Raw genomic sequence first — 70026 nt, forward strand, 5'->3', positions numbered from 1 at the left:
TCAATTGTTACACTGGGTTGTCTGATCCACAGGTTCAACATTATCAGAGGGACCCACTTGTCCTATTATTTCTAACTAATGCAAGAAAATAAGCCTGCATGTGCTTCTCGAGACTATATCTTGTTCTTCTCCAAATCTGCATTCAAGTGAGGAATCACAGTCATTTGGTGTGCAGGATGAGGCAGAAGCCTGGGTTGTATTCAGACTGAGGTCGCCGCGTTTGCTAAGTGGTGGGTGTCTCTCCGACCTCAACGCAAGTAATCTCAATCCAAACGTTTCGTGAAACTTGGCGTGGACAACAACTTTGTAACGTGTTTTTATGTCCTCCTTAGCGATAATGGCGTTCAAGCTAACCAATGGTTTATCCATGCGCGCAGATGGCACTAGGGACGGGGGGGATATGACCCCCTAAGATTCATAGTGACCCCCCCACTGTCCCTACAAAAGGCGACAAACATCGCCGGTAAAACTGAGGCTTCCTCCTCTTGAAATGTCACTGGAACATGTCTTACAAACGGCTATGCTGATCTTTCTCCGAGACAGTGAAATACCCCCACACGAGAGTATTTCACTCCACAAGCGTCCTCGGTTGCTAAGCGACGTCAACGTCTTTGGCGACTATTTCTCAGTTGATCAACACTACGAATGCTGGTAACAAATAAATTGTGAAAAGAAAAGACAAACCGTGTGAAGTTATTTTTTTGGCCATAGTTTCCATATATGCTAAAGACGTGTCTAGTTCACCGTCATGCAGGCTGGGTTTAGTAAAATAAATAGCGATCTGTTTTCGGGGCATTTATGCCTATCTGCCTAATGCCCTAGTGTTAAGGCAGCCCACGTTGAAATAATTTTAATGTTGAATGTTGATGGCGAAGTAGTTGAAATAAACAGATTGATTTCATACAAATCATTAAAGCCTCTCCCTGTGTCATTGTGTGTGCGTGTATACAAGGCCGCCTTAATGCACGGGCTTGCCTGGGCTGAAGCCCCAGGGCCTACGCCGATCGGGGGGCCTATCATGAGCTGCAGTAAAAAAAAAAAAAAAAAAAGTTTTTTTTTTTATTATTATTTTTTTATTCTTTTATATTTTATACTGGCCCATGATAGGCCCCCAGATCGGCGAAGGCCCAAGACAATGTGATTTTTTGTTTGGGGCTTACAAAGATCAGGGGCCTATCATCAGCCAAGAAAAAAGAGGGCCAGTGGCCCCTTTACACCACAGCCACACTCGTCGTCGTCGTCGTCCGTCCCCCCCCCCCGTCAACAACGGCAAAATGTCGGAAATAAGTTACACATCTTCATTGTAAGATCCCCTCTCAGGGGGCCTACGAAACCTCAGCCCCAGGGCCCAATGGCAGGTTAAGGCAGGCCTGCGTGTATACGAGGTGCGTGGGTGCATGTCTGCGTGCGTGCGTGCGTGGGGGTTGGGTTTGTTTCCCTGGCACGAAAGGGGGAATAAATAACATCGGTGTCGGCCAAATTGTTATTTTAAACATCGGTATCGGCCCAGAATTTCACAATCGGTGCATCCCTAATTCCAACATTAAAATAAATGGAAAACACCCTCCTTACTCCCATTACAAATGATGCAGGAGTTCGCAAATATCCGGAACTGAAAGAGGAAGACTTGAGAATCCCACTGGCCATGTTTAAAACAAGTACAAGGTAAACACAACTGCAGATGCTGTGCATGCTTTGAAAGAATTGCCCCCTGATGTCCGTGGCCTATTTGATCAGGTAGAGACACTAGTGAGATTGTTGATGGTGGTGCTCATATCATCTGCTGAGGCAGAGCGCAGTTTTAGTGGGTTACGTAGATTGAAGACATGGTTGAGATCAACCATGACGCAAATAAAACTCAATGGCATTGCTTTGTGTAAATTTGTTTGGCTTTTTGTTCATTTATGTAAATATGTTGTTGTTTACACTTGAGTGTAAACACAAATGTTTAAATAAAATATATTTTGCATAAGGCATGAAGTTTCTGTGGGTGATTCGCATTCCAGACAAATAACAGTTTCATTATATCTGGCTAGTGTTGATCAAGTAGGCCTTTGTTTAACAATGTTCACTGTTGTTTATCCATGACTTCCAATAAGAATTCTCCAATGGCTTTTTAGTACAAACCATTGGCCCTAGGCTATTACGAAAGTAACTACTTGAGCGCTAGTTAAAACCCAGATTACACAAAAATAACTTATTGAGTTGAAATCATTTGCTGACAGCTTTGTCCCCCCAGTTCAAAAATTCCTATATCGCAAACTACGGTAAGTTTCATTTTCTCACTCACTCACACCTGGAAACGAGATTACATTTGTGGGCGGGAAACCGGATACACATTAGCCTACATACAATGTTGTTTAAGAGAGCTAGTGATGCACAAACAAAGCAAGCATAATCAAGGCGGAAAAATGCATTTATTGTCAGATATTTCCGTGAAGCATTAATAATTTATATCTTAATATCGTTACCATTTGATCAGAAGTAACTTTTCCCCAAATAAATAAATATATTCTATACACGAATATATTCGTTAACTAACAATTGTATAACCATGTGCTTCTAGGGAGAAAAATAAAGAATAAAGTCCAAATAGAATACATTTATTGTATGCTTTCAGTCATATCACCACAAAAATAAGTAAACTGATATAGCCTAGCTCCTGTGATGTAGGCTAATCCTCCGTAAAAATAGCTGTAACAGGCAGAAGTCACGGTAGGACATTGGCTCTAAACATTGGATGTAACCATTTACATTACACACAAATGTCGCACCATAGCACTATCTATTGCAATATCATACACATTTACTCTAGCACAATTACAGAGATAGCCCTACTATTTCTTATGGCTACCGTGAATATGAGAATGCTGCATCCAGGCAGTTACAATTTTTGATTGAGATTGCAAAGCTTAGTAACATAAGGCACTTTTCAATAGGTAATCTGGAAAATGTACATAAATAGCAGTTGTGTTGGTCCTTATATAGGACCTAATGCATTTAATTTATCAGTGTTACATTCTACCTCAGAGTTCAACTAAATAATTGAGCATCTCTTCAGTGTTTGCTTGAAATTATTACCTTTTCAGTGGTTGTTTTCCTTTAAAAGAAAACCACCACTTTGTGCCAGCTACATTGAAATAACATGAAATTAGCTATTATCTCCAATAATAACTCATCACTAACAGGACTAATCACTTGGCAGTCGGCTGAAAAAGAATACAATATTGTCTTTGAACCTTTGTGCTTGAAACTATATTCATTTACACACAATTGTTTACGATTGTCAGACAGATCATATGCATCCATCTTCTAAAACTTGTTGTCCAATTCGATTCTGCTAAGGTATTGCTGACACCATGGCAGCCCAAACACCTGCTATTTCGTCCAGCTCATCTTAGGCAAATTCTCTTTTCTCATTGGTCATCAAAAGTTGAGCTGCAATTTTACCACCACTATACCACAACATATTTCCATTTCGTGGTGGATTATGAAAATCTTTTTTTTTAATAGAGCGAGAGTGTAATGAGTGTAATGTGAAAAGGATGAGCACCTTTGTGTGTAAGGTCCAAAGCATTATTGGTGTATATAGCATAGTACAATCAATGTTTCTCACCATATGTTGAAACCATGTTCACACCATCACCAGATTTAGCCGTTTTTAGCCTTCATGTTTGGTACATTAAGAAGGCTTCAGTACTATTACTGTACTATAGAGAATGGCCACCGGATGACAATAGAACCACCATGTCTTCCTAAACAGCAAGATCAGCCTGTAAAAGTGCTGACCAAACCAACAGGTAGACCCTGTGACATAAGGTGTTTGGCACCAAAGGATTATTTGCACAATCTTCCTATGCAATCATTAACCAATTCATTATTTGCATTTAAAGCCAATCCAGACCCAAAAAAAAAAAAAACTTAAGGTAATGTTGATGAAAAGCAGGTTCTTTCAATTGGTCTGTAGAATGATATAACTATTGCAAGTGACATTACTGGGCATGGTTTGCTGCTTGGTGCGGTCAATAAAGTCAGATGTGTTGTTTGGTAAGTCGTTACACCCTTTGGCCTATTTCAATACAGGTCCTATCCGATACGGCCAGTAAACAAGAAAGTATTCACAAAGGGTGGAAACTTGGCAGCTGTATTTCCTATGCACTGTGGTCTTCAGATTGGGTTTTGGCGCCATCTGTTGGCACACTGCTGTACTGACACTGAGTGGATACGTCCTGGTCTGTCACAGCCAGAGGCTGCCCCTTAGGTGCCGACTTCTTGTCCCTTTGGCCCAGCACGTAAAACGACACCATGAGGTACAGGCCAGATGTGGCAACAACAAAACTGCAGACCAAAAACATATGGAAGTACTGCCCTGTTCTGTCCACCAGTACTCCTGCAAAGATAAATAAATGCACACATGTTATGAATATCCAGACAATACATTTTACACGTGAATTTTTGAATAATTTATTAAAAAGAAGATTACTATTAATGAATGAAAGACTAATTTTTGAAACTCAAAGCTCATTCATAATGTGATTATTGTGATGGATGGCTGGTGTATTAAGAACTGTATAAGCCCTGAAGACCCAGACACAAGACATGTGACACTTGACACCAGCAGTGGCAGTGAAACTAGATCAGGCCCATGCCTGCCCTTTTCTTAGCCTGACTTCAGTGTTATGCTTAGCGTTCAATTCCACCAGTGGCTGCAAATCTCTACCAAGAGATTCTGCAATAATTAGGCTTATTCAACCATTAAAAAATATAACAAAGGCTGTGTTGTTGCTGGAGAGGAACAGCCTGGAGGAAAGAGGGTTGTAAATTCTATTCCTGTAAATGTTCAGTGAACCCCGCACACAAGGACTTAGTTACATGAGGCAAAGCAGACCTTAGCGTAGAGACCAATGTCATAGCGACAAGCACGTTGGCAGATGGCTCCCGGCTTTATCCGATCACATGACTGTCACAAATGGCATCCAAGCAGCACAAAACCCTCTCCTCGTTAGCCACAGAAAACGGTTGTGTTACAAAGTACACAAGCTGAAATTGAGCATGAACACATTAGCAATCACGAATATCTCCAATCGTCACGAGGGAAGCATCCCTGTCGTCGGGCAGACGAAAGCCCTGCCTCAAAAAAAAAAAAAAAAGACCCCCCATTGCGTCGACCTACCTGCGAGCGGGGGTCCGATGAGCAGCGTGACGCTCTCCATGACGGCGAGCAGGCCCAGGGCCGACGGGAAGGCGCTCATGTCCACCGTCTGCATGAGCACGGTGAACATCAGGGACCCCACCACGCTCATGGAGAGCCCGTACATCACCACGTACACCACCAGCACGGGGAAGCTGGCGCCCAAGCAGCAGATGCTGTTGCTCAGGCCGTTGACCAGCAGCGCCGAGGAGAACACGTAGATGTGCCGCCCCTTGAACCAGGGCAGGTTGAACAGCAGGCCGATGGGCGGCCGCACGATGATGTTGATGATGCCCAGGATGGAGAGCAGCAGTGCCGCCTCGCTCCGCTCCATGCCGTTGTCCGTGGCGTAGGGCACCAGGTACACCAGCGGCACCACGAAGCCCAGCATCATCCAGGTGATGCCGATGGAGTACACGCGGTAGTGCAGGTTCTTCAGGAACAGGTCGAAGGCCATGTGTTTGCGCAGGGAGGCGCCCAGGCTGTCGCACAGGCCCCTCCACCTCGACTTGCTCTGCCGGGTCCCCCCCCCGCAGCCGCCGCCGTCGGGCTGTTTCAGGGGCATGAGGGGCTGTCCGCGGGGCCTGCGGGGCCCGAGGGGCCTCATCAGCGCTCCGCACACGCAGCAGTTTAACAGCAGCGCCCCCAGCACCAGGAAGCTCCCCCGCCAGCCCAGCTCAGTGTTGAGGTAGTGGCCCAGGATGGGCAGGGTGCACAGGCCCAGGGCCGTCCCCGTGGACGACATGGCGTTGGCAAACGTGCGCCGGCGTACAAAGTAGTGGCCCAGGATGGTCACGGCCGCCTGGAAGCTGAAGCAGAAGCCAAGGCCTGTGGTAGAGAGAAAGCGTTGTCCAAACTGTGTTGTAAAAACGGTGTTGTAATGGTAAACAACGCCATGTCTTGAAAGCAAAGGTTTCCACATCCCTAAATGCCTCTTCTAGGTACTCCTCTTAAAGCTCTTTCATGGTAGACCACGAGGCTAAGTTAAGGACGCGGAGGAACAAGCCGATCGTACGTTGTGTTCTACAGTACATTCATAACATATTTCACACACACACACACACACACACATACACACACACACACACACACACACACACACACACACACACACACACACACACACACACACACACACACACACACACACACACACACGGTGGTCCTGAAAACAAGAGCATACGTTTCATCACAACAGACGTATACCCGTGTGATAGCTGTGTCTTGTGGAAAGCAGTTGGGACACACACGGATCATACCAACTACCCAAACATAGCCTAGCGGGATCCAAGGCCTCTGAGCAGCAGGTGACCATCCCTCCTTTCTCACAAAGCAGGTTTACACAGTGTACATTCCTCACGAAGGAGGGAGTCCACCAATTACATTTTATCATTTCCTGGTTTGAACAGTCTTAATTCACTTCCTCTAAACTCATTATTATTTCTCGACAAAGACCATGGGATACGTTACTGAAACACTGGATTTTGAAAGGAAGCTGAATTTTCCCTTCCAGATACCAAGCAGAGTAGAGGGACCCCTATGCAGAGACCATGAAAAGGCATGCTGGGAACCTAAACAGGTTGAATTTGAATTCAGATGCCATGAAAAGTTCACTCTAAGATACTAACACTAACATTCGATCACATTTGACATGAGCCGCTTACATTTTAGAACACTACTATCGAAGACCTGGAAACGAGCGACTAAGTCCTACTTAAGCTCACATGGTCTGTTGCTAAGCTTGTGACCTGCCATGTTTCAGCAAGTGCTGGGCAACTGGCCGCAGACTTAGGGAAGCAAATCTACGCAGTGTGGTAGTTTCTCTTGTGGTTTGTTTCTCATACAAAAGTTATTTTGCTAACAGTCTATGCTATTTGACTGTATGTTTAAAATCGATGTCAATTGGTTGTGGTCACAGGTGTGGTGGAAAAACATTAGCCTTGGTCGCAAAATACTGGGTAGAAAGTATTGACGTGAAAAGTGACCTCATAAAGTTTCTGGATTCAAGACACATAAACAGTGGATACTTGACAATCTGGATGCAAATTCACGTCAATGTCCTCAAGAAATACGTGCTCATGATTGCGATCGTGAACCTTGCTTACCTGTTATAATCCCAGCAGTAATGTATAGCTCAGTGATGGAATTGGTAAAGGAGCTTGCGGCCATCCCGAAGCCACTCAGCACTCCTCCCAGCATGACCGTTGCTCGGCAACCAAATCTTTCCACCAATGCACTGCAAAAAGGGCCTGTTGATAACATGCATTGCTCTCAGTTAAATACACAGCACAATGCGAAGGGCAAAGGTCCGGAGTGTCAGGGGTAAATATTGGTTCCATCAAATGGCTACACCTTAGCTGAGGCACACGGGATTGAAGATATAAATGTCATCCAAGGTTTATGTGTGAAAGCTTACGATCTGACAAATTCAAAACCTCACGATTGATAACAAAAATTACAACCTGAGTGATATACTAAATCACGTCTCTGGGAAGAAAGACAACAAAAAAAATTCTGGTTGGGCAAAGAATAACAGCTATTGCATACTATAACAGTTTATTTTAATTATTAATAAATATTATTATTAAATAGTCGTCTTTTTCAATTAATAATGATCCATCAGGACACAATACATTATCCTATATGTAATGCAAATATATAAACTTGAGTGTCATTCAAAGTTTAAAGGCTATGCTATGCATCTATTGAGCATCATTTGATCAGACTGTTGATTCAGATACAGTACCTCCCGCATGCAGCACCGAAGTCATGATGGAGGGCACCCATGAAGTCTGACTGTTGGTGGCCTGGAACTCCTTCTGCAAGTCTGTGTAGAAGATGCCCACACAGGAGGGGAAGGCCAGGGTCAGAGCTAGGACCAAGATGGTAGCCACGAGCACCACCCAGCCCCAGCCGCCGTCAGGGGCTACGACGGCCCCCGGCATTGGGGCAGAACCCTGGGGTCCACCGCCAACCTTTTCAACCCCCTCCTCTGGGTTACGGTTGATGTTGCCTCCCTCCAGCTCCTGATCCTTGCCATTGGCCTGTTCAGGGGCCCCGCTGGAGTCCATTTGAAGGCTGCGGTCCCTCGTCCCACTGTCTCCATTGCGCTGGGTCATTTTCCACGGAGTGGCCGGGTAAATGCTACTGCACCACCCATGTCAACTGGTGCGACCTTAAATGAGGTAAGGCACTTGAGTAATAAGTATTGACACAATAAAGCCTTGTCATTGGGAGATATCAAACGAGCAGCTTCCTGAAACTGCACCATTCAAAAGGCTCACATTTTATGTTCCCTAAGGTGGACAAATTATGAAAAGACACTCCCGCCCGAAATGTTATTGCCGAAACTGTTCGTTCTGTATATTGACTCCGCCGGTTACTTCCATATTGTGGCCTACGTGATTTTTCAGGTAAACATGGCAGCACGTAGAATTGATTGATTGCCTTTGAATTTACAGCTACAATTTTGTAAGTGTTGGGGCTCCAAAGTCGCAACAATGTAGTTGTTTCGACTTTGAAGTGAGGGCTTTATGTATTTGGCTACAACGAAACCATGTGCAGTTGCGAACAAATGTGAATGGGACCCTTGTAGTAGGTTAAGCATTTTTTAACGAACATCTCGAAGTGGCAATCGCACGATACATTCTGTTTATTGTAATGATCTGAATCGTAAAATGCGTCCATAACGCTTTCATAATCGACTGAGCATCTTCCAAGGAAAACAAACGGGTGTTGGTCAATCAATCAATTACTGCGGCGGTCCCAGGAACCCCACCTTCCACGTAGACGAAATCCAAATGAATGGATCGTGACAATTAAACCCCCCAATTAACTTCATTAGTAGCATGTAGTACGCATCCGATGTTGGACGTGCCCTCGCCGGCAAAACGAATACATGTAAAATCAAATGTGTAAGTGAAACTAAGATTAGCATGACCCATTCCACAACAATTGATATGGATGAACGATTGCGTAGACGTCGTGGACAGTTGGATGGGAACAATCTTACCTTTTATATGTTGCGTCTGGTCTGATGTTGGGTCCTTCCGTGCTTGTGGTCTACTACGTCTCATAAACAAGCGGCTTTAGCTCAGGCTCTGTGCTCGGTGGGAGGAGACAGAGCGCCATGGGCGATTTGGAGGGGATAAGCAAAGCAGCTCCCCCCCCTCCCGTACGTGAACAATGCTTCGGCATTGATCTCAGACTGGTTTGGCTGGCTGTTCTGTTGTGTATGTGGGGATGATGATTATAGTTTTGTCACAATGTATACAAATTGCTATTGTTTTATTCAATATACAGGCCTACTTGTATATGTAATACCTGTAATACAGACTTATGTCAAATAGACTAGTTAGGTTTTTGCGTTTGTGGGCTAGTAAGGTGTGAACATATAACCACCATACTCGCAGCATTATCTTTGCATACACGTGTTATACCACGTGTATGCATGATGCTCCAGAATGTCTGTTGTGCCGCAGGCTGTTCTTTCAAGTAAAAAAAGGGACGGTCAAGCACACATTTTTGAAACGGACACCTTTTTATGATTAAAAACCAGACTGGGTTTTGTTAAAATCGTTACATTTGAAGAAACAGCATTGGTAGACAAATTCAAACATATAAAATAAATAAAAGTGGAAGGACAATTAGACAATGTTTTATCTTTCAAACAGTTCTACCCAGTCTTCATTGACAATATTCACATTTGACATCAATACTGTGGATTAATGTGACACTCAAAATAACTGTTGATACATATTTTCAATACGTCTTTATTATGAGTGCACAAGGGTGTTTGTCTACAAATGCATGCAGGTGTTTACAGTTTAGCCGTCAATTCAAAACGAATCCTTCCAACATTTTGGCCCGGTGTTTAGATCAGAAAATGCTATTTTGGGGAAGGTGGAAAATTGCAAAATGATTTAATATAGAATTGTTTATTTGGTTAATCTGTGTTCAAACCATGGTTTTAGTGTTCAATCTTCATGACCAAATAAAAAAATAACATGAAAATAGAACATGTGATTATATTGATTATGTCTAGCTGTGGATCAACGGATCCACACAAGAAACTACACCTACCATAGAGTCATGCCTTCCCTCTGCTCTCCTGCCATGCATCAAACACAGTTTGCACTAACACATGAGGTCAGACAAATTCCTGTAAACATTATAGTCTCTAAAACAATACATGCTCTCACGTTTTTTAGTTTTTTTTTGCAGATTTGTTAACATTGCACATATATGTATCTAGTGCAGGTGACAATAAAAAATTGTCAAACACCTTTTTTTCCATTACAAGAAATAAAGTGTGTTATTAAAATGTCCATGGCAATCACGTCACAAGGTACAACAAGGTAATAAAAAAATGGGCAAATTGGGTTTAAAAAGTTGACAAATAAGTGCTTTTAATGTCTATCAAGTCACTGTAGACATTGCCTACAAGCACACATAAACTCAAGCCAATTAAAGTCTCCTCATTTTCTATAATAGTGCACAACAGTTTTCTTTGTGTTGGTATTTTACTTTGTTATAATTTCCACTAACATAAACCACTATCTGCTTCCTCTTGACTGTGTAGCACACCCACTTCCTTATGCTAACAAGCTGAAGATACCAAAAAAGACACAAGACTAAGGCGAACTTGTGTGTAAAATGAAGGGTTAGTGGCGTCCGTCTGAAAATAAATTGGCACAAAGGAAGCCCGAGATAAGCCTTTGATTGTTGTTCCAATTGATCAGCACACCTTACAAAGTACAAAGTATTCAGAGGGACCTGACCGTATGCCTGATCCACTGGGACAAGCCTTTTACCGATGGGAAGGGAAAATAAATAAAGAAATAAATAAAAGGGGGCAAAAACATAAGTAGGTACGAGCCTGCTGGCTTTAAGGTGATAGACACCTTAGGAAGGAGAGGGGAAACACCTGTGTACAATAAAAGTCAAAAGGCACAACACCAGACACAGATGGAATAATACAAAAATAATAGAACAGCACACCACGCCTTTTCTCCAGATAGACAGTAAGATGTTCTTGGCAGTACAAATTGTCTGCTCACGTCTTGGAAAAGTATGCAGCTTCACAAATAATCCACTTATGATAGAGAGAAGGGGGAAGGGGGAAGGGGGAGGGGGGTTGCACATCGACCAAGCTCGTGTATTGAGCTGATATTTATTTATACATCGTCTATATCCATTTGTCCTGCTCATGCTAATAACATAAATGCACCAGATACATGGATAGTGTATTATAGCGTTCAACACTGGTAAAAAAGAAAGAAAATGAAACTGTGATTTAGGTATACGGGCAATGTGAGTGAATGCTTGTTCTTCATAAAAAACACACAATGGCTAACCTAAAGATTTCCAAATTCACCAGCTAGATATGTGTAATTAATGAATCACCCATAGCTTCATTATGTCGCTCTTCTCCTCTGTAATACGGCAGTAGTTACACCAGTAACAATTCACAAGCTAACTTTTAAAATTGCAATTTTGGTTAAGTGGTAACACAAAAGTATTGCTAAGACAAGTTTCATTGTTTTGGTCATTAAACATCGGGAAATAGAGGTTTATACATTTAATTTATAAAGGTAGAATTAAAAATCTCTTAATGACTATACCTAAATGGTCTCACCACTGGGGAAGATGTTTGCTCTCCAAATGTTGCTCAATTGTTGGACTTTTAAAACCAGCACTAACAGAGTAAAAGAGAGAGCATCCGAAATCAAACATTAAATAAGAACTTTAACCAGTTGCTTAACTTCTGTTGACCCCCAATAAGCAGACAGCTTTATATGCACCACCCCTTGGAGCCGAAGAGGCCTACTGTCGGGCACACTGACTTCTGTGCGACGACATGGCTGATTACGTTGGCTCGGCTACCGTTTCAGTGTACAAAGTCGTGTGAGGCGTGTGCATTTTGGTCGGCGCCACCACAGTTGCTACACATGCTGTGTGACGTGAAGCGGCGAGGCGTGCACTGTTTGAGTTAGAGATGAGGCGTGAGAGGCAGCTGCAGATAAGAAAGACAGAAGGAAAAAAAAATAACAGTTGGCATGAGAAAACAAGGCCGGGGCAGAAACAGGGTCAGGTTTTTTTTTTTTTTTTTGCGGCAGCATTAAGTTCGTCCATGGTCCGAGTCCCGATTGCTTTCCACAGGACACACGGCTATCGCACGGATATACGTCAGTTGTGAAACGTCTGCACTCTTTTTTTTTTTGTGTTGTTACAATTTTTAGATATACAAGAAAGCACAATTTATTTTGTTGTTTTTGAGGACCACAGTGGATATGCTCAATTGAAATGTATGTATGAATGTAGGTGCATGTGTGTGCATGAACGGGTGTGTGTGTGTGTGTGTGTGTGTGTGTGTGTGTGTGTGTGTGTGTGTGTGTGTGTGTGTGTGTGTGTGTGTGTGTGTGTGTGTGTGTGTGTGTGTGTATTTCAATAGCATCAGTGACCGTAATACACAGATATGAAATGAAAATGACGCAGGAATCAGTCATGACACCGCTTGCATTAAGTTCCTCTTCATCCTGTGGTATATATGTACAGACTCCTTGCATGCCTTAACCTTTGTACACAGGTTCGTTTTCGGGGTATTTTCCAGTCCACCGCATGAATTTGAATGGAATCATAACCCAGTACAGAAGTGGACGAAAGAAAGGGGTGTTTGTGGGAGCATGGCTGGAAGTAAAACTGGTGAAGGGTGGAGGGACGAGGGACGAGGGACGGAGGGGACAGAGGGGTTCCCAGCAAACCGGGTAGAGGGGTGTCCTGTAATCAGGTCCAACCAACCAAGTAGTCCCCTCCCTTCCCATCCTCGTATCTCGAGGAACTGGAGGGCGGAACAACATGAGAATCTGCTTTGTAGCACCCACAGAACCCAGCTCCTCTGGGCTTTCCATGATGTCTGCTGCCATGCCACGTTGAGACCATCGACAGGTCTTCGGGCTGGCGTGCTTAGAAGCTCACCCCGGACAATGACACAATCTCGTGGCGAGGAAGGCTCAGTCTGCTTTTGTTGCCTTTCTTCCTTTGTTTATTTTTTTGTCCTTTCAAGAGTCCTGAGGAGATAAGTCACAGATTTCTTGCAGCTGATTAAAGCCACGCACACTGACTGGGCTGGCGAAAAAAGGTCCTGTCGTTCCGTGTTCTGGCTATGTGGTGATGGGGATGGTGATGTTGAAGACCGGATCGTGGTTTAGCTCTGTGATGAGGGGTCCGTCCTCCGCGACTCCTGAACTGAGGGGTTCAGAATAAGGGCCGCACCAAAGATTCAAGGACGTACCGGGAATCCGAAGCCCTCTCAGAAATGACAGAATGCTGCCGAGGACCAACACTCTGGAGACATTGTACCGCAGGAAATATCCCCCATACTCCAACGGCGTGTGACAAAGAAAAGGTCTAAAAAAAATCAAAGACAAAACAAGGCTGCAACCGCAAGTCAGGGTTAATGTTGAAGCGCTGTGGGGAAGAGGAGTAGGAGTAGAGGAGTAGGAGTAGAGGAGTAGGAGTAGAGGAGGTGGAGGGGTAGGAGGGTATGGAGTGGGGCGCTTGGGGAAAGGCACACCAGAGGAGTGGAGGGGTGGGGGGGGGGGGGCGGTGGCAGGTGAAGGTGGCTGCAGGCGGAGGTCAACGGATCAATCGTGGCTAAAACTGTAGACAATGTCACGTGTTGCGTTGTTCCTTTTCTTGATAAACCTTCACGCCCCTTGACAGGTCCCGGTACCGCCTATTCACATCCTTGAGCCTCTCTCCTGGAGAATCTGAAGGCGGAGACAAAAATGGGGGTGGGACCGGGTTAGAACCAGACAACCTTGGATCCAGAGAGTCAAGAGAATCCACTCTGCCATTTCACCCTAAATGTAAATTGTAAAATATTTCATGTGGATGGGCTGATGGATGTTATAACACAGACGGTGGGCGCTGTGACTCCCTCACAGCACCTCGAGGGAATCATCACAGAGTCAGCTGGTCAGCTGCCCCGCGGAGCGCTTACCTTGGCCTTCTCAGTGGGCTCGATGACGATGCCATTGGTGGAGTTGTTGAGCTCCCGTGAGACGACGCATAAGAACTCTGCCTGGTCCTCGTTTCCATAGTTATAAGAGGAACCGATGCTGATGAGCTGAACAGACCAGAGGAGGAGAACAAGAGGGGAAGACGGTTGATGTGCAGTAGCTATGTATATATATATATATATGATTTGAGCCAAAAAAGGATGCCTATTAAAATAGTTCAGGGTGGTTTTATCTCAAATTGACCTCTCGAAGTTAATACCATGTTCATTGTGAAAAACAAACTTCTTCCTACCTGTTCAAACTTCCAGCCATCAGACATGGTTGAGACCATCTGTGTGAGTTCTTCTTCCTGGCACTGCAGTACTCGGTACACATGCTTAACGGGTCCCTTGGAAGAAAATAATCAACAACAACATACATGTAATACATGTCATATAATGAGTTAATATAATCATAACACACACATGCATACATGCAAACAAACACACAAGACGCTTACCTGAGATGTGCGATTCTCGTTGTCCCGTATCCTCTCTTTGACCAGCCTCACCAACGAAGCTATGTTGTAAAATTCAGCTTCTTCAAGAACACCTGATAGGAGAGAGCAGGTTTCAAAACAACTCAAAACTTGAGGATAGTATCAATAGGCCCATTCTGTTTCTGTAACTGCCATTTGTTGATCATGCCTTTTCGCGGACACCCTTTGGGTGGTCAAGGGTCAAAGGATCCAACTGAGAAGTCACCACTATGAAACCCCACATTATAATTGTCAATGATCAAATCCATTAAAGTTTACTTAAAGGACAAGTTTTCCTGTATTCTCAAGTCGAAGAATGCGTAAGGGGATCTCTGCTCCCTCATGACCGGTTGCCCTGGGCAGAAAGGTTAGCTTTGGATAATGTTAGGAACAGGTAGAGTGATTAGACAGTGCAAGGAATAGGAGACAGAGCTTACATGATGAAGGGGAAACAACATGATGGGTATTTCCAACACACACCCTGTGGGGAGCAGAGCTGTTCCCATTATTTCTGAGACGTGAGCCACATCTCATAAGAAGCCCCTGCCTTTGCCAATGCATTGGACTTCTCCCTGCAAAGCTAATAGAGAGACGCAGGGCGCACTCCCATCTGAAGCCTCGGATTATTTAATGTTTGTTGTATGTTTTTGTATATTTATTATTCAAATAAACTAGCCTAATTGTTATAAGTTCGGATAACTCTTTAGTTTTAAACAGTTTAGACAAACGATTGACTTGGGTCCGGATATCCAACCACCGTGGTTTCTGTCTGCCCGAGAATGCGAGCCCATGGAGCTGATTCAGACAATACCATAGTAGGCTAAATATTGTTATCAGCTACTTAGTATAGTTAGTTACCATCTTCTGCCAGGTTTTTCTCCATAATCAGTTTCCCGTGTCGAAGGTAGTTGAGAATAGGACCAAAGTATGTGGGGTCCCTGTCAATCAGATATGCTCCTGTCTCATCCTGTAAAAAATACAAGCAAATTAACATATTTGTGTGTGTGTGGATTCGATGTACTTATAATGAATGTCCCTGACGTATGTGTTATTGTGTGAATCAAATAACATTATCAAGAATAGCATGGCACTCACTTTGTCAGAATCCAAATCCGGATCGTCTTGACACAGTCGGAACAGGAATGATTTGGGGTCCCTACACAGTGTTTGCTTGGTTGTAACGAAGTAGGTACCACCGACATTAAGGCGAACCCAGCGCGACCCTTTCTTGTCCGCTGGTTCTATTGGGGACGATGGGCTGCTTCTTACTGGAAATCCAAACACTGATCGGCTGGGGTTGCTGGACATCCCGGGACTAGTAGGCAGGTTGTTCCGCGGGGGTATCATGAGAGTGGGCGAAGCCAGCCGCACAGAGCCCCGGACATCACGGTGCTCGGTTTGTTCTATAGTGCTAGTCCCACTCGGTTCAACTACATGCAGTTCAGCCATATTTCCTTCGTCTTGCAACAACTGCACGATTAGCAACACCGCAGGGAGACAATTCTTACCCGATTTGTAAACAGAGCAGGGCTATTGTTTTCCGATAAGGTTGTTGGCATTAGGGCGTTGCTACACGTACACGGTCGCTTTGTTCTCTCATCCGACGATGATTAAGACCTGAATATTTCTAACGATAATCAAACATTGTTAAACGCATCCTAATGAATCTTTACCTACACCAAATTGCTCATACTTGTTTATTCAAACGTTTATCAGAGAAAGACAATTCTTCCGGGTTGTAACGTGATTACTGTTTACTTCCGTTAGGACTGTATTTTTCAAATTAAGAGTTAAAAAGTCGGCTTTGTCTGGGGTCAGAGATTGTGCAGGTGGGATACGCTAACAAAATAACGCAAATAAAAATAATACTTTAAATTGGACTGATATGGGGAAGGAAGAAATGATACACAGACCTATATTATTACAAACGTGTATGTATTTATTTGGGTATAGGTACTTTTAACCGATGCACACACCAGTCTGTTATTTATTACACAGTGATCTTTAGATTAAGTTGGAGTTCACTTGTTACTATGACAAATATGAATAATAAAATATTATGATTATTGGAATAATTATTTTATCATCACTATTATAATCTGTAGTAGTAGTAAAAGTATGATACAGATGATTGGCCTATCCCTTATACTAGGAATACAATTTGCTCTAGGAATCACAAAAGATGAAATTATGGATGTCAGTTAGGTTTTGGAAAAAAAAAAAACGATAGATTTAAAACAAAAAAATTATATGACCCGGGTCGATTGTCATATTCTCAGTATTTTTTATTTATAATACATAACAAACCATTTATATAACATGAACAATGATGTAATGATAACTTTTAACATGTGGGGGCAGTATTATCCATCACTGCTTCAATTACAACTAATAAACCCCGAAGAAGAAACGCGCAGAGCGCGCCTTGTTGATGCTGTGGTTCCAGTTTGCCAGGTAACATGTCATGACTGACTGCCCTATTGCAAGCCTGACTGTACAGGAAATTAACTACGTTGTTGTTTTCCACATGACACATTTGAGGCTCAAATTGCTTCTCGAATTGATGTTCATGTATGCGTTTATTTTGATCGGTTGCTAAAAGCTGGTCGGTTAGCTCAGCATCCCCATCATCCCAATCGAAAACATAAGCAAGAATCGGATCAAATCAGTTTGATAAACCATTTCTCATCTCGTTGTTGTTGTAGCCGCTGTTGACATCCCAGCAGCCTGGACCATGAGTGAATTTAGGATACACCATGACGTCAATGAGCTGCTCAGCTTGCTTCATGTGCGGGGTGGTGAAGGAGCAGAGGGATATATAGACCTGCTGCAGAAGCACAGGACCCCATACGTCACCACAACAGTCTCTTCACACAGTGCGAAGGTGAGCATACTTTCTCTTGTCAAGCAAGCAAGGCGTCACTGAAGTCTGGCCTTTTTGTAGCCCTATTCGCAACAAGGCTTGCATGCAACATTGTTATGTGCTCCTGTTTTAGTTATCTTGTAAATTCATGCATGCAAAGCAATGTTTGTGTATTGCTCTTGCCTAACCAATGGCTCTTGCTATTATTTGCAGGTTAAAATAGCAGAATTCTCTGAAACTCCAGATGATTTCTTGAGGAAGTATGACGAGCTCAAATCCAAAAATGTCCGCAACTTGGACCCCCTGGTCTATCTGCTGTCCAAACTCAGCGAGGACAAAGAGGTAAGGAATGCAGGCAACAAAATGACCAAAAAAAAGACTATGTGGCTGTCACTGACCTGTAATAAGCCTGTGCAAGCCTGCTAGCTTTTCCAAATTGCCTACCTACCTTTAATTTTTCACCAAAATGATATGGCTGATATTTCCCCCAGATGCTTCAGTGCCTGCAGCAGAACGCCAAGGAGCGGTCAGAATCCTCCGCCAATACAACCTCCACCACCAGCTACACTCTCCCCTCCACCACCACCAAGATGTCCATGCAGGAGCTGGACGAGCTGCGCAAGAAGCTGGGCAACGTGACGGCCATCTCCAACGCGCCCCAGGTCAGACTTTAGCATTCGTTATCACTGCTGTCGACCTGAGGCAGGGTTGTGTAGCCAAAGAGGGGAGGCAGGGGACAGTAAGAGAGGGTCGAGTGGAGCACAGGAAGGATGGCGGGAGAGTGTAGGGGTCTGGGGATACAGGGGTGGTTGTGGCCCTGGTTATCTCCAGGCTTATCCAGAGGAATCGGTATCTTCTTTCAGGGTCCGAGATTGCTGAGCGGAATGCCTTAGATATGAAGCCTGTCGAAGGTATATTAGGAATATTATCAAGGATCTTGTCGCCAGGCCTTTCACACTTACAGCCATCTGAACTAGAAAGCAACTGACAGTATCACATTGAAGGGCAAGGTTCCTTTTGAGAAGCAGGAGCGATGAACCACCTTGTGTTGCTATGGTGTGTGCTGCAGTCTGCGGAGGTCACCAGGAAGAATCTAAGGGAACGACACAACAAGAAGAACCCCACACAGCTCAACCCGGTGTTTCCCAACTGGGTGTATGATCGGCCCGCTCTGATCGGGGACTTCATCACGGGTCCCTCCGGCCCTGGGGCCGAACCTGTCGTTCCTGTTGGTAGGTTGTCTGTGATGTGATCTGGTAAAGTCATCTCCCAATTCAGTTACTGTTTCATCTCACCTGCTTGTTAATGCAATAGGTAACACTTTACAATGATGGTACAATTAACCATTAATTAACATGCGTTAATGCAGTACTTGCATTACTATATAGCATTAGCATACCCTTATTGTAAAGTGCTACCATGCAATATATATTGTCAAGTCCTATATATTGTGTAATATCTTTGTGTAATTAATATTTCTCTTTGTTGTCAAGTCAATTTGAATCATCATTAAATAACCAATTATGATGCCATCCATTAAGAATCCCCTCCACGGTAATCCCGGTGGTTTTCAGCTCACCGTAGTCTCTGGTGACGGTTCCCGCCAGGTACCATGCCCCTGTCGTCTCAGGAGCAGGCCCTGTTGGAGGACCTGCTGTTCGTGCTGATCGGGGTGGACGGCCGGGACATCACCGCCCAGCCCGTGCTGGGCCGACAGAACCGCTCCTTCATCGTCAACCCCACCCTGGACATGTCCATCAAGGAGCTGGTCAACCGCATCCTGCCAGTCGCCTCCTACTTCTCCACCATCACCCGGTGAGTGTGGAGCGTGTCCGGTCAGACCCCGTCCCAAAGGACTGAACCACAGTACAACATGCAATACCACACACAGGGTAAACGGAGCTGTGTGTGTCCCGAATCATAGTAGTTACCCCAAAACACCCACAGAATAACTTTGAATAACTTCACTTATACCGCACTATGTACACTGTTGTACATATACGTTAACTATTTTATCGTTCTCTTTTTATTTTTACTTGTTGTAAAAAACAACAGCAATAGCAAGTGCATTCTGTGACCAGGGACCACTATAGGTTCCCCAACCTCTTAAGGGAATAGGAAATAATACAACTTTTATTTTGGTGAGCAAAATCCATTCGTGCATCCAACGGCTAACATAGCTGTGGACCCCCACAGGTTCGTGGAGGAGAAGTCGTCCTTCGAGTACGGCCAGGTGAACCACGCCCTGACGGCGGCCATGAGGACCCTGATGAAGGAGTACATGATCCTGGTCACCCAGCTGGAGCACCTCCACCGCCAGGGCCTGCTTTCCCTGCAGAAGCTCTGGTTCTACATCCAGCCCCCCATGAGGACCATGGAGATACTGGCCTCCATCGGTAGGGGTGGCCTCTCTGTGATGATGCCTTTCTGGAACTGTGCCTGTTCTCCTGTTCTCTTCCCCCCCTCCCCCTCTCTTATTTTGCATAGTTCTCCATAATGTAGTTTCTAAATTTAGTGTTTAATGTCTAACTTGACGGTCTACAATGGTTACAGGTATTTCGGTTTAATTAATTTTCTTGTATGGTTTTTACTAATCATAGTGGGAATATCATTGTTATTCCAAGGTTTTCTTTCTCTCTCTGTCGTGGCGCCAGAGAGAGAAAGACCTTCCCTGTGATTAAAATGGTGGTTGTGAGGCCCTGCGTCTCTATTCTGACCCGTTGATCGATGCCCACAGCGTCCTCCGTGGACAAGGGCGACTGCATGGGCGGCTCCACGCTCAGCCTCCTGCACGACCGCACCTTCAACTTCACGGGGGACAGCCAGGCCCAGGAGCTGTGCCTCTACCTGACCAAGGCGGCCAGCGTGCCCTACTTCGAGATCCTGGAGAAGTGGATCTACCGGGGTATCATCAACGACCCGTACAGGTGAGGCACGGCGTCGTAGACTCCCCTGAAGGGTACTGTGTTTGATCCACACGCACAGTGGAGCGACTCTGGGCGTCTTCAAGGAAGGAAGACTCCTACGTGACATGCACTTATAAAAGGAACTGTCAGCCACTGTGGAGGAAAAATGTTGGCTAAAGGGTGTGTGTGTGTGTGTGTGTGTGTGTGTGTGTGTGTGTGTGTGTGTGTGTGTGTGTGTGTGTGTGTGTGTGTGTGTGTGTGTGTGTGTGTGTGTGTGTGTGTGTGTGTGTGTGCACGCGTGCGCAGTGAGTTCATGGTGGAGGAGCACGAGCTGCAGAAGGAGAAGATCCAGGAGGACTACAACGACAAGTACTGGGACCAACGCTACACCATCATACAGCACCGCATCCCCTCCTTCCTGCAGAAGATGGCCGACAAGATCCTGAGCACAGGTACAGTGTGTGTGTCATTTTAAAGGTCATGAAGGCGATTTGCTTCATACCTCAGTGAGGCTGAGGAATGAAAAAACATGTCCCATCTCCGTCTCCGTCTCCCTGGCTGAGCAGGGAAATACCTGAACGTGGTGCGGGAGTGTGGCCGCGACGTGACCTGCCCCGAGGCCAAGGAAGTGCTGTACACGCTGAAGGAGCGCGTCTACGTGGAGCAGATCGAGAAGGCCTACAACTACGCCAGCAAGGTCCTCCTCAACTTCCTGATGGAGGAGAAGGAGCTGGTTTTGCGCCTCAGGTGAGCAAGGCGGCTTGATCAATGTGCAATCGGAAATGTTGTGATCTATAATCATCATGCCTAAACCAATGCGTTTTATCAAAGAATTACATATACGTTTTTGCCCAAAGAATAGGGTTAAGGTTAGGGTCATCTTAATGGAAACAATGTTGTGTTAGAATGTGGTTCACGGTGGACCAATCTCGTCCCGGGCTTTTCGTCCACCTCGTGCAGGTCCATCAAGCACTACTTCCTAATGGACAAAGGGGACTTCTTCGTCCACTTCATGGACCTGACGGAGGAGGAGCTGAAGCGGCCGGTGGATGACATCGTGCCCTCCAGGCTGGAGGCCCTGCTGGAGCTGGCGCTGAGGATGAGCACGGCCAACACGGACCCCTTCAAGGACGACCTCAAGGTAGAGTACCTGCAGAGGCCAGCCCCGTGACTGCTGGGATCCTATGGCTCCCCCTAGTGGAGGCCATGAGGAACAGCAGGCCCTGTTCTCCCAGAGGTTCAGTGTTTAGGTGTCAAATGGGCAAATGTTACAGCCAACAGATGCTTCATATATGATGGCGGTGTTTCTGTATCTCTTTAATGCGTCCAAGACAATGAATAATATCATCTACAATAAAAAAATGTTCTACTGTAAGACGGGGAGAAGAGGGTACATCAGTGTTTTATCTGTTTATCTGTTTTGTAACTTGATTTGATCAACTATTTTACAATAGTCTAGCCATATCCCACATCACACACGCACCCCCACTTTCACCACCACCGTGTTCAACATGCCAGGGCGTCTGAACCTCCATCCCCTCTCCCCTGTGTCGTGTCCCCCATGCAGATCGAGCTGATGCCCCACAACGTGATCACCCAGCTGCTGCGGGTGCTGGCTATCGAGACCAAGCAGGAGAAGGCGGTCATCAACGCCGAGCCCACCGAGGCAGCCCACACCGGCCTGGAGGCCTTCTCCTTCGACTACATCGTCAAATGGCCGCTCTCGCTCATCATCAACAGGTTGGATTCCCATGTTTACGTGTTTTTTTTTAAGTTGATCCCAATTGCGTTCTACAGTATGCCCTGTGCGGTTAAAAGGGAAACTAAATTTATTGACCGACCTACTCACTGATGTGCTGTATAATTTGTTTGGCTTTTGGAATCTGATGGTCACACTACGAGTTTAGTATAAAATGTCTATTCATCTTCCTGTGATCGCTTAAAGCCACACATTATCAAAGCCTGCTTGATTCGCTTTTGTGTATATTTTACGACTCTCATAATTCTCTACAAACTATTCCCCCCCCCCCCCTCAGGAAAGCCCTGACCAGATACCAGATGCTCTTCAGACACATATTTCACTGCAAACACGTGGAGAGGCTGCTGTGCAATGTTTGGATCACCAATAAAGACGCTAAGCAGCATTCGCTCCACTCTACTAAATGGTGCGTATTTGTATTCAAGCTAGGGTGGCTAATTGGGAAAAATCCAGACTGGTTAACCTCGATTTATGAGGGGTTTAGCACAAAGTGCGAGGTGACCTATTGTAATTGTTAGTGTTTTTATTATTATTATTGTGAACGAGGTTAGCTGGGTAGGCAGACAGGCAGACAGACAGTTGATACATCCAATCATTTAACTTGCATCGAATGAACTGATTGGACGACCAGACCTGCGACAGCCACAGACACCAAATTTGGTGTTTTTATTACCTGATTTATCGGGTGCTGTCATGACTTAAGGGGAATTTCAACAAATATGACGAAATAAATTGCGTAACTTAGCTTCACCACTTCCTCTCAGACTCATTATGTCACCATGCAGTCTGATGCAGAACATTTTGTGTTATTTTGACCTCAACCACCTCCTCCCTACCCTCCAACTCCTCCTCCCTCAACACTCTCTGTCTCCGTGCAGGTTTGCGGCGGCGTTTGCGCTGCGCCAGCGCATGCTGAACTTTGTGCAGAACATCCAGTACTACATGATGTTCGAGGTGATGGAGCCCACGTGGCACATCATGGAGAACAACCTGAAGTCTGTGAGTGTGGACACACACACACACACACACACACACACACACACACACACACACACACACACACACACACACACACACACACACACACACACACACACACACACACACACACACACACAGGTCCTAAAGTCAAGGGAGCCAACGTGTTCCCTAGGAACAGCTTGTACTGTAATGCAGACCGGATGACATTTGTAAAAGTCCAAGATCGCTAGGAATGGAACCTGTTGTTGGGGAGTCGCTGATTCCACTAGGAGGTGCTGCTCTCTAACCGTGCTCTCTCTCTCTCCTCCCGTCCCCCCCGTCCCCGTCCTGTCCCGTCCACGGACAGGCCTCCAACATCGACGACGTGCTGTGCCACCACACCAGCTTCCTGGACAACTGCCTGAAGGACTGCATGCTGACCAACCAGGAGCTGCTCAAGATCTTCTCCAGGCTCATGTCCGACTGCATCGCGTTCACCAACCACATGCAGGTCAGCAGGCAGCGCTCCGAATGAGTTTGTACTTTCCGTTGAACGATATCACGCAAAACATCGCAACGGTGAAATTCGGGTCGACCGGGGGCAGGAGATCGGGAAGAGCAACGATAACCAAAGTCTGTCCGGTGCTTTCTGTGATCCCCTCCCTGGCGTGCCATTGCAGTCCTTTTCCCAGAGCATGAGCCTGGACCGCCTGTCCCTGGAGCACGCCGCCACCGACGGGAGCAGGGACCCCCTACTGAGGGCCGCCACTAAGGTAGGAGCTGCTTGCCTGCGGCAACGGGGGGGCCAACGTTCGTGGTGCAACACTGCGGGGGTCGGGGGTAAAAGGCCGAACCATCACTGGGGGTTTCCCAGTAGTGATAAGGGGGGCCCAGTCAGGTTATGATATCAAACCCCCATCTCTAAGTTACAAATTCTTCCTGTAGTGACTTCCTGTAGAAAGACGCGGAACTGCAAACAAAAGCGTAACCAAAATAAATGTATTGCATGAATGCAATTACTTTTGCATTTACTTTACATACATGTAAATGTCCACGACAATGAGTCACTCTCCTAAATCGGTAGATTGTGGTTTTTGAGATCCCTAAGTGTGTGTGTGTGTGTGTGTGTGTGTGTGTGTGTGTGTGTGTGTGTGTGTGTGTGTGTGTGTGTGTGTGTGTGTGTGTGTGTGTGTGTGTGTGTGTGTGTGTGTGTGTGTGTGTGTATTTCGCGCGCCCCCCCCCCTCAAGTCCGCTGCGGAGCTGGCGGACGCCCTGAAGTCGGGCGGGGGCTTCGAGGCCGCCATCGGACGCTTCGACAGCAATTTCAGCTCCATGCTGCTGGACCTGCTGGACAAGCTGAGCATCTACAGCACCAACGACTGCGAGCACAGCATGATCAACATCATCTACAGGTCCCCCCTCACTCCCCTTGCTTTATCCCTCACACCAGTTGTAACTCAAACAAATAATACAAAAACGGTTAATAGGGCTGAATCTAATTCAAACCAATAATGCGACGTAATAGAACGTGATTTGCAAATCAAAAGGCTGCGATTGGCAATTTTGGGGGATTTGCGGGGATTTGTTACTGTTGCTGACTGGAGATCAGTAAGATTGATATTTATTTTTCTTTTACAATTCAATAGTTGAATAAAGATGTCGTATCAATTCATTCATCTCGACACATAGGCCTGGCCTATAGGAAAGAGCAGTTTATACGTTGACCCCTTCCAATGTTTTGTCGGTCGTACGGTTGATGAGTGAACCCGTTGCTCTTTGATTCCACAGGCTGGATTTCAACGGCTTCTACACGGAGCGCCTTTCGCGGATGGCCATCGAGAGGAGCCAGAAAGCGGCGGCGTAGAGTTTGTGTGTCCTAAATGCGATGTTTTGACAAGAAGTACTTAAAGTGTCCGCCTCCACCGCCCTCCACCGCCCTGTTCGTCAAGGCTACAATAGCAATCGGAGTTCACATAACCATGGCAACCGTTGCATCCCCTTTTTACAGACTGTTGTTTCAGTGTTGTTGTATAGAATGTATTGGAAGGAAATGTCCTGTTATTAAATATGTAAAGGACCAGGAATATTAAAGGATATCTGCTTTACTTTCTGAAAATGTAACATATGACACTCCTTATGGGTAATTTATTGTACCTACCAGAAAAACAAAATAAAAATAAGATTTACTCCTGTGTAAGGAATTGAAAACGGAATGATTTTAGAGCCTAGACTGCTGTGAATGTGAACAGTGTCTTTCAGGATGGCTGTAGGCAGTTGGGAATCTAAACGTACGGGCAGTAGCTCTGCTGCAGTTTTTGACGGAGAAATTTTTAACTGGTGTAGTTGACAAAATCTCAAGCACGGTTAGATCTTTGATCCTGTGTTAAAGGGTTGCAATGCTATGCTATGTGTATCTTCATTTGTACCATTAACATGATGAGAAGCAATCACAGCTGTATTACTTGAGCCTACAGCAAGAAGAACAACTACCTGATTTAACCATATTTAAATGTCCATTACAAAAGGCGTTAATTTTCTTTTTACATATTCAAATCATGATTAATTAGAAAAATATCAATGCGCAAAATCCATACAATATGAATGTGTTATGAAGAAATGTATAGTTAATTTTTGTGTTAGATTATTTGGAGCTCATTAAATTGACTGGTTATGCAACGTTGGGGTTCCAACAGACCTGCGGGTCACAAAACATTTGGTTTTTAACGCATTTAATTCCGTGTCGCTATTATTTTAAATGGACTGAATTTGCAAAATATATCTGATTCACTTTGAAATGTTAAGCGTTTGGTCAAAACATGTCGGTGAATACGATCTCGTCCGGAGCAGATACAAAAGTTCCGTAGCCTACCTTTTATAGGAGGTACTGTTTTTTTAATAGCTCTACATTAATTATTTAATTCAACCTCGATCTATGCGGTCGTTTTTCTTGGATGGCCAGCAAGGACGATATCTACACACGACCATCGATGCCACCCAGCGCGGATAACGTTTGTTTATTCCGCAGATACCGATTTAACAACACTGAATTACCGTAATGCCAAGAATGTGACTATTTTAATACCCCTGAAGGGATTTCCATATCGGGTCTTTCCGGCGTCATGTGGGACCACGATAAAAAAGGGTGTTCCTCTTACGCATTGAGTCGTAGCAAGTTGGCAGTTAACAGGCGGGGTTAACTGGAAGTGTATTTTATTGCGTCTTATCTATCCGTTGGTGCTGGACCACTGACCGACTTAGATGTCCGAATAATAGTGTTGGTGGGCAAGAGGACGGACCATGAAGGAGAACAGGGCATTTTTACTATGGATTACAACGGGTAAGAAAGACATCCCGGCGCGATTATAGGTCGATTACTTTATCTTTATGATAAAACATGCCATTGGAAAAACTTTAAAAAAATTAAAAAAAAACTTTGATCAATGTATAATTTGGAATGAAACTGACAAATTTGTTTTAATTGTTGTATGTCAAGTCTCTCTTGTAGAGTGCACACGAATGCTGTCACATGTGGAACGTTATGATGTTATGGTTCCTCAAAGGCTGCACACCAGAGAAAAGCGGAGTCTCTTTACAGATAAGGTGGGCTAGCATTACAACTTATATTAATATTAATAAGAAAGTAGTGGTCATGCAAGCAAAAATAAATATATATCATTTAAAATCTGTCTTTTGGTGGAGTTTTTTTTTTTTTAATCAGGACTCACATTTCTTGTTTGAACAAAATGCTACTTATTTTGTTTCCAGCTCTACCCTGATGTGCTAGGATATGAATGGACCATTGATGGAAGGAACCACACAATTCATCTCGAAAAAAATAGGTGATAACCTTTGTATTCCACTAGATATTTTAATATAAATGATAATGGTGCACAGAGCAAACGCATAAACGTTATCACACACACATGCATATGAAAGCCACGGCTACACTAACACAATACAACATCATTGTTTCGCTTGCAGCCATCTCCTTGGTAGAAATTACACTGAAACAAACTATCTGGAAGATGGAAGTCGTGTTACGACCCCAGGCAGTCAGGTGAGAATATCAAATGTCCTACATAATCTTTTGATATAAAAGACGTCTCCCTCGATTAGCCTTTACCGTGTTCGTAGAGAAACAGATAATCGTAAACATTTTTCTAATGCTTCTTCCCTAGGACCACTGCTATTACCAGGGCCACATCGAAGGCATGATGCACTCATCAGTCAGTGTGGACATCTGCCAGGGCATTAAGTATGTATGAATCACATACTGCATCTGCCTACGTCAGTGTACCTCTTCTATGATTTACTTTAATATTCAGCACCATCTTTAAGGTTGTTCAATGTCACTGTGAGCTCTGTGACGTTGGTATGAGGTCGCTACCATGACTCACTGACACTGACACTGTGTGTGTGTTTGTGTGTGTGTGCGTGTATATGTGTGTGTGTGTGTGTGTGTGCATATGTGTGTGTGTGTATGTGTGTGCGTGTGTGTGTGTGTATGTGTGTGTATATGTGTGTGTGTGTGTGTGTGTGTGTATGTGTGTGTGTGTGTGTGTGTGTGTGTGTGTGTGTGTGTGTGTGTGTGTGTGTGTGTGTGTGTGTGTGTGGGTGTGTAGGGGCTTCATAAGGGCCAGACAGCAGGTGTATTTCATTGAGCCCCTGGGAGGCACTGAAGATGGGGATCACGCCGTGTACCGACCCGAGCACCTCAGAGTCAGCAGTAGCAGCAGTAGCAGCAGTAGCAGCAGTAGTCCTGGATCCAGATCCTCTCCCAGCAGCTCAGAGGATTATGAGACGGACCATGACCTGGGACCAAGGCTATCAGGTCTCTTCAAGTCCAAATCCTGGGTAACAATTCTAATCTTTGTTTTTTGCTTTGCTTTTGAGCAAATTATCAGCATTCACTATTATCAGCATTATTACCTTAGCATGCTTTATTAACATAATGATGATAGGTTTAACTTTCAGGTGAATAGCATCAAGGGGAAGTGAACAAATCTTCAACCAAATGTAGTCAAACAGAGCAATGTCTTTCTGTGTCCGTTTAGAAAAGAGATCAAACTCCCAGCTCCCTGCGGTTTGTGGAGTTGATCGTTGTCGTCGACAACGCAGAGGTAATCCAACCCGACCTTGAATCCCTGAATCTTTAAACACAATTCAACACACTAAACTCCAAAAAGCTATGATGTATGATTTGATCGAATGATGATGTTTATAATCTTTCCTTTCCTGAAATTAGTATATTATATTTGGAAGCCAGACAAGAGCCCGGGTTTTAGGAGCTGTAAATCACATTGACAAGGTAATTACTCATGAATCACATCTGGCTTATTCATGAAGAAACGGTTTCTATGATTCGTTTTTTATCTGTTGAAGTTTTGTTGGATGTATTCCATTATTCTGATCCAACAGCTTCACTGAAGTGTATTTCAATCATTCTCTCTCTCTCTCTCTCTCTCTCTCTCTCTCTCTCTCTCTCTCTCTCTCTCTCTCTCTCTCTCTCTCTCTCTCTCTCTCTCTCTCTCTCTCTCTCTCTCTCTCTCTCTCTCTCTCTCTCTCTCTCTCTCTCTCTCTCTCTCTCTCTCTCTCTCTCTCTCTCTCTCTCTCTCTCTCTCTCTCTCTCTCTGAAGTTGTACCGAACGCTAGGCATTCGCATTGTGCTGGTGGGTCTGGAGATATGGAACTACAGGAACTACATCGACCTAGACCCCAACTCAGAGACCACCCTGGACCGGTTCCTTCTGTGGCGCCAAACCGACCTTCTGAAGAGGACACCACATGACAACGCCCAGTTTGTCACGTGAGTTTTCTTCGAACCATCTTCTCTGTGGTCAATACTCCATCGTGTCAATATTATGGTACTGGTCTCATGGACCTCAATGCAAACTTTAAACTCTTCTTTACAGTGGCGTCGATTTTGAAGGCGATACCGTCGGTTTGGCAAACAAGTTTGCCATGTGTACGGGAAATTCAGGCGGGGTCAATCAGGTATTACGCAACAACCAAGGCAAACGTTGCAAAAAAAATAGGCGTTACGGCATTACTTTTGTAATACTCTTTGCAAGAAAAAAAAAACAACAACCTTTTTTTGGTTTCCCAGGATCACCATGACAACCTAATTGGCCTGGCGTCCACCATTGCCCATGAGATGGGTCATAACTTTGGCCTTTCCCACGACTCATCGGATTGTGCGTGCAAATCGTCGCTCATCGGTGGCACCTGTGTCATGGCCGACAAGCTCAGGTGAGAGCAATGCGCTCCTGTTCGCTCATGTTATCTGTCCCCTCAGATCTATACAGTAAACCATTAACAGCAAAGAAGTTGAATCATGATGCACACTGTTTCCAAAACACATTGGGATAGCTTCGGAAGAAAAATCTGTGTGACGACATTCCATTATATCACTCTTAACGTTTGTTTGTTTATGTGTGTGTGTGTGTTGGTGCGTGCGGGCATGCGTATCTGTGTGTGTGCGTGTGTGTGTGTGCTTGCGTGTGCGTGCGTGCATATGTGTGTGATCCTCACAGAAAAGGATCCCTGGCCTTCCCCGAGTTCTTCAGCAGCTGCAGCGAGGTGCAGCTCGCCGAGTTCCTGGAGAGAGCTCAGCCCAACTGCCTGTCCAGTCCCACCGGCGCCGACACCATCGTCATCGGCCCGCGCTGCGGGAACGCCATACTGGACGCGGGCGAGGACTGCGACTGTGGCACCGCAGAGGTAATAGTGGTCAAATAAAGACTCTGCCTAGTTAAATATACTCCTCAGTCATGAATACGTGCCATTATCTCTGTCAGGGTGGTTATGATGTGTATTGTTATCGATGGAATGGATGAGACGTGCAGGCGAGGATGAGGTCATGCTAAAGGAGGACCCCTTCCCCCAATGTTGCGTATCCTCTTTGGTTAAAATGCTTGTGTTTTGGTTTCGGAAATCTAGGCAACTAACGATGAGTGTGTGGCCGCTAACACCTTCGGTGGGGGGGGGGGGGGGTCATCTTCTATTTAACCAGACGTATTACACTGGGACACAGATGCACAACCCTGCTCACACAAGTTTGTTTTCTCGTCCTCTAGGAGTGCAGGAATCCTTGCTGCGACGCAACGACGTGTCGTCTGGCCATGGGCTCCCAGTGTGCTCATGGAGAATGCTGTACCAACAGCTGCCAGGTACCATGCCCCACCCCTGTTTCCCACTACCTGGACCCATCCCTCACACAGAAACACATGTTTTCACATGTAGTTGGCCACAAACAGAGTTCAGTCCGTTCATGAGATGTGTTGACAAAAAGTGTCGACAGTGCAGTCTTTCACTCTGGCCAATCGCTATTGCTGGCGTTACAATTCCTCCCGAAAGCCGCTACGGTATAATGCTATTACTAGCCCAGGAGCTGAGTCGGTACCAATTATACGGGCAGTACATAGCGCTTAGTTAGCGTTACGTAACGCCTTTGCTCTTCTCTCCCTCAACCCCATCCTAGTTCAAAGAGGTGGCCAGCGTGTGTAGGGGGGCGGCCGGGGAGTGCGACCTACCCGAGTACTGCACCGGCCTGTCGGAGAAGTGCCCCGAGGACAGTTTCGTGATGAACGGGAAGCCCTGCCAGAACCAAGACCGCGGCTTCTGCCACGACGGCCAGTGCCCCACTCACAGCCACCACTGCTGGAGGCTGTTCGGAACAGGTACCCTCAGGCCTTGATGCCTTGGAGCCAGACGAACCCGTTGAGGTTGATTGCTGAGTTGTTGTTACTGGTATTTTAACTGGAATGGCCGCCGGTCGTGGCGTTTTACACTCCGAGTGAAATGACGGAAAAATGGATTGTCTCATGACTAAGCATGAGTTTGTGCCGCCTGTTACAAAACTTTTTGTGTTTTGTAATTGACAAGAGCAGGAAACAAGATACTCTGTTGCTTGGGGAACACAGCGGTTGAAAAACATGCTGGAGAATTTAGAGGATGTCATAATGTTTGTTTTCAAAAATCAAGCGAAAACATTTTTCTTACTGTTATCACAGCGTGAAATATCTAAAGCGGTGCTTTTCATTTTGGATAAAATCTGCTATCATATCCTGTAGTGAAATAAAAAAGTATAGACATTTTTAAATGGCCAATTGCAATGCCTGAATCTCAGGAGCTGCAATTCTTTGATACGGGTGAAGTCTGTAAATGTTAATTTCCAACCCTATTATAAATGAAGTACTGCAGAGCTGCAGAGATGCCCTGGGCAACATACATTTTTCTCTGGATGTAAGAAAACATTTGGTACAGATCCCAACAAATGAAAGATCTAGCACAAAAAAGTGCAATCCTACTAATAGTGAATCATACAATAGCTAACATCACCATCACAATAGGATTTTATCTTTCACCATGCGGCCCGGGCCCAATATCCTGTGTAACACACCGTGTCTCCGTCCCATCTGTCCCGGTCATAGCTGCCACGGTGGGATCAGAGGGCTGCTTCGACCTGAACAGGAAAGGGCAGGATGAGGCCCACTGTGGGAGGAACAGATACGGCTACATCCCCTGCACCCCCAAGTACGTCATCTCTCACCGCTTGCTCCCGATCACGCCCTGCCCTGTGTGACCTTCGTGGGACTCATGGTCCGGTCACGTATGCGCAGGACGACATAAACCTGACGCTTGTATACTTCTTCCCACTTTCAGCAATGTAATGTGCGGCTCCATCTTCTGCGAGGGAAGCGGTGACTCCATCACGGGGAAAAAGGCGGTGTTCACCATGCCGGGCAAGGCCCCGTGCCTGGTGGTGGTGGACGACGAGGGGAGCAGGCACCTGGACATGGTGCCCGCCGGGAGCAGATGTGGAGACAATAAGGTAACGCAGAGGGGGGCTGAGGCTAGTCTTCCATCATAGTGAGATGGTGGCTCATGATCCACCCCCCGCAAACACAATGTGACTCATCTCGGTCTCGTCTCTCCCACAGGTCTGCATCAACAACCAATGTGTGGACACGTCGGTGTACGGACTCGAGGACGATTGCTCTAGGAAGTGCAACAACAGAGGGGTAAGCATCAGGCAAGGGAGGAAAGAGAGAGAGAGAGAGAGAGAGAGAGAGAGAGAGAGAGAGAGAGAGAGAGAGAGAGAGAGAGAGAGAGAGAGAGAGAGAGAGAGAGAGAGAGAGAGAGAGAGAGAGAGAGAGAGAGAGAGAGAGAGAGAGAGAGAGAGAGAGAGCGAGAGCACAAGACACAGACAGACAGACAGACAGACAGACAGACAGACAGACGCAGACAGAAAGACTGACTCAGACAGACAGACTGACAGACTCAGATAATGACTCAGACAGACAGACTGACAGACTCAGAGCGACAGACACAGACAGCCTGACTCAGACAGACAGACAGAGCTGATTTTCTTTCTTTTTTCCACCTCCAGGTGTGTAACCACAAGAAGCAGTGCCACTGTGATCCGGGCTGGGCGCCTCCTTACTGCGAAGAGCAGTACGTGGACCAGCACCAAGGTAGAGACCCTCCCCCTAGCTCTGCAGCGGGCCTACTGCATGTCGTACGTGGACTGATTGACAGCGGAGGACAGGAGCTTGTAGAAATGTACTTGCTTCCAAAACAAACATTCCGTTTGTTAAGAGGAGAATAATAGGTAGTGAGTCATAAAAGTGTCTTGGCCTCTACTCTACTTAAAGAGTTAGAACGACATCAATGAAAAGAATAACGATGAGTCAATCCCAGGGGTTGAACCTACAGAAACCCTATTGGTTAAACTGGAGAGAGCAACCTTTCCTCCTTCCACCTGAACCGCCACAAGGAACTGGGAAATGGACTTTCACTTTTCTATCCATGTACAGAAAATAACCCCTAAAAATAAAACCAATGACAAAGACATGACAGTTAGCTAGAGTTGATAGCAGAGACCACAACTAACTAACTGTTGGTAACTGGCGTTTCTGTGGTTCCCCAGACCAAAGCGCGTTGATCGGTGGTGTGGTTTCAGCGCTGGTCATTCTCTTGGTATTCATCGCCGTGGCGATAGGACTGATGTGCTGTAAGAAGCGCAGGAAGGAGAAATACCCTTCCAAAAGGTAAGTGTGAGCATGAACGGAGACTCACACACACACACACACACACACACACACACACACACACACACACACACACACACACACACACACACACACACACACACACACACACACACACACACACACACACACACACACACACACACACAAACACACACACAAAAAAACAAAGGCTTGTGAAATCAAAACTGAAGGTCATAAAAAACAAAGGAAGACAAATCTTTAGTTCTCCAGTGGGGGATGTTTGGAAAAGCTTGGCAATACTTTTGTTTATTGTTCTTGAGTCAAGGTTTTGTAACCCTTTGAGATCCATTTATTGTGAAACCCAGTCTTAATTCATAAGAGATATACATTTAAAGTAATAGATGTACAATACATGTAATAACACACATAACATACTTCAACGTAACAAATGGGTATAATAGTATTTTGAATTCATAAGCATAGTATTACCACAATACTACATTTGTCCACATGGCCCGGCCTTAACGCTCGGTATATCCGTGTTCGCAGGAAGGTCCACTACACTCCAGGGAAGCTGAACCCCATGTTCCAGGAGCAGGTCTCTAATGGCAAACTGCAGATCAGCGCGCCTACCTTCATGGACAGCACGGCCACACACGCCTGCACCCCTCTGTTTGTGAGCGGGGTGCCCTGCCGGCCAGCCCCACAGGTACAGCTAACCATAGTTTGTACAAGTAGTTGATAGTACTAATAAATACAATGTTTGTACTGCCAGACAATGGCGTTAACCATAGCCATGTGTTAACAGTTTAACAATGGGGAACAGAATTGTTTTTTATGACATTGTTCTTTCCCTTTCTCAGCCGCCACAGAAATCAACAGAGTCTAACGCTGCTCAATCTGAGTCGGTATGTTGTCGTCTCTCTTCATCATTCGTCACAGTTTACATGTTGATGCAATGTGTCTGTGGTATCTGTTTTTAATCATGTTTGCTCAATGAAATGGAACTGGAAAAGGAATGTTTATCTTTTCTCAGCTGAAAACAGAACCTCCTTGTAGATCCCCACCACCCTTGAATAGCAAGCAGGTGAGTCACTGAACCAAAGAGAAACACAGCATTAATCTTCTTAATCTCTTTATCTCATTTCTGGGGGAAAAAGTGGTCCCATACCGAGAAAAGCTAAAGTGGAGCCTGTCTATTTCAACAAAGACGCCATTGTGTGTTCAATTGTATTATACAAACCTGACCTTTTGAACTCCTTCACAGTGTTTACCGTCCAAAACGATTGCGCCACCAGTGATGATCTCAGAGAAGTACAGCCCTTCTCCTGATCACTCAATAAAGTCCAGCCCTTCCCCGGTATTGTCCAGTTCATCACGGGTCTCCTCAGCCAAGCCCAGCCCCCCACCGACCCCGTCAGCAAAGCCTACTCCTTCTATATACCGTCCAGTCATTTCCAGTCCACGACTAGTTCACCAAGTCCACTGCAGTCCTTCTCTGGTCCGGTCCAACCCTCCACCCCCAGTCCCCCCAGTCAAACCCAGTCCTTCTCTGGTCCGGTCCAATCCACCACCAGTCCCTTCTACGAAGCCCAGTCCTTCTATGATCCGGTCCAACCCTCCACCACTCCCCCCAGTCAAGCCCAGTCCATCTCCCGTCCGTCCAGTCAAATCCAGCAGTGCTTCCCCCATTCCTCCAGTGAAGCCATCCTCTTTCAAGACATGAATGTCCACAGAGGTGTGTCTTCATCTCAGTGAGTGATGCTGCTACTCTGTACGGTTCCATGTATTTAACCCCCTTATAGAGTGTGTTGTACAGCCTCTCCTGCTGGCCCAGAAAGGCTTCAAGGCAAAGGCGGACAATTGGCAGGACCCAGGGTTCTGAAGAAGAGCTTCCTGTGAGCAGCAACAACAGGAAGTCAACATAAGTCTTGTATGACTTGCGCTTATACAAACATTGTGGAACCCATCTAATGATCAAAGACTGATTTGCTTATTTATTTAAGAGGAGAAGAAAGTTCCTTTTGAAGAGCCGTCTTTATTATGCACCTTTTTTTAATGAGAAAGGAGACTCTTTCATACATGTTATTTTTTCTGCTCATTTGGTTCAAACGGCAGTCTGTGCCTTACAAAATCTGCTCCTTGCTTCTGCAGACGTGCTTCTACACTTCCTAAAACTCAATGGTACCGGCGTTTTTTTTCACTTTTCTCATGAAATAATTTATTATTTTGCCGTAACCTTTAAAGCATTCCCATCTCTACTTGTGTTGCAACTATGCCTCCATGACTTGGTGGCAACTAGACGAACCTGATGAACCAAATCATCCGTGTTCTGGCAGCCAGCGGCCTATTGGTCTGTGGAGTATAATGATCATGAGCTCCACGCCTGAGAAGGACCATAGAGCTTCCAGTACAGTCACTTCAGTGTTATTGGCAGATGCTCCACAATAGAGCAGTGTGTTTATATGCCTCATGTATGTACGTCTATACGGATGAGAAAATGAATGTATTTACGGGGTAAAACAACCACACTTGAAACATTTGAGAATCTTTGTACACCTCGGCAAAGTGCCGGACGTGCGAGACACGGGAAAAACGATTTACACGAGGAGCACTTTAGCACTGCTTCAGTCGTGTTATAAAGTTGACTCATTGATAAATCGTAAAAGTGCATTTTCTCATATGTTTTTTTGTTAGTCTCAAAGGAGCTCTGATTTCTTTGTAAATCACCAGTTTGTACATGTGTGTTTTGTACAAAAGAGTCAGTTATAAGTCAAAAAAAATAATAATCGAAATTGAATGATGTGTTACATTCAGGGTTGGCTAGTAACACTTCACATGTTTAAGCCTTCATCCAGTATTCTGCATTCCTTTGCTTCATACCTTTCCAGTGGGAGTATATAGTGTTAAGTGCATATCAAAGGGCGGAAAAGCCAGTGTTCCAGTGTGTACTTCACTGCATAAACAGTTTCTTCTCATTACAGTTTTGCAACCCGTAATGTAAACACATGAGATGAAGTAGAAGTCGATATAAACAGTACTGCTTGTGAAAACAGAACCAGCTCTTCATCTGCTGGGAGAAATAGATCTGAGGCTCCTTGAAACGTTGATCAATTTCTATTGCATACACCAATGTCAAATGTAATCGTTATTGTTTCATATCCCGATGAGGCAAGAAGGTGTACGAACGCAACCTTGTGTCTCGAGTACAGCCACTGCTAATGATTACAACAACCCTATGGTCTCAAAGAGTCCCCACCGTGGGATGAGCTGATGGGCTGCACAGGGATTACATCAGCAGTTTTACATTTCTCTTTGTATCCCGCTAAACAGTGATCCACATCCTTATCCTTTTCAAATCCTTTTTTTTCACATAACAGCTGTCCAAATAAGGACAGCACACAAAGATAGATGGATAGACAATGATGTGCCTTAACTCAACTGAGCACAAGCGAGAGGAGTATCTCGTGCGCCAATGTTTTTTTGTATTACTGCATAAATTCAACTGAAGTGAAACATTTTGCAATGGAAATAAAAGACGATATCTCTTGCAACGTCTAAGCGTTTTTCCTGCTGTTAGGACGCATTGGCTTCCCTCGGTATAGCTCTATCTCACCAAACAGCTCACTGAAGACGTGGCCAAGTTACAAGTAAGAGCGGAGTCCTTATTTACAGGCGTCTTTAGAGTGAGTCAAGGAAACAGACTGGGAAGCAGGCACAGTGAGTCAGCATCCCGCTTGTCTGCTCAACCACAGACTCGTGCAGAAATAGCAGGAGTTCTTCATTATCAACATGGGCACAACGTATAGGGTTATATTGTCCCACAGACAATACATACAATGGGTTAGTGGCTTGGGACAAAAGTGGGGTTTTATAGGTTAAAATAAACTCAATAAAAATAAAAAGTCACGACGGAGGGCAGAGTTTGCGTTTTCTTTCATTTTTTAAAATGGAAAACAGACATGATGTTGTCTGGTACTTAAATGAAGACGCAGTCTAATGTCACTCAGCAGTGTGGATCTTCTATGGTCTGTTGTGATGCTCAGGCCAGCAGAGGTTAAATGCTAGACGATGTGTTCCACTGTGGAATACAAAGCTCCCTCTGAACTGAGATCTCTATTTTCTCCACGTGCACAACAAACAACCGTGGTCTAGACCAGTTTACTAAATGGAAAATTCTCTGAAAACACGATCATGTTTTAAGAATTGGAAGAGAAATGCGTGTTTGTCTCTTAGAAAAAAAAAAAAAAAAAGAGGCAAAACCTCAGCCATGGCCTCATTTCCCCTTTCTTGTAGAGCAAAGTTGTATTTCATTTGAGCACTTTTAAAGGAAAAATAAGAAAGGGTTTTATGGTTTGTGTTTTTGGTCACAATTAATACACAAAAACTAAGATGTAAACACCTGTCAGCCATATATGGGCTTGTGAGTTGCATTGTATGGAATGCAGGGCCCATGTAGGGGGCTGTAATCATACAAGGAATCTGGCTCATTCACAAAACCGCATCTGAACCTCATGTTAAAGAATAACGTCATCTTCAGACTTGTTTTGCAGGACAGCAAGGTCCCAACTAGTTTTATAGCCTGATCATGCCAGAGTCTCACAGCAGAACAGGTTAAGAAACTGTGAATATACAGAGTTGTTATATTCTGCTGCCTTGGATTGCAGGTCTTGCAACACCAGACATCGAAAGCACAAGAGTTTCCACAGAAAATAACTAACCCCTGATGTCCTTGTAAAATGAAGAGCAGACTGAGAATCGGGTCAACCACCACTGGGGTTTATTCGGATCTTTGGTCACTTATAATTAAGGGCTATTTTTGGAGGTTCAACAGGATGGTCCCAACATTATGTTCCATGGCTAAGAGATTGTTCTACGTCTAACAGTATGTTAGACGTAGATGGGATAATGTGGTGGGATAAGGTATTTCCTGCAGTGTCTCTTTCTGACACACACACACACACACACACACACACACACACACACACACACACACACACACACACACACACACACACACACACACACACACACACACACACACACACACACACACACACACACACACACACACAGCCTTGTGAAATCCCGACGGAGGGTCATAAAAAACAAAGAAAGCCAAATGTCTAGTAGCCCAGTGGGGGATGCTGGGAAAGCTTGGAGATACTTTTGTTTATTGTTCTTGATGCAAGGTTTTCGTTCGTAATGCTTTACTCTAAATGTGTGCGTGTGTCTCTCTCTCTCTCTCAAACCTGTGGGTCCTCCAGACAGGATTCCCTGACTGGGACAACACTCACATCCACCTTTTCCTCCGATACAGTAACACACATGTACAGACCGCTTTTCTGACTACATAACCCAAATAATAAGTAACCCAAAACCCATTCATGACTCGCGGAAGGCGTGATTCATGGCCGTTTGTGCAGCTGTGGTTAACGCAGCGGGGAAGGAAAGTAGCAGAAAGCAGCCACCCAGTTAGGCCAGCATGACTGGCCTACATGACTGGCCAGGAGAGCCGGACAGGTCACGGGAAGGAAAAGGTGAAGAACAACGCCTGGATCAATGACTCAAAGACCTTCCCGCACTCCAATTTCCAAAAGTTTCCCTTTGGGGATTAGTAAAGTCTTTACTTACTTTCTGACTTAGCGGCTTACTCCCTCACCATGCCAGCTGGGACAAGACTTAGAAAGCTACAGCTCAGCAAATATTTGCTGGCCCGAATGATAGTTGGGTTTTAAGGTTTGACTTTGTTTGATGAATGAATGAAATCCAAGCAAGAACTGCTTTTGACCCTGCTTTTGACCTAGCTGCAGAACAGCATATACCATCAAACCATCACTGAAGACAGGGGGAAAGTTCTCTTTGGGACAACAGGGAATCATGCCAAAGTCTTTTTTTAATTGTAATACCAGGCAATGTGATTGACAATGAGAATCTTAGAAATGAAACAAACACTCATCGCCTGACGTGTTTGACCACACGGATATTAACATTTGAATGTAGAAGAAAAAACCATGTTACTTAAATACAAAAATATTTTTTCTTCTTCTCTCTATCGCACCCTAACTTCATAAATACACCTCGGAAAAAAGCGTTGCCACGGCGTGATCACGTATGACCGGTCGAACAATTCCCGTCATTCCCGGGGGCTCTCCGATCTCAAGTGGGTCAGTTCCCAGATCCCTTTATTCTCAAAGGGAGATGAACACACAGAGCCGATCATTGTGCGTCGAGGGTGAACCCGGGCCGTGGCAAACCTTCTACATGGACGCCGTCCTCCAGTGACATGGGGGGAATGTGCAACAGAACCGAGCGTGTGACAGTGCGACTCCAGAAGAGACAAATGTACAGTATAGACATTGTATAAACACACAAAAGGGCCACGCACCCCCTCTCCCTCCCTCAGCAGATATAGTCACGATGACCATTAGAATAGTTAGCAAAAAACAAAACAAGAACACAGACATATCATCTTTATCACTTAGAATGAATAGTATCGTAAAAAATATATTAACTTGGGACATGGGTGCGAACAGTGTTCCGTCTCGTATGTGGGCGATCGTTGGCTGGAGCCCCAAGAGGCTGCGTGGTTGGCCTAGCAACCGGACATGGTGGGCAGCAGCCTTGCGTGTCTCTTCACAGGGATGGGGAACGCATTGGGCGTGTCAAAGTGCAGATTGAAATTTCCCCTCTCGCCTCTCCCCTCCCCTTCCCCCCCTCCCCTCAAAACAAAAAGGAAATAGACGCTTCCTGTGTTGCCCCTTGTGTGTCGCAGCCGTGTGGATGGCCTCATCGAACACCCTCTGCCCACCCCCCCACACACTTCTCACCACCACCCCCACCACCACCCTCAGTCCGCTACTACAGTTTGCTCAGTTCTGAACCAGTAGAATGTAACATTAACAGCATCAGTAGCTAACCATTATCACCAACACATCGTCCAGGCAACTTAAAGAGGAGTCAGATGAACGCTCCGAAAATCTCTTCTGAACCGATAAATGCACAGCGTTAAACCTTTTCTTTTCGTTGGTTCCTGTATAAAAAAACCCCGATCGTATTCGCTTGACCAGACGGTCGACCCATAGGATGAGACGATGAGGGTGGATGGGTGGTGGGGAGGTCATGGAGAAGGGACGTGGATCATCGTACCGCAGGCGCAGGTAGCTGAACAACAACCCATGTTGAAGTGTGTATCCCAAGGGGGGGGACGCTACAAAGGTTCACTACAAAGGTTGTGGAAAAGGCATCGAGTCCGTAGTGTTACTGGGAGCGCAGGGACGGAGGGCGGGGCTGGGGGCGGGGCAGCAGCCAGCTAGGAGCGGGGCTGGGGCGGGGCTTCCGGCTGGGGGCGGGGCTGGGGAAGGGCAGGGCTGGGGCGGCCGCCTGCGGCTCCTATGCGTTCCTTTTTTTCAGCTTTGTTGATAAAGTATTCTCGTATTTGGTCCAGCTCCAGTCTTGATCCTACACATGGAGAAATAAATACAGACAAGTAATAAGAGCCGTTAGTCACAGGGATTTTCAGCAAAGGAGGATGTTAGGATGAGTGACATTTGGTTCTCACCAAGATTTCAGCAGGGGCCAAAAGAGGTGACTGTTTTATTTTGCCAGCAAACAAAGAAAATGAGCAATGCGCGGCAGCCCTTCTTATGAGTCATGCCAAAAACTCACTGACACATAAAAGCCAGTCAGTGATGTCCAGACCTACCATATGAAGCAGTGCCAACATTAAGAAATATTTCTTTATTCTATCCATTGGCTATTCCCACTGTAATCGCAGATTTCGAGTCTGGCCCGATAATATCAAACTGGTTTGAACAAATCTCTCGTGGCTCGAGAATCGGAGGTGACGTCAGCCCCCCCCCTCCCCCCCTGTCTCCCTATCAGTGGGCCCAGGACTGGGCGGGTTGCAGGCCAGGTGCGTAGGAGCTTTAAGAGCTGCCACATGCTGACACAATTGCACCATTCCACTCAAATGTCGAGACACTAACAGCACTGGCGCCGAATACTAAATCTCTGCCAAATGTGGGGCTTGGGGGGGGCATTGTCTGGTACGTTTAACAGTGGACCACCAACAATAAGGCAGCAGGACGGAGAGAGAGGGAAAACAACACAACGCTATTTCTCCTCCGTTTACACTCTTTTGTCGTTTGCAGAAGACGGAGGGAAATACAGGCGGCTGACATACAACAGGACACGAGATGAGAGACAATTTGCCGGTAATGAAATAAAATGTCCATAACTAATTACATAAATTGTGTTTTGCCTCATCTTTTAAAACCATGTCACCCCGGTGTTAACCGTTGGGGGTTCATATTCAGATAGATGCAACCGCCCCCTGGTGCGTGTGGAGGCGGGGCGGCAGAAGAGCGAGGGAGAGAACAACCACCCACCACTATGCTCTTGGCCTGCTCGTCAGCCGCGTCCTGCATCAGGCTGGTCAGCTGACTGAGGTACCTCTGGTTCTCCTGCAGCAGCCGGGGGGCCGCGTCACTAGGGGGGGGGGGGGGGGGGGGAAGAGGGAGAGAGAGAGAGAGAAAGAGAGAAAGAGAGAAAGAGAAAGAGAAAGATAACGTCAGCTATGGCACATTTAAGCACAACGAGCCAATTACTACTGCTGTGGAGTGGAAGGCGTTTCCTCCGGTGATTGCAAACCACTGGGCTGCTGGAGTGGCCTCCAAGGAGCCTGGCCACGGGCTACCACACACACGCACTCGGCTAACGAGCAGCGCACACTGGCCCTTTAAGGAACCAGGAAGGCTGCGCCCGCGCTGCCCCAGATATGTGCGCTGGCTCGCTGGCTGTTGATTCATATCAGACCACCAGACTTAAAAATAAAAAACCCATCAACATTTTTCTGAATGATAAAATCGGCGAGATATCCGTAATAACCGAGTTTGGTTCCAGTACGGAAATGAACCACCTTTTAGAAAAGTTGATCATGGGATAAAATGATACACCAATTTGTAAAAATGTATTCTCTAGAGTTTTATGCAGTTTTCGAGTTTTCGATACACACTATATATACCAGGGGTGTCAAACTCATTTTGGTTCAGGGGCCACATACAGCCCATCTGATCTCAAGTGGGCCGGACCAGTAAAATAATGGAAAAATAACTTACGTCAACTCCAAATCTTTAGCTTTGTTTTTCAATACTATGCTTTATCATTCAGCCTACATTTGTAGCCTACATAATCACAGATCACAAGAATCTATATTAGCACAACACATTTATTCACAGATATTCATCAGATATATCATTAACTGGTTTATTTTTATAGAGTTGAGTGAATACATTTTTACATCTGAACACCTGAACCAACTCAATACACTAAACAAACTAGAGTGGGAGCTATGAAGAAAGCTATCATACTGCCTTGAAAATGTATAAATGTGCACAGATAAATAAAATAAACAGTAACATAAAAGTTGTAGCAGTGCATGAGCAATGAGATTAGGCTACATCAGATCAAACTGTTTTGTAGTGAGTAAACTTATTTTCAAAGATCTGTATTCATCAGAGTGCAAACATTTCTGAAAGAGCGTCACAAGAATTAGACCCAGGCCAACTTGCCGATTAACTATTTTTTTCTCACTGCAGTCTATTTGCTGCTGCTGGCTCTTGAAACTTGGCATCTTTTAGCCTTTACGAGTGCAGCAATATCAGGTGTCAAATCCTGAGTAGCAGCCCATTTCACAATGTCATTCAAGTGTGTGTTTGTTAACCTTGAGCGGTGCTTTGTTTTATTTAGGGTCATTACAGAGAACACCTGTTCACAAAGGTAGGTAGTCCCAAAAATGGATAAAACCTTTGCAGCCAGGGATGTTAATTTGGGGTACCCTGGCAAGAGATATTGATAAAAATGTGTCCAAGCCCACCGACGCAAACTTCTCCTTCATATTGGTATCACACTGCAAGTCAATTATCTCGAGTTGGATGTCAGCTGGCATGTCAGAAGGCTTGACTGTAAATGGCGGGCGGAAAAACTGCAAATTCCTTCTCTAGTTCACGGAAGACCTGAAACCTCCGCTTGAACTCTTGCAGCAATCCTGTTATTATCTTGTCCTTGTATGAGGGACCGGACGTAATATCAGCATTACGTCCGGTCGCACGCACAGCTGTTTGATATGGGAAATGGGCGTTGCCACCGCTAGATAGCTGCGTCTCCCAGAGTGACAGCTGTAACTTGAATGCGCGTATGCTGTCGTTATACTGAATGACAATTTTTTTTGCGGCCCTGCAACATCTTGTTACGATTATTCAGGTGCTGTGTAATATCCACCATAAAGGCAAGATCCTTCACCCACTGCGAACATTTAAGTTCCTTCACTGGGCTACCCATTTTCTCCATGACCTGTCCAATATCCTCTCGTAGCTCAAAGAAACGCTTGAGCGCGGCACCTCGGCTTAACCACCGTACTTAACCACCGTACTTGGTATGGTAGGCCAGCCTGCGCAGAATATTATATTCTACGTGCACTGAAACTTGCTGATTACATACCAAGCACACTGCTTTTGTATTCACCTCTGTGAATAAATAATTCTCAATAATTCTCAGTCCATTATCTGTGAATTCCACTCTGAATCCACTTTTCTTCTTTTTGCCAGACATTTTGGTAATGGGGGTGTCTCCCTTGATAACTTCTTAATTGTGGTGAAACAAGGACAAGTGTGGAAATCCTTCCTTTGTTTATTTTGGCTGCCCCCTAGCGGCTGGAGTAAGCATTTTGGTTATTTCTTTAGAAAATCATAACTCATCACAGGAATGGGCTAGAGACGTACTTTTTTTTTTTTTTTACATACTCAGGAGTACCCGCGACTCTACAAGTCGCGGGCCTGATCAAATCATCTCGCGGACCGGATTCGGCCCGTATGTTTGACACCCCTGATATATACGTTATAAGAGTAATGGTATGGCATTGACCAGTAGAAAGTAATCTGGGTGAATGTTTTATCATTGGGAAAAGGAATCTGGTTAACAGTTGACCTGCATACATAATGTTGATATTTATAACAACCATACAAGTTTACAAGAAAATAATACTTCAGCATACGAGTTAAGAAGAAATTGGAGGTTCCTCCTTGCAGATCTCGCACATTGAATTGTTCCTGTTATTTATGAGGTGCAAGCAGATTCGACTTTTTGTACCAAGGAAAGGCAAGGCCCCAAATGACTAGACGTCATTCTAAAGAAAATGCAAGAAGTCTGCATTTTCTGGCTCAAAACACTTTTCCAGATCGTTTTCTTGAGTGTGACATGGATTTGACAGCATTTGACCACGCCCCTCGCACTTGGACTGGAGCACAATGTGTCAGTTAAAAAAAATAGAAGAGAAAAAGAGAAACAGAAATGTCTCCCTCTCTCCATGACTGCCCACCAGACAGAGACCAACAGCCGTGTGCGGAGGAGTGGCTGTACCTGTCGTTGGGCCCGGGCAGGGAGGTGAGCGGGTGCGGGGAGCTGATGGGCTGAGCGGACTGGGACCACTGGGAGGCCTGCAGTGGGTTGGAGGTTTCCGGACTGGCCGCTATGGAGTTCCGCGACGAGTTCTGAGCCTGGCGGAGGGAATCAGACGACAGATGTCGGGTCACACAAACGCTCTGTCCAGCAAACCAAGAGTTCTAGACCAGGCGGGGGGGGGGGGGGGGGGGGGGGACCCCGAAAGCACAAATCGAATAAACCTCCGTCCTGTCCAAGGCTGATTTGTAGCAAGGTTCAGCTCGGGCAGGGATAAACCAAACATGTCACGAGCATTAGTAGAACGTCTGCCCTCCTACGTGGTTCTGTACCGTGAATACCGTCGAAAGGACTTGGGAGGGAGGGAAGGTTGCCTCTGCCCCCTTGTCTTGTTTTAATGAGCTGCTGCAAGACGCTGGGGACAACATTCCACTGGTATGCTGCTAACCCACCAGGTCTGGACAAGAACGCTCGCTCAAAACACACAGAAGCCTCTTCTTGGGCTTTTGGAAATTGAAAGACGTGTGCGACATTTTATGGGACAGAAATCATCGGTGGATGGATAAAGTACAATAGCATGCTAGGATGCACACAAACACAATATAAGTATCGCGCTTATTTTTTGTGGCCGAGAGAAAGGATGCAGAAAAGAAGAAAAGATCACCATAGAATACTATTATTAATGGATGGGGACTGGAAATGCTTCTGAGGCATAAGTGCTCCTCACTGCTGACTCAGGGTATGTAATGGGAATGAGGTCACCTCTCTACCAACCCGGGCACGAGATATAAACCTGATCCCAAGCATGGAGAAGGTTAACCATCAGACTCGTTTAACTTAGGTATTTGGTCTTGAGATGGGCGATATGGGAAAATGTACTATCACCAGAATTTATTTGGAGGCGATACTACCCTGGAAATCCAGAGTTCTCGGGAGAGCACAATTTGAATTTGCTCAGCGAGTCACTCTGGGAACGAGCAATATACTCGTGTATATTCTGGGCCTCCCCTGGCCCAGAACATTAACCAATCACATCGACGTATCAGTTATAGGCGGGCCAAAAGCGTTGCTGTTTTACCGACTGGATACGGCAAGAGTCTTATCTATTGGTTAGCGCCACTGGTCTGGATACGTCACCCCTTGTATTCTTCTGATTGGTCGTAGTGTTATCCAATGTGTGTTATCCAGTGATATTTTCAAATGCATGCTTGGTGCCGCCCCTCGAGTTGGCCCATTTTCATTACTCGTTGCCAGACCCTACAGCTTTCTAGATGTGGGTCAGGACTTCCAGGCTAAGCCTCCCTCAATTTACATCATAAAAACGACACAATGATGATAACAAATGTTACAATGTCTCAATTAAAAAAAATGAACATTTATTGAACGGTCTGTAAATCATGCCGAAGAAAAAAATAAAATAATAATAATCGGCCGATGCCGATGCACGTACAAAAACGCAAATAACGGCCGATTATATCGGCCGGCCGACATATCGGTCGATCACTACTTTTCATCGTAATTAACTTACTATATAAAACTAGGCATCACAAGAAGAGACAATATGCGACTATATTAAATTACTGCCCGGCCTTCACTGTGGCCCCATTGTGTCACAGCATCACCAACTCACGCAGGCGATCTTCAGCAGGTGCCAGAACTCCTTCTGCCTCTTGATCTGCATCAGCATCACCGTGTTGTCTGCTTCCTTGATGCTCTCCAGGGTCTTCTCGATGCGCGGGAACAGGTCTATGATCTTCTGCTTGCTCAGCAGGATCTTGCTGTGTGTGTGTGTGTGTGTGTGTGTGTGTGTGTGTGTGTGTGTGTGTGTGTGTGTGTGTGTGTGTGTGTGTGTGTGTGTGTGTGTGGGGGGAGAGAGGGTGAACGGAGGTCAAACGTCTATCAGCACTTCCAACGGCATCATAAGAGGCAGACTAGCCTAGGACGGATCATAAAGGGACTCATCAAAACATACAATGACGTGAGGCTGTATTTTCAAATTTGTTTAAATATGTTATGTGGACGCTACGCCAGAGGCTTTGCAACGCAAAAGCGGCGAGCGAAACGCTAGGTTCCAATTGAAAACGATGACTAACAGCCCCCCTCCGCCCGCCGTTAAATATCGTTAGGTGAGAACGGGGCCCAAGAAGGTCGTACAGCATCATGCACACAGAAAGAACCCTTTATTTCCAAGAAACAGTACGATAAATCTAATAATAACGGCCATAGTGTTACACTCCCCCCCCCCCCCACACACACACGCTTGCAATAACGGGCGTTATCTGCCCTTGGATGATCCATGCATTCTTCCAGGCATGTCTTGGCAGGCTACCACGTTGTAGGGATGCAATCTACCACCACACGGAAACAGAACAGAGAATGTTCGGACAGTCCTAGCATGTCCAGCATTCCTCCGAGACTAGGGCCAGATAACACTTATCAGATGGATGGAGGGAGGTAGGAGGAGGGAGGGAATGTGTCCACAGATAGTTGGCTGAGAGGAGGCCTAGGGGGGAGCTACTCAAGTATCGTTTTCTTGGCAGAGATTTTGGACATGGTGGTTGTCTCCGAATCCCAGTGTGCCATACTACTGTTTTGCCGATCTTTCAAACTAGGGCTGCGAAGCAAACGTGTTATGCAAATATAATTTACACGTTTGAATGTGTTAATTCGCATATTGGCTGCCTCAGTTATTTTTTTTAATAACACTAATTTTAACCCCATGACTTTATACATTTTCGTAAACTTTGGCCCTAAAACTAGGTAGATCTGTATTCTTAATTGTTAAGGTTTGGACTTGATCTGTGGATTCAAACTTTTGATTGTCAATTACAATCATCTTCCTCATCGTGTTTCTTTTAAACTTTTCTTTAAAAAACATGGCCACATTTTAACACCCAATAACCTGACAATGGAACCTGTCTAGATGAACGGAGGGTCTGGCGCTCACCTGAGGTGGGTGTACAGGTCTTTGAGGACCTTGTCCTGGTTCTGGACCGTCTGAATGATGGCTTTGACCATCTCAGAGCTGTCGCTGCACACCTCAGACTCGGGGGCTGTGGGACCGACCCAACAAACGACAGTGAGGCAAACCCAACAAAGCACAAGGTTTGTTGATAGATATCAAACAATAAATAAAGTGGTTTATTTTAAAAGCGAGATACTGTATAGACGAAAATTTTAAAAAACACAAAAAAGGTAGCTTACTTTTACACTTGATTTTCATTTGCTTGTAGAGTTCAATGGCCTTTTCTTCTCTGTAGAGAAGAAATTACCATCAGACCTCTGCATTCAACAATGAGACTTCCGGAAGCAAACTGTATGCTTCTGCTCCTGTTTAGCTGCGTGCTGGTGCTATTATAGGTCAGTTACTACGGTACGAATCGCTTTGAGACACAAGGGATTAACAGCTCTTCGGCCGGCAACACTCACAGCTGCTCCATCTTGTCTCCTTGGCGACGGGCGTATGGGCTCCTCTGTAGCTCCACGATCTCAGAGTGGAGAGCCATGATTTCCTCGTCCAAATGGCCCACCTCTGCCACCTAGAGGATGGAAGGCGCAATTACACAAGGGCTTATTTCAGAAGCACAGGGGGCTGATGTTGTTCCGATCATGCAGGTGCAAACCAATTACACTGAACAACATAATAATGATTGAATAATGATAATGAATAATCAAATCGATGATTTGGTGGAGCTGAAAAACTGTAGGCTACAGAGAGCTCAGGGCACCAAATAGAGCCGGTTATATTGCATCGGTTATGCTATCTGTACCGATAACTTGTATTAAGATATTTGTAGAAGTAGCTTGTGTTTGGTTGCGGATCAGGGATTAAAGCAGAGGAAGGCACTGAGGAAGAAACCGCCGGTACCTGAGCAAAGGCTGCGGCTCGCTCCTCATTCTCCTGCCAGGCCTTCAGCATCTTCTCAGAGGCTTTGGAGCACAAGTACAACACATCATCCCACAGACCTGAGACTCTTCCCCAACGTGATAAGGGCTGCAATAGCATATTGTGACACATAACAGAGTTGTAGTAAAAGATCTCTCTAGCTAGTAGGCTACCGCCTTCCATCAAAACGTGGGATAAGTAATCGGAAATGTGTTTACAACGTCGGGGGAAAGATTTAAATAGGGATTATCTGGGAGGGGATTACACAGGTGGGACTGGCAATTTCAAGTTAGCCCATAGCTAGCATTTTGCCTTCTATTTCTAGATCTTCTGGTTCACCGGTACTTATATGCACGACATAACAACACATATTTTGAGTGCTTTAAGTACACATTATTCGAAAGTTCGAGGTTAAAGTTCGAAGGTTAACATGCAACACAGCCTTTAAACTTGCTTAAAAGATGTCGATTTAGAGTGATTTTGACTGGGAAAGGACCTCTGTCCCATCTACGTTCATTCATTCAGTTGGGCGGTGACCCCTCTGCATTGATGTGCATGCTCCATGGAACAGCGCCGCTCAGGCGATGTCTTGTCAGTATATATATCTGAGGACAAGAGAGGAAACAGGGCAGACACTTACATATGCCGTAGTGCATCTGGTCGCTGTACTTCTCCAAGTCGTACTGGATGCTGCTCTTGAAGAAGTCCAGCTTGGCCTTCAGCTGCTGGGAGAAGCCGAACATGCTGTTCTTGTAGCGGGTCAGGTTGGTGTTGTAGCGCAGCAGACTCAGCCTGGAATAAAAGGTGAGAGCGCTCAGGGAAGACTAATGGCAGGTGTTGCTGTTTTCTGATGAGTCACGCGTTTGGCATGTGTGCTGTATTTGAATAAGGCCTGCCATACTTTGAATGCGCTGTGGCAATGCCAAAAACGATCATGGTGGAGATCATGTTTGACTTTTGGCGTATTGTAAAAAGGTGAGTGTGTGTAAGGACCCAATTTAAGGAAAAAAATCTGTAATGCATGCATTGCCGCATCTCTGCATGGGTAAAAGTTAACTGACCGTTGGAGACGAGGAGAAGGTTCACATCAATACATGTTTGTGTATGGTTTTGAGGATTAATTGTCTTGGTTTCGAAAAACAGTGAAGATGCATGGGCACTCCAATGGATCACGATGACATAGATTGTGACTGGGTGGTACGCCCGCCCCTACACCCAGATAGGTCTACTCACATGGCAGCCCTCTGGCCCTGGAAGAGCCTGCTGTAGTCCTCCTTCAGCCCACAGATGTAGCTCACCGCCTCCCCCCACACCTTCTTCAGCACCCCCAGAGGCAGCTGGGTCTTCGCCTCTTGCACTAGGAAGAGTGTGACGGTAATGGTTTTATAGTCGAATATAGATTCCGCTTTATAATTGCATTGCACAACGTACTGCATTATATTAGATTATTGAGACGATCTGGTTTTTGAGCCGGTGCTTCACACTCACCGATGGAGTTGACCTTGTCTGGTAGTGGCCGGGCACTGAGGGGGCCGGAGTACTTGGTGAGGCTCTTGTCAAACAGGTACACGATGTAGCTGTCCCAACCCCTCTGCAAGTAGGACAACAGAAATGGTTTGACAACACACTCCTATTTTAGTCCTGGTTAAACCGCGTGGTTTGACAAATGAGGCCAAGTCCCAGCCATGAACATGAACATCTAAGTTCCGAAAGTAGGTAATGCCTCATCTTTTATTCATTTCCAAAAACATCCCAAAACAATTCAATTTTGAGGCACTTCAATTGAAATCCCAAAAAAACAACAACACCCAGTCAATGAGAGCCTGCCTACCACTCCGTCGAGCACACACTGTGCGGCGGGCTTGCGGGGGTCCAGCGACACGCCCGTCTCCTGCAGCAGCTCCTGGTTCACCACCTCGATATTGGTCTCGGCCTCGATGCGCCGCTGCAGGCTGTGCAGGCTCTCCTCCGGGGCCAGCTCCAGGGAGTGGACCTGGGCCGTGGTCATGTTGAGGATGTGGACCACCTGGGGGGGGGGCGGAGGTACACAACCAGAGGGGGGTGCAAGGCATGAGCAGCCAGGCAACAATAGAGCCTGTACAAGGTTGTCACTCGTTGACACTATTAAACACTGATTATGGCTCCGCCTCCTAATGTATTTTATTACATATCATTTTTTTTAAATGCTTCTTTTTTTTTTTTATCCCGAAGGAAATTGAGGACTGCATTAAACCCATCACTAGCAGCCTTAGAAGCGGTGGGCAGCCACAGTGCCGTGCCCAGAGAACAACTGCACTGCTAGGCTACTGCCTAGCGCCGAGCTCATGTGAGGCAACAGTGCTAGCCACTGCGCCAGCGTACCACCAAAAACGGGGGGGCAATCAGGTAGTGGATTAAACTAGCGAAGGAAGCACTTCTACCCGTGCCCTGCCACATGAAAGGAGCTGAACCATAGTTAGTGTTATGAGCGACACCTGTCTGACGAGGAGGCCTCTGTGAAAAGGGTAGCAGGCAGAAAGAACAAGCGTGGAGCTTTCAAATAATGTGAAAGTCTGCAAGATGGAGAATCACTCTGCGCTTGCTAAACATTGGCCTCTGGACAATCCCTGACATAAAACGCTTGTCTTTGCGCCAGAAATTAACCGCAGCCAATCCCCCCCCCCCCCCCCCCCCCCCCCCTCGTATTTCACACCGACAGCACTCTGGGCCGGAAGACCAACCTTCATGTTCAAGATCTGCTCCAACACCTCGAAACACTGGGGCTTCTTGCTGTCCGCGCCCATCCTCCCGCCCCTCTGGACTGGATCCCACTTCAGCATGAGCTGCAGGAGGCCCTCCATGGGCTCCAGCAGTGTGCTGTGGGGGGAGGGGGGGGGGGTACAGGAGAACACACCGGGTTAAAACACGGGACGCTGACCACCGTCCTGGCAGGGCGATGCCGCCGTGCACTCTCATTTCCCCGGCTCTCCTCAATACACGGAAAAAACTGCTGACGCGTCGTAATTATTGTTATACCATTAGACACCGTGATCGATGGAGGGGAAAAATGAAAAAACACAAGAAGCCGTCCGGTTTCCTTCCCAGAATCCACTCCATAGAGCAATTCACGACAAACACACTGATTAGTTCACGTCATTATTTTGAATGAGCAAACAAAAGACGGTTGGAACAACAAGAGCTGGGAGCAGTGGGGTGTGGGGCTGACCTGCTGAGGTTGTTAGGATAGGGCAGATGTGTGGAGAATCTAACTTCTCCGGTCAGCTCCTCAACAGCCATGATGTCTTTTGGTCCCTTGTTCCGTACTTTGGTGGCCCTGAGCAAGGGATAGAAGCGTTTTATTACTGTTTTATTAACAGTCGGGGCTTACTGATTGTATGATTATCATAGCAGCATGAAGTGCACAATGATCAATGCATCCGAAGTTCACAATGCTAATGCACTTCAAGACCTGCTATGTAGAAGTGTAGCTCAACGGGTTCATATCTAGCCGTTACAGTTTAAGCCAGAGGGAAGATTAGGTCCTTCCCCCTTTTGCAACCTTCTTCCCTGTCTCCTATCCATAAAGGCATAAGAAGCCCATACAATATAAATATAGTAAAAAGGTTGATAAAACAATATTTGTTAGAAAAAAGTTTGGTTTAGGTTTGTCGAGATTGGTGTCACCAAATGTCCCCCTTCCCACCCAACCTACCACTGGACGGGCTGCAGATTGTGCAGGAACGGCCGGAAGCCGCAGCTGCACTCAAACACCATGGTGCCGAAGCTCCAGTAGTCCACCGTGACGGTGTACGGCTTCGTCTCAAACAGCTCTGGGGCCTGAGGGGAGAGAAATAGTGGATAAGCTCATCTAAAAAGGGATTGTTTCGATGCACCTAATGCAGATAGTTTAGATTGTTGTTCAGGCTTGGACAACAAGCCGAGCATGCGTTCACGATTGGAACAACTACAATTGGTACAAAATCAGCAAAATGGGTTTGTTAAACATGTATGGGTTGTATGTCCCAAAAAAACAATAACTTCTAAATCTTGAAGCACCTCAGATTCTATAAAACTTTCTAAAAAAATACCGAATTTTTATTATTAATTATCAATTATCAGTAGAGCAGGTGAGATAATACCTGCCTATGGATTGCTCCAACCAACCCCTTCATTGAGCATAAAAAAAAAAACTGGCACCAATGTAATCAAAAGGCAATGTAAATGCTAATGTGAATGTAAAGTGTAAATTCAAAGTGCTTACCAGGTACTGGAGAGTTCCAACGAAAGAAGTGCAGAGACTGCCTTGGTCCAAGTCCTTAGCGTAGCCAAGGTCAATAATTTTGTGAACAAGCTGCGAAACGAAAACAGTACATCGTAAGTCAGCATAACCCTGATCGATAAACACACACGCAGCCAAGGCAAATAAATTAAACGGGGGCAAACCCAGAGGTAGTGATTGCTTCTACCTTGCCGCTGACATCTTGTAAGACTATGTTTTCAGGCTTAAGGTCTCTGTGTATGATCTTGTTCTCGTGCAGATACTGGATGCCTGAGCCTTAAGTCACAGAAAGGTCGCATGCGTTATTATACACGGTATGGAAACAATACAGTCTACTGTCGAGCAGGCTTACATGCAGTGGAACACTACACCGTACCGACATCGTTGAGTAGTGAGAGCACCTCGCTTTCCTTCAACCCACAACAGTTTTCCGGTTTGCTCAGCAACTAAAAAGGGTCAGATAGAAAAGTATCTTCAGATTTACATCCATGAACTTGACTCATCTACAATTCCTGTAAGATACATGCCTGTTCCTTTGGAACAGAGAATTACTTAAATGTGAGATTTTATCTTTTTGAGGTGTAAATTAGTATTTTACGGTCATTTAGCAGATACTTTCATCAAAAGGACCTTGAATTGACGGACAGTGAATGTCTTTGAGAAGCATGGCATTAATGAGTAGGTAGGGTTTAGGCAGTGTTTAGGAGAATACCTAAAGGTATTATTGACTGTAGACATTGGGGTTTGAACCCAAAACCAAGAACCACGCGACTATATGCCCCCTCTGATCAACTTCCTTTGTGTTTGTGTATGCCATTGGGAGAACACACAACCAAGCCACTGCATGTAAGAGGGGTGCAACGGTTAGCTTTATAGGTCCCAAAGCGCCTCACCTTTCTCAGATCTCCCCTGGAGCAGTACTCCATGGCCAGCAGCGGAAGATCGTTTAAGGCTATGTGATTCATCTCTTCGGGCACCTCTCTAGCTGTCACCACATTGATATTATTTAACCTGAACGACAAAATACGAGAACATAGAAAAGGTTATAAACACATTTTTTCGACAAATTCCCCATCCCAGGCAGGAATGTCTCAGACTACGCTGTCACACTTATATAGGGCACATTCTTAAGGAGAGCCTAGCTAAACAGCAATGGGAAACGCTTGAAAGAACATGTTGACTTTTGCTCTACAGGTTCCACTGCTTGGTAGTGTTGCTTAGAACCATTACATGTAACAAAAGCATGTCAATGAACCGACATCCGAGAGTATTGCCAATGCCATTAATGCAAACACACCAAAGCCGTAAGGGTTTTTTAATAACAATCAGTTCACAATCAGAGGGCAAAGACAGGACTCACTTTTTCATGATTTGAATCTCTCTGCTCCATCTGTCCTTGTTTCTTGCCGTCAACTCCAGGCGGCACATTTTCACAGCTAGTTTCTCATTTGTTTCCTATAGGCAACGAAATGGGATGAGATTCAAACAAGTCAGCTTATTCAATAATAATCTTTCACATAAATGTTTAGTCAATTGCAGTTTCTTCATTACTTTTGACCTTTTGTTTTATTATTATTGTTAATAATAGTACATTCAAGATTTAAAAATGATCTTTAGGCTGATTATTAAAACTTGTTATGACTATGTCTGTGCTAGCAAATGTGTGACAAGTCTGGGAAATTCTGGCACCATCAGGTCGTGATGGTGTTCATAATAAACTCACATGGTGTTGGTAGAGATAAACATGTGCAAAGCCACCCATGCCCAGTCTCTCTTTCAACTCCCAGGCGCCGCAGCTCTGGTTCTGTCTGAAAGGAGGCTTCTCCATGATAGGGCAGGCTTAGGGAAAACCACAACACACATAAATAGGACGTCAGTGAAATGAAATAATACGAACATCTCCATTTGTATTGTCATCCTAAGACTTCCTTATGCAAACAAAACCGTAAGGTGTCCATCTAGGTATCCAGTTGACAGTATTTACACTGCAAAGACTTGACATCTCAGTTTATTTTCGGATCAGGCTAGCCAGATAGCTTCAACTACGTCGTGTTTGTGACACATATAACTGTGTAACCTTTCTTTAATAATAGGTCAGATACCACTCCCAGTCACCCCTTTCAGATATCTCGGTGATTAGGTCCGATGAATAGGTCATGAGTATACGGTTAAGCGGACTTGTTTGTCTGAAACATGCGTCAAGTTAGCCCATGGGATGTTAGCATCGCTACAACTATATCTACTGGGCTCCCAGGAAGTAGACCGAGCCATTTGCTATCCGAAATGAAAGGGTTTTCTAGATAAGCACAATTCATGTCAAGCAATACACCAACACCTCGATGGTACTCACTTGTATTCCTTATGTGAATGTCATGAAAGGTTTCCGCAGGGAGACTGTGATTGTCTTGTCGGTTGTCCCTCAATGCAGCAGCAGCAGCAGCAGCTCAGTAATGTTGTGTACTTTCCTGGCGGTGACGTCATCGGACACTACTGCTTAAAAACCGCACGGGGGAGTCGTTCGCTGCATTATCCTTAGCTTTATATTATTCTTTCATTATTCATTACATCTTATTTTTCTCATCTTTAATACGTTCACACCAATTATACTACATGAACAGTGCATTGCACTACTTGAATTATTGACTCTGACTGTAGTGTCATACTTGCATTGTTTCCTTTTTTTCCAGGATGGATAAGATGTGGATGCAATGGGTTTTTTTTCAGCATTTTCATTGTAATATGTTTTTACCCTAGGCCTCACTTTACTGGGAAACAATCAGGGAAACCAAGGTCTACGGTATTATATATTTTTATTATACATAGTTTCTTTATGTATTCAAATTTATGCTCATAGTTTCAGTTCAAGGGAAACAAACATTAATACAATATGCAGACTCGGACACAATAACCTTTGAAAACACTTTTATTTTAATCTTCTATGCCTCCAAAAATAAGAAGCAAAACAACATGTCCTTCGTGAGTTTTAACAAGGCAGTGAAACATATAGCTCATGTATATCGCGTAAAATGACATTGCCCCACCTGCACCAGACTGAAAACACTGTAATAGTAAAGAGCCCTACATGTGAACGTCGTTTACTGAACCTTCTGTTCTACAAAACACATCATCAGCACACGACAGCATTTGATGTAGCCATTTCCTTCATTCATATGGAGGAAAAGAAATTAAAAGAACATGACCACGATATGCAGGACCCGAGTCCCCATGTTTCACCATTCTTTGAGTCCTCTTATATGATGGAAGCAGGCCATAACACAATGTCCCGTGCTTCAAATATATATATAGGTATATATATATATTCATATAAATATGCATGTACACACACATTACATTCAGAGATTAAGGTGATTGGAGGGGGAGAGGGAGAAGGGTAGGAACAACCGCAGAGACGAGCAGCTGTCGTTTCCCAGGTATGTTTCTGAAAAGACAATGCGATGGGCTTATCTCTCATGCCAAGCGTCACCACGGTAACCAGCCACCAGTGCCCCGGAGATTTAGCGGCAGGTGAGATGCCATGTGGGTGTGTGTGTGTGTGTGTGTGTGTGTTCGCATGTGGGTGTGGAACACATCACATATTGTAAGAAATAATAACAATTTCCTCTGGTGCGCATGCAACTCACAGAATGAGAGATCGGACGATGGCATTGTCTGAACAACTTTGGCACATGAAAACTTTCCTTATCCTCATTCTTCTCATTGCTTAATGCCGACAAAGCTCCCCCCCCCCCCCCCCCCCCCCCACCTTCACTATTAAAGAGGGACGACACAGATTGGAAACACCGGTGTGGTTCAAAAGATTTAAACGTAGAGTTAATGACATGGCAGGGGACTGTTTGTGAATAGTGGAGAGTTGCTGCTCTATCCAAGCGGCCATCTTGTAACCTAGGGACAAGGATGGCTGTGTTTAAGTTTTAACACAAGTGGGAATTGATTGACCTGGATATAGAAAGAAAGGGAGTGCGGTACGTTTTCACCCTTTCGAGGGGTTTAAAATGGAACTGGACTCCATGCCGGTCACTCCTGAAAAGTTTGGCCACAGTGAAAAACAAAAAGAAAAATCAATAAATACACATTTGTAATAACAACATACACAATCCGTTTAAGGGAGTTCATCAGTAATGGAAACAATATAGAATAATCTCTATGCGGAGTAATATCAGCCTCACTGATAGAGCCGTACAAGTGAAACAAGGCTATAGTGTGGGAGAATATACAATAAAAGCGAAAGCGCGAGGCATGAACGAGTGCAAGGTCGTGACACGCGAAAGAGTCAAACAGGAGAGATTATAGGAACAGAAAAGCAGATCAAAATGTATATTTATAAACTCAAATAATGCAATAGACTGACTTTTGGGGGGCAAACATCATGCAAGAGTAAAGAATGGACCCTTACGCAATTGTCCGAAAAAACTGTACAAAAGTTATCTGCAGGTATTCATGGGTAACAACAATGGAATAGATACTGCTGGATGGTAGTTATAATTAGACACAGCGTGGTCATTGGCTAGCAGGTACTCAAGGTTAAATAAGCTGTTCATAGACAGCCAGCATGTACACAGCATGCATACAATGACCAAATATACCCTAGCTGGAGGTTAAAATAAAGCATTCACACACTCACACTCACTTGTGCAACGCAAGCACAAATGCACACGCACACACATCCACACGTGTTGTGTACATATAGTAGTCATTCCTTCACACACACACACACACACACACACACACACACACACACACACACACACACACACACACACACACACACACACACAGCAAAAAAAATTGTGTTTCATAAACCTGCAATATCCATCCGTACGTGAGTGCTTCTATGCATGTGCATTAACAGGGCATCATAGCCGGTGGTTGTCATGGCCCTAAAAGTTATATAACCGTCGTCCACATCTCCCCCTGTTGGTAAGATGCTAACACTGCCGCCGTCCAAGGCGTAAATTGTCAAGCCTGAGTAGAGAATTTCATACAACAATCAACGGTAGTTAATCATAAAATATCACAGAACAGGGGAAGTGTTGAAATCGAATATACTTGTGTTTCAGATCAACAAAAAAAAGGAATATGACATACAACGAACATGCAGCTCACTGTTCAAACCAGTGGTTGTCTCTTCCCTCCCCCATGCGATTGATTTAGTATCGTCTTCCTCTCTCACCACAACTTTACACTAGTTTCCAAGAATAGAATGACAACTGGATTTCAGATGCCATTTATAATGCCACACCTCATGCCTCAGTTCCTGTAAGAATTCCTTCAACAGTCGCTTTCAAAGTCATACTTAATCTAATCTATTTCTTTGTAACGTACACCGACATTCTTGTAACAAACATTGTGCTGCTGGCTTTGTTATCGACACGATTATCATCATGTAATACTTATTATAGACTTTCAGGGCAAGGAATGTCAGCTCTATGTGTACCTAATTCATATTCACAACAATGCGCAGAGTATATTGTAGATATACTTTCAGGTATTATACAATATAAGCGTATGGCAGGTGGCCAAGTTAAATACAACATATCCTGTATGTTAACAATGAATATGGATAACATATTCCTTTATATACCCAATAACATAGTTCATCGTACACTTGACAATACATTGCACAGGTAGAGCGGATTGAACGTCAACAAACTGTAAAACACCATAAAATATACTGGGGGGGGAAAGAAAACAAGGAACATTCAGGGTCTGCCCGGTGGGTGTTGAGGGTGAACCAATCAAAATCAGGGGGCTTAACATACACACATACACACCGACACACGCACACACACGCGCACACAAAGAAGGTGCACGCAGGACGCAGCTAAACAACGCAATGATAACAGATCCACAAGGCTCTAAACAACCAAAACAATGTTTGCCGCTTTGCATCACATTGGCCTCATAAAGAGAAAACTAACAAAACCAAAAAAAGTCTGCATAGAAAAAGCTTGCAGGGTCGCATATAGGCATGCAGATTCACTGGAGGAAACAATATTCAGCCAAGGAGAAGCAGAAGACGGAGAAGAAGAAGAACAAGTGGAGGATGAAGTAGAAGAAGAAGAAGAAGAAAAACGAAGATGCGTACCACGGGACAAAAGCGTAAGCGACCGAACAAGAGGACATCTGTTAGTGGTGGAGGAGATAAAGATGGTGGCGCCCGTCTGGGGTGGAAACGCGTTAAGTATCGATTTGTGTGGTGTGGTGTATTAATAGTATGGTGAAACGTCTCCCGCTCTCATCGGGGCCGACCCGCCAGTGTGTTTCGGCCGAGAGCGGCTCGTCGCTCCATGCCCCCCACCCCCCACCCCCCCCCAGAGATAAGATGCAAACGCAGGCCTGATATGTGTTCTGATATGTGTTGTACACTGTGCAGATTCATCCTTGGGTCTTCTCCCGGTCTCCCTCCCTCGTCCAGCCAGCGCCTGCGTTCTTACGGTTGGGATACGTGGTGGGAGGGGGGCGGTGGGGGGAGCTTCGGTGTCGGCTCTCTGGCGTGGAATGTGAACACAGCTGGAGGGCTGAAACGGGTACCGCCATTGTTGAGACGACCTCCGGTGGGCCGGGGTCATCCGTGAGAGCCAGAGCTCGGTGGCCCGAAACCAGACTGGTGGTGGTGGTGGTGGTGGGCGGTCGGCTCGACCTGAACAATGCAATGTCTAATGTGCGTCAAAACACGTTTGGTCCCAAATCAGAGTTCACACGAGGCCACAGGTAACACAGCAGGTGGGAGTGGCCGGTGAGCGAAGGTGCCGTGACAGAAGAACTAAATAAACGGCGAAGGATGCCCGAACGGTTGGTCCATGTCTCTGACTCCTTGGAACAGTCTGTCAGTGCAGCGCAGTGCCGTACACTAGCGCACCCAGAATGCCTTTCTGAGCGACACCTCGTCTCCCATGCTCCTCTCCCATGCTCCTCCCCCACCCCCCCCCCCCCCAGGCTTGTGCCCTTTTCGTTGTCCCTCCGCCTCCTGACTTCACAACCCCGCTGGTATTGGCCAGCCACCATACCAGTCACAGGGCCCCGCAGCTCCCCTATTGGACGAGAAGATTAGGGTGCGGGGTAGAGGGCGTTGTGGGCGGGAGGTGGGTGGGTGGGGGTTGGTTAAGGGAGGGAGGAGTGGAGTGGACTACCCTCACTCCCATCCCTCCCCCCAATCCCCCCTCCTTTTCCAAGCAGTGCTTCCGGATCCCATGACCGGATCATAAAGGGGATTTAAAAATAAAAACACCCTTGCAGGAAGGCGGGCCTGCCGCTACCGGCGCCCCCCCATCCCACGTCCCGCCCAGCCTCACTTCTTCACCGCCTGCCGGTAGCTGTGCCTCTGGCCCTCCGCACGAGGCTTGCTGCCGCCGCCGCCGCCGCCGCCGCCGCCGCCGCCGCCACCGCCGCCGCCGCCGCCACCGCCGTGGGCACTGCTGGCGCCGCTGGCCTTGCTGCTGTTGGCCGTGTCCCGGGCGCTGCTGCTGGCCTGACTGGCCAGGCTGCTGTCCTGCAGCGTGGGGCTGGACTGGGCCCGCTGCAGGGCGCCGTCCTCCAGGAGCTGGGCCTCGAACAGGGAGAGGTCCGCCTCGCCAGCGCGGATCTTGGACCGCAGCAGCATGACGTAGGTGCCGTACCGCGTCTTCTGCAGGCAGGAGGGGGAGGGAGACAAGGGAGATGGGGGGGGGAGAGAAGGGGGGGGAGAGAAGGGGGATGGGGGGGAGAGAAGGGAGAGGGGGGGGGAGAAGGGAGAGGGAGGGGGAAGGCGGGGGAGGTGTTTGAAGGTGGTGACAAGGAAAATAACGAGGGGAAGAAAGAGGTATTGTTAGAAATATCTGCTCTTTGGTGTGACACTAATGACTTGTCGCTCCGCCGACTTTCCAATTTATGTATCCCCCCCGCCGTCAGGCTTGCTTTGGGCCCCCCATCGGGCCGGGAGGAAGGCGAGCGGCATACCTCAAACTCCAAATACTCGTCCCGCTGCCGGTACTCGTCCAGGTCGCGACCTTTGACCTTGCGTTCGGGCGGGTAGGAGCGCAGCTCGGCCAGTTCGGTGGAGATGGAGCGGAAGCGGGCCTCGTGGGACTTCACCTGCTCCTCCTGTGGGGCGAGGGGGGGGGGGGGAAGGGTCACTTGAAGCTATCCCTATGTCCTTGGATCCACGGATGAGGTGCCCTTGAGCCAGGCCCCTGACACCCCCACCTGCTCCCTGGGCACTGCACTGCGGCTACCCACTGCTCCGGGTGGGCCCCCATGTGTGTGTGGACCTCTGACAGGGTCACTCCTCTGTGTGTGTGTGTGCGTGTACGTGCTAATGTGTTGTGTACACCGGCTCCCGGATGGGTCAAAAGCAGAGAAAGAATTTCCCCCAAAAAGGGCAATGAAGGACAACTTAACTTAACTTGTCTGTTTGAGCCTGCTCCTTCTCCAACGACCGACTTTGAAGGAAAGCCCTCTGGTCTCCATTCCCTTTTCCCGAGGGTCTATAACGCCTCATGATTGATGAGGCTTACGAAGTACTATAAGGTTACGCTCCAGGATCTCGCAAAACAATAAAATGCTAGTTTAGAAAACGTGCGCTACTAAACGTGAGCCCTAAGGTATATGACAGCAATGGCAATCATGCATTATTTATGACATTATCATAGTGTATTAATATTCTTATTAAAAAGGTCTCAGGTGGTTGTGGGCCTCAATCCTGATCAAGAAGCAATCTGTTTCCAAGGCAACGCTTCCTTCCTCTGGGGATAAACAGTGGGGGAGGACATAACCGTACCTCGGACCGCATTGTAACAGAGGATGTTACCGTACCTCAGACAGCTTCGCAGCAGAGGATAAGATCGTACCTCGGACTGCTTTGACATGGTCCCCGGCAGCAGCGGCCGACTGAACTTCTTCTGAGAGCCAATGGCTGCTGGGAAGGGAGGGGATGAAAACATGGCTGCCACCACGTTGATCCGCGTGATCCAAGACTGCATCTGCTCCGCGTTCCTGCCATGGATAACAAGACACACACACACACACACAAAGTAAAAAAAAAAAGGCCTGCATTCTTGCCATGTGAAAATAGGCCCATAGGTGGCTCGCAACATCAAAAAGATAATTATCGGAGAATGCAGCAGCAGACCAATTAGTGAAACTATAAGAGTAATCAGATGGAGCGAAACGGCCTCGCTCCGAGTCCTCTACAGGAGAGAGGCCAGAAGAGGAAGAAGGCAGAGAATGTGAGGGAATAAGAGAGAGAGAGAGAATGTGAGGGAATGAGAGAGAGAATGTGAGGGAATATGAGAGAGAGAGAGAGAGAGAGAGAGAGAGAGAGAGAGAGAGAGAGAGAGAGAGAGAGAGAGAGAGAGAGAGAGAGAGAGAGAGAGAGAGAGAGAGAGAGAGAGAGAGAGAGAGAGAGAGAGAGAGAGAGAGAGAGAGAGAGAGAGAGAGAGAGAGAGAGAGAGAGAGAGAGAACGCGTTGGTGTGTGCGTGTCAGAGGAGCTGTGGTGAGAGTAACTGGGACATTTGGAGCTGCAACTGGAGCAGAGCGCCTGTCTCCTCCTGGGACCTGTCACATGTGGCCGCTCATGTGCCACTTCCTGGTTCCCGGCTAGCGTGCCCACCTCTGCCCTGCTCGCTCTCCCTAACTGTGGACCTTTGCATTCAATGTAAGGCAGGGCTCAAGCACAATAATGCTCACCATCACCATTTACGCGCCACCATCTTTATCTCCTCATCAGAAAATTAGAAAACTACATCTAAAACTCAGCGGAGTAGTATAAGTAGTGTCATGATATATTGCCTCTCACACGCATCAAAAAGCACAGACATATACACACATTACACTAAGACTCAAATACCATCAAACTTAATGTATCAAATCAGCTTAGTTCTGATTGGCCAATTGCTCAGTTCTGATTGACTGGCAGAAAACGGGGAGGGGAGTATGGAATAGCGGTCATAGATAAACAGTCTGAAGAATGACCTTGCGATGGCAGGATGAAAAGAGTGCTCGTCTAACAGGCAATTTTTGAAAAGCTGCAGGATTTAGCAATCTAGCTTTAGATGTGATAAGGGCTTGAAAGGACAAGGTTTAATGCCGTTTCTCTTATAAGCAAACCTCCCCGGTGGAAGACATCGCTCTATTGCCCTGCAGTACACTTTCCTCCGTGTAAATCTGCCCTGCCGCTGCTTATGAGACATAAGAATGGAAACCACAGCAATAACCTGCCTGTGCCCTTTAAAGCTCTACCATCGCCGTCGTGCTGCTAAATGCTCACCCCAAAGGTGAATGTTCATCCATTTTCTAGACCACTTGTGGTTGTGCACAAGTGTATATGCTAGTGTTGGGGTGCATGAGTGTGTATGCTAGTGTTTGCATGCAGGTGTGTGTGTCCGTGGGCGTCTGCGAGTTGGTTTAGTATGGGTAATCTGTCGCAGGTTCTTTTTGCCAACTAGGTGTCAGCGAGTTTTGCAATGGATTGTCTCATGGACAAAGAAATCAATTCAGTGTTTTCGTTATCCTCTGTGTAATTTACCCCGTACAAAAAAACGGGGTAAAACCATCCCGTAAATATCACCAAGATGTAATGTTGGCAATTTGTGTGTGTGCGTATGTGTGTGTGTGTGTGTGCGTATGTGTGTGTGTATGTGCGTGTATGTGTATGTGTTTGTATGTGTATGTGTGTGCCTGCGTGTATGTGTATGTGTGTGTCTGCTTATGTGTGCATGTATGTGCACGTGTATTTGTACGTCTGCGTGTATGTGTATGTCTGCATGTATATGTATGTCTGCGTGTATGAGTATGTGTGCGTGTACGTGTATGTGTGTCTGCGTGTATGTGTATGCCTGCGTGCATGTGTACGTGTATGTGTGCGTGTTTGTGTGAGCGTTTGTGTATGTGCATGTGCATGTGTGCGTGACTCACGGGGCCTGGAAGAGGTACACCCTCCAGTCGGCGGTGCGCAGGTAGAAGACGTTTGGCCTCTTGCTGTAGTCCGCCGCCTTCATGGCCAGGGAGTGGTGGATGGACACGGCGTTCTTCAGGTCCTCTTCCGAGAGCTGCTTATCTGGCCGGTACTCTCCCTTAATGGTACAAGGACACAGGAACACAGAAGGTCATGAAACGCTGAAGCCGTGAGTGCACCGCCATCCGTTTCAGGAAGGAAGCGGAATAACGTTCACGCGTCCGAAACAAGGTTGTTTCCCCTGCTGTGAGGATTTGAGCTATTGCCCGAGGGTTCTTCGAAAGGATCTGCAATAGTGGAGAGCGCGTCTTCTATCGCTCGTATTTTCCCAATCGATCACCTCCTTTACCAGCTCCACCAACAAGTAAAGGAGGTTCAACTACCTTTGGCTGAATAACAATTCAATGAACGAGGCCCATTGAGAGGCCTTGTGGAAGCATTACTGTATCACATGGTGACACCTGCTGTCCAATGGCTCCCCTCCAGACAGTTATCCTCCGCAGCATCGGCAGCCTTCCAGAATCACCTATTCCTTATCCAGGATGCGTTTCTTTTTTAGCCTCATTTGACGAGCCTCTGGATCTGAGCCAGAGGAATCCGGTGCCGGACAAAAGAGGCCGTTTTGTTTTTGTCTTGCCAGTTGCCGCACTTGATTTGGTCAGCGTGACGGTGGCCTGAGAAGCTGGCAGGGTTCAGAGCTTTGTAAAGCCAGGATCCGGGGCCCCATATGGCAGCCCCAGCCACCTGCCAGAGACCGGCTGGCTGGCCCTGACACACTAAAGCCTGTTGTAGTGTATGTGTGTGTGCAGGGAAATGGAGGAAAGCAGGCCACCTCCATTTAAAACACCTCTGAGTAACTAGAGGGCGCGTGTGTGTGTTAGGAATGCGCGATATAAACGATATACGATATAAACGATAAAAGATTGCCGACGAAAGAGATCTTAGTTATATTGCTCTATCGCGATATTGCATGTTTGACGCGATCTATCCATGACCCGCGAAATATAAAGTGCCACGAGCTGCAACCGTCTGCAACGCATCGTCCGCGACCCGCGAAATTTAAAAAGAGCAACGAGCTGCGACCAGCTACATGCATCATCCGCGACCCGCGAAATTTGAAAAGCCATGAGCTGCAACCGGCATCAACGCATCATCATCTAAGTAAATATGGCTGAAAGCAAAACGGAGGAGCTGGTGAAAAAGAAAGGTGCAACTTCCATCATTTGGAATTGGTTCGGATTTAAGCGGACCGACGAGCAGCAGCAAGCTATACTCTGTAGAGTGTGTGGGGAAACAATTCTGGCTAAGAACGGTAACACGACTAACCTGTTTTACCACCTCAAAACGAAACATATCGGTGAATACCATGAGAGCCAGGCAATGCAGCCAACCCCAAGCTCAAGTCTGAAGAACGCAGGAAAGAAAAAACAGGAACCGATCCAGTCCTCCATCCAACAATCATTTTCAAAGGGAACACCTTACAATAGGAAGAGCCCGCGATGGATGGAAATTACAAGGGCCATAATTGTTTACTTGTGTAAGGACATGGTCCCCTTTCAAGCAGTAGAGAGTCGCGGCTTTAACGCCATGATCAGAGCTATTGATCCACGATACGAGGTGCCTAGCCGCAAATACTTTACAGAAACAGAGATGCCAAAATTGTATGCCGAGCTCCGCGAAAAGGTTGAAAAAGAGCTGTGTGACTTGAAATACTTCGCCACTACAACAGACCTGTGGTCGAGCCGTACCATGGAGCCTTACCTCAGCCTGACCATTCACTATATAACGGACGATTGGAATCTTGGCAGCCGGTGTTTGCAGACGTCGTACTTCCCCTCTGAACATACGACCGAGGAGATAGCACAAGGACTCAAGGAAGCGCTTGAGTCATGGGGTTTTAAAGAAGAACGCCAAGTGTGCATCACTACAGATAATGGATCGAACGTGGTCAAGGCCGCGTCTCTGATTGGACCAGGCTGCAATGCTTCGGACACAGGTTGCACCTTGCCATCGGTAGGTTAAAACTTTTTGTCCATAATATCATAATATTTTAACATGAGATAGCAACATTTAAATGGACCCTTCTGATCCGATTATATTTCTAATCGGAATAGATCTATTCCTATCATGCAATCTTAATGTAAGCTACTGTAGGCCTATATATGGCATTCACAAAAGTGGTGAGCGTACGTTCGTATGTCTCTCGCGCTGTTATGTTGGTCTTGACTTATATGATATATGTAAGGGATAATGTTGTACAGAACGCCGGTCATTATCGGGAAAATAAGCACCGACAGGGCGAACCGGACCCCGACGCGCAGCGGAGGTGCGCTTCGCCCTGAATGGTATTATTTTCGATAAAGACCGGCGACGTTCTATATATTATCCCGCTTATTACAAGGCTAATTGCCAAAACGAAAAAATATCTTCACACGGTGTGTCTTTTTACAATTACCATTCGTAGTGATGATCAGCAGAGAAATAGTCCGCAAATAGCGCGTGTTCTCCACCGCAGCTAACATCATGAATAAAAAAAGAGAGCCGCAATTGTTCTCAAAAGTTATAGCTCTAATAGTAATGTTGCATTTGCGTTGAGAGATGTAGATTATGCCTCTGTTCAGTTGTATAGCCAATGCTATTTTAATGTTGCATTTGTGTTAAGTAATCGACAATGTGTGTGTGTGTGTGTGTGTGTGTGTGTGTGTGTGTGTGTGTGTGTGTGTGTGTGTGTGTGTGTGTGTGTGTGTGTGTGTGTGTGTGTGTGTGTGTGTCAGGGATGGAAATTAACACCCGCCACACGCCATTTGCGGGTGGATTTGTATGGTGGCGGGTAATACTTTCCAGTCAGGTCCGATCAAATTTGCATATCTCATACATTCGTTATATACGGCGCTGCACAGTTCCACAACCATTACCGTCAACATCCGGGCCCCTTCTTCCTCTACGCCTCTTTTGCTGAACTGCGACTGTCAATATCCGGGATAATATCGGTAACAGGGCTCTCAAGTCTCCCGCGTTCGGCGTGAGACACACGCATTTCAACCCATGCACACGCTCACACGCCACACGGTAGGGTAACCAGACGTCCTCTTTTGCCCGGACATGCCCTCTTTTTGACACACTTTTAAAAAATGTGTGTCGGAATTTCAAAATCGTCCGGGATTTTATTAAAGCCTCATATATGTTCACATTGAATTTGAGTTGCGTTTCTCTGGGTCGTTCACAAACTAGTTAGGCTACGCCCTCCCCTACTCAGTTCTGTTCGCTTCGCATTGGTGGAAGTGAGTAGGGGGAGTGGTTAAGTAGAGCCTTCAGATTGGACGGTTTGACCTACTCAGTTACCGTCGTGTTTTGTATTTATTATTTTACCATTATTGTTTTATAGGGACAAACATTAACAAATTTCTCCTACAGGGGATTGATAAAGTTCTATCTATTGAACAGAAAGAAACACTTGGTCATACTTTACACACTTTACCACAGCATTGGCCTACTGAATGCCACAGATATATTGTCAGCATTGGACTGAATGCCACACATATTTTCTTCTGAATATTAGTGTTAAGGGCATATAATGCTTACTATCATACGTTAGTTACCATGTCTGTGTGGACACATTTGTATGCAGTCACATGTAAATACAAAAAAACAAATGTTCCTATTGACTTATGATGGTGTAGCCATGCATGTTGTTTTATTATTAATATGTCAATTCGTTTTTTAATGAAAATACTTTGTATAGATGAATTATCCCCAAACTTGTCATCGTAACACCAACTGATGTGTATGAAAAACACTTTTCTTATCTATTGTTACTATTATATTGTTTAAAATGTACGCATATATTGAAAAATATATAGCGTATAAAAAGTGGCTGGCAAAAAAGTTAATTTCCATCTCTGGTGTGTGTGTGTGTGTGTGTGTGTGTGTGTGTGTGTGTGTGTGTGTGTGTGTGTGTGTGTGTGTGTGTGTGTGTGTGTGTGTGTTGCTACCGCCTTACCAAAATACATTTGTATCGTCTTATAGTGTTTGGGATTTAATAATCAAATATTTTTTTTTATTCTAGAAACCATTTTAGGAATTAAAAACTGCTGTGAGAATGTAGCCAGCTGCTTTTTCCAATACCCTATAAATAAAATGAAACAAAAAGCCTGTTAAATCTGTTAAAGGGGAAGTGGTTACGATTTGAGAGTAAAAATTCCAGTGTAATTCATTAGAAGTGCCAACGCCATCCGTCAGCTATTAGTAGGGGAGATAATCTATGAAATATCTGCCTTGGCTTGACTGCACGCCTTCCCCTGAACCACAGCATTTAGTTTTCAGACTGGTCCTGGTTAATTTCTGACCAGTCAGGACACCTCTTCCCTGATTGGTTTGTGGAACCCATCGTGCCTGTCAATTACAAGTGTTTGAACGCAACAGTCCTGAATGGCAGATAAAACGGGAGGGAGGGGTCGCCTTCTTTGGGTTGTTGGTATTCAAACGTAGTTCTCATCGGCTCCCTCTCTTTAAAACTCTCGAATCGTACCTACGACGGCATGGTAGTGAAGTAGTGTGTGACATATACTGTAGCAGGCTGATCGTGAGGGGCGTACCTTCTGTAGGTAGAGTATGAGTCCTTTCAGGATGGCGTAGAACGTCTTCCAGCCTCTCTTGCCCCTCGGAGCTATGGATGGATCAATCAGTTACACGTGTGTGATATTGCGTTCCATTTACATACAAAGTTACGGTAGTTGTGTGAATATGATAACTTTATTTTAAAAGATTTTTCTTTTTACCAAAGACGACAGTTTGATCATTTACTAATACAAATAAATAAGACAATTTCTACTGTATTTTACAGCGTTTTGTTTACGCGTGGGTTGTGGCATAACCACATTCTTTATAGACATGTAAGCACTGCAGTACACAGAGTACAGGACATAGTGGGTCCACTGCTGTGAGAGCGTTTACACATCCTACATATGCATATGATCCTATCATGGGACATCGGATGATGTCCATCCATTTGAATGATACAGTAACATCACGGTCTATATAACACACTTTGAATGTCGATTATTGACATTCAACACCTCAACAAATATAATGATATGAAAAAAAAAGAAAAAGATCTATCTTTTAAAAATAATTACTCTTAGAATACTATAACCGTAGCCTTTACAACTGGTACGGTAGACATTTCTGTGCTCCGGATTGTCCTACAACATCATGTGCGCATCATTAGTTTGACCTTTTTTTAGCGGATGGTGAATTGAGAATGTAAGCATGGGGCAAAGAGACAGAGAGGGAACAACAGTGCTACTTATAAAGGTCCTACTTCTCTTGCCGTCCGAGTCGGCGTGCACCTTGCGCACCAGGAAGCCGTTCTTGTACAGCAGCGCCCCGGTGGTCGCCGAGGCCGAGGCGTGGTGCGCCTCCTCCGACAGGGGCTTCCCGCTGCTGCCCACGCGCCGCACCGAGGTGGAGGCGGTGGAGTCGCAGAGGCTGTCCCCGAGCTCCGAGAACGACTTGCGCAGCTCCTCCTCGTCGCTGCGAGGGAGAGAGCGGAGCGGAGGGACACGGGTTAGCCGTCGTCATCGCCGCCGCTGTCCATCGCCGCCGGCGCCACCGCCATCATCACCACCACCCACAGCAACACCGGCAGCACCATCATCATCAACACCACCACCACCACCATCACCACCCACACCAACCCCAGCAGCAGTATCATCGCCACCAGCACCATCATCATCACCATCTTCATCACCAACAAAAATCTTCATCATCATCATCTTCATCACAACCAACACCACTACCACCATCAACACCAGTACCATCATCGTCACTACCGCAATTACAACCAGCAGTGTCGGGCACCATCATCACGACACCGCCATCACATCCAGCACCATCATAGTCACTACCACCATCACCACCACCATCATCATCATTATGGCTGTCATCCAGCCTGCTCCTCTGCCTCTCCCCACCGTGTCCTTGAGCCAGCGACACAACAGCCAAGGACGAGCCATGTGAAGCAGAGACAGCCCCGTTTGCAGGAGGGGGGAGGCGTGTGACGTACTGTTGAATCACTCTCTGCGTAGCACTCAGGCCGCCGTGCTAGCGCGCCTTCAGAACAAGGAGTTCTACAAAGCTCAACTTCTGTTGCTATACCCCGCCACCAGAGAGTCGACCCAGCTAGGTCTTCAAAAGCGTGACTTGAGTGTTTCTGTCTCTCCCCCTTCTCCCCCCCCCT

At 45.8% G+C, this 70026-nt stretch overlaps 5 protein-coding genes across 9 annotated transcripts in view; 1 reads left to right on the forward strand and 4 right to left on the reverse strand.

The window, feature by feature from the left end:
• Nucleotides 1-1991: 1991 nt before the first annotated feature.
• On the reverse strand, nt 1992-9309 carry slc16a5a (solute carrier family 16 member 5a). 2 transcript variants are annotated; one of them, XR_008893116.1, is made up of 6 exons: nt 9204-9309; nt 7938-8366; nt 7297-7440; nt 5174-6019; nt 4889-5040; nt 4300-4390 (listed from the first exon to the last, which is right to left on the reverse strand). XR_008893116.1 is itself a non-coding variant. In XM_056576372.1 (5 exons), exons 2-5 carry the CDS (start codon nt 8308-8310, stop codon nt 4152-4154), a joined length of 1602 nt encoding a protein of 533 aa, XP_056432347.1. In that variant the 5' UTR covers nt 8311-8366; nt 9204-9309; the 3' UTR covers nt 1992-4151. The 2 variants fall into 2 exon arrangements, 1 of the variants encoding a protein (XP_056432347.1); XM_056576372.1 differs by lacking the exon at nt 4889-5040 and having other exon boundaries at nt 1992-4390.
• Nucleotides 9310-12573: 3264 nt separating this feature from the next.
• kctd2 (potassium channel tetramerization domain containing 2) lies at nt 12574-16488 on the reverse strand. The gene is made up of 6 exons (XM_056576373.1): nt 15827-16488; nt 15590-15698; nt 14714-14805; nt 14507-14602; nt 14196-14321; nt 12574-13962 (listed from the first exon to the last, which is right to left on the reverse strand). The coding sequence occupies exons 1-6, from the start codon at nt 16178-16180 to the stop codon at nt 13933-13935; spliced, it is 807 nt and encodes a 268-aa protein (XP_056432348.1). The 5' UTR covers nt 16181-16488; the 3' UTR covers nt 12574-13932.
• A 462-nt stretch (nt 16489-16950) lies between these two features.
• On the forward strand, nt 16951-36957 carry tubgcp2 (tubulin, gamma complex associated protein 2). Of its 4 annotated transcripts, XM_056576368.1 has the most exons (23): nt 26109-26556; nt 26713-26819; nt 26985-27058; nt 27201-27276; nt 27398-27474; nt 27842-28073; nt 28274-28339; nt 28465-28527; nt 28856-29025; nt 29132-29213; nt 29326-29468; nt 29753-29939; nt 30296-30388; nt 30700-30898; nt 31652-31754; nt 31884-32052; nt 32162-32242; nt 32611-32695; nt 33151-33271; nt 33785-33944; nt 34099-34143; nt 34272-34322; nt 34503-36957. In XM_056576368.1, exons 1-23 carry the CDS (start codon nt 26517-26519, stop codon nt 34959-34961), a joined length of 2883 nt encoding a protein of 960 aa, XP_056432343.1. In that variant the 5' UTR covers nt 26109-26516; the 3' UTR covers nt 34962-36957. The 4 variants fall into 4 exon arrangements, with proteins under 4 accessions (XP_056432344.1, XP_056432345.1, XP_056432343.1 ...); XM_056576371.1 differs by lacking the exon at nt 34503-36957 and having other exon boundaries at nt 26137-26556; nt 34272-34447; XM_056576369.1 differs by lacking the exons at nt 27201-27276; nt 27398-27474; nt 27842-28073; ... (15 more) ...; nt 34272-34322; nt 34503-36957 and adding exons at nt 16951-17185; nt 17437-17615; nt 17808-17936; ... (12 more) ...; nt 23900-23992; nt 24468-24631 and having other exon boundaries at nt 25008-26556.
• Nucleotides 36958-38758: 1801 nt separating this feature from the next.
• LOC130371334 (inhibitor of nuclear factor kappa-B kinase subunit alpha-like) lies at nt 38759-55330 on the reverse strand. Its single transcript, XM_056577076.1, has 22 exons — nt 55187-55330; nt 54560-54675; nt 54197-54291; nt 53730-53847; nt 53213-53282; nt 53024-53112; nt 52819-52908; nt 52270-52394; nt 51784-51891; nt 51299-51434; nt 50410-50604; nt 50067-50169; nt 49812-49935; nt 49219-49370; nt 48561-48622; nt 48122-48231; nt 47897-47946; nt 47640-47745; nt 46323-46470; nt 44654-44790; nt 41626-41725; nt 38759-40696 (listed from the first exon to the last, which is right to left on the reverse strand). Exons 2-22 carry the CDS (start codon nt 54662-54664, stop codon nt 40628-40630), a joined length of 2292 nt encoding a protein of 763 aa, XP_056433051.1. The 5' UTR covers nt 54665-54675; nt 55187-55330; the 3' UTR covers nt 38759-40627.
• A 3902-nt stretch (nt 55331-59232) lies between these two features.
• LOC130371797 (PH and SEC7 domain-containing protein 1-like) overlaps nt 59233-70026 on the reverse strand; it is a 41929-nt gene continuing 31135 nt past the window's right edge. Inside the window, exons 9-16 of the mRNA XM_056577659.1 lie at nt 69109-69320; nt 68384-68454; nt 63749-63906; nt 61683-61827; nt 60793-60936; nt 60259-60481; nt 59865-59888; nt 59233-59345 (exon numbers count right to left, since the gene is read on the reverse strand). Of these exons, the coding sequence (XP_056433634.1) occupies nt 59233-59345; nt 59865-59888; nt 60259-60481; nt 60793-60936; nt 61683-61827; nt 63749-63906; nt 68384-68454; nt 69109-69320 (1090 nt within the window). The remainder of the gene's footprint in view (nt 59346-59864; nt 59889-60258; nt 60482-60792; nt 60937-61682; nt 61828-63748; nt 63907-68383; nt 68455-69108; nt 69321-70026) is intronic.

The sequence above is a fragment of the Gadus chalcogrammus genome, chromosome 18 (genome assembly GCF_026213295.1).
Source record: "Gadus chalcogrammus isolate NIFS_2021 chromosome 18, NIFS_Gcha_1.0, whole genome shotgun sequence".
NCBI lineage: Eukaryota > Metazoa > Chordata > Actinopteri > Gadiformes > Gadidae > Gadus > Gadus chalcogrammus.

Bases quoted from the DNA above. Each gene is read 5' to 3' on its own strand.
- slc16a5a (XM_056576372.1), bottom strand. From the start codon at position 8,310: ATGACCCAGCGCAATGGAGACAGTGGGACGAGGGACCGCAGCCTTCAA. The intron at 7,441-7,937 runs GTACTGTATCTG...TGTTATCAACAG, and splicing joins TTCGGTGCTGCATGCGGGAG to GCCCTTTTTGCAGTGCATTG. The intron at 6,020-7,296 runs GTAAGCAAGGTT...TCTCTACCACAG, and splicing joins TACTGCTGGGATTATAACAG to GCCTTGGCTTCTGCTTCAGC.
- kctd2 (XM_056576373.1), bottom strand. From the start codon at position 16,180: ATGGCTGAACTGCATGTAGTTGAACCGAGTGGGACTAGCACTATAGAA. The intron at 14,806-15,589 runs GTAACTAACTAT...CTCTCCTATCAG, and splicing joins GAAAAACCTGGCAGAAGATG to GTGTTCTTGAAGAAGCTGAA. The intron at 13,963-14,195 runs GTAAGCGCTCCG...CTCCGCCTTCAG, and splicing joins AGCCCACTGAGAAGGCCAAG to ATTCTCCAGGAGAGAGGCTC.
- tubgcp2 (XM_056576368.1), top strand. From the start codon at position 26,517: ATGAAGGAGAACAGGGCATTTTTACTATGGATTACAACGG. The intron at 27,059-27,200 runs GTGATAACCTTT...TTTCGCTTGCAG, and splicing joins ATTCATCTCGAAAAAAATAG to CCATCTCCTTGGTAGAAATT. The intron at 33,272-33,784 runs GTAAGTGTGAGC...CCGTGTTCGCAG, and splicing joins GAGAAATACCCTTCCAAAAG to GAAGGTCCACTACACTCCAG.
- LOC130371334 (XM_056577076.1), bottom strand. From the start codon at position 54,664: ATGGAGAAGCCTCCTTTCAGACAGAACCAGAGCTGCGGCGCCTGGGAG. The intron at 51,435-51,783 runs GTCAGCCCCACA...CTCCCCCCACAG, and splicing joins TATCCTAACAACCTCAGCAG to CACACTGCTGGAGCCCATGG. The intron at 40,697-41,625 runs GTGGGTGGTTGT...CTCCATGTGTAG, and splicing joins AGCAGGCCAAGAGCATAGTG to GATCAAGACTGGAGCTGGAC.